At 35.8% G+C, this 61,296-nt stretch overlaps 5 protein-coding genes and 1 long non-coding RNA gene across 7 annotated transcripts; 5 read left to right on the top strand and 1 right to left on the bottom strand.

The window, feature by feature from the left end:
- The first annotated feature begins 6,432 nt into the window (after nt 1-6,432).
- On the top strand, nt 6,433-9,401 carry LOC133869309 (putative F-box/LRR-repeat protein 23). Its single transcript, XM_062306264.1, has 2 exons — nt 6,433-6,789; nt 8,685-9,401. The coding sequence occupies exons 1-2, from the start codon at nt 6,470-6,472 to the stop codon at nt 9,322-9,324; spliced, it is 960 nt and encodes a 319-aa protein (XP_062162248.1). The 5' UTR covers nt 6,433-6,469; the 3' UTR covers nt 9,325-9,401.
- Nucleotides 9,402-18,034: 8,633 nt separating this feature from the next.
- Nucleotides 18,035-19,726, top strand: LOC133869134 (putative F-box/LRR-repeat protein 23). The gene is made up of 2 exons (XM_062306097.1): nt 18,035-18,414; nt 19,171-19,726. Exons 1-2 carry the CDS (start codon nt 18,056-18,058, stop codon nt 19,724-19,726), a joined length of 915 nt encoding a protein of 304 aa, XP_062162081.1. The 5' UTR covers nt 18,035-18,055.
- Nucleotides 19,727-23,728: 4,002 nt separating this feature from the next.
- Nucleotides 23,729-26,230, bottom strand: LOC133867793 (uncharacterized). The gene is made up of 4 exons (XR_009900187.1): nt 25,706-26,230; nt 25,313-25,493; nt 24,544-24,573; nt 23,729-24,061 (listed from the first exon to the last, which is right to left on the bottom strand). It is a non-coding gene; the product is annotated as an uncharacterized LOC133867793 (long non-coding RNA).
- A 2,646-nt stretch (nt 26,231-28,876) lies between these two features.
- LOC133869417 (putative F-box/LRR-repeat protein 23) lies at nt 28,877-30,620 on the top strand. Its single transcript, XM_062306410.1, has 2 exons — nt 28,877-29,290; nt 30,078-30,620. The coding sequence occupies exons 1-2, from the start codon at nt 28,935-28,937 to the stop codon at nt 30,550-30,552; spliced, it is 831 nt and encodes a 276-aa protein (XP_062162394.1). The 5' UTR covers nt 28,877-28,934; the 3' UTR covers nt 30,553-30,620.
- Nucleotides 30,621-46,654: 16,034 nt separating this feature from the next.
- On the top strand, nt 46,655-48,576 carry LOC133869931 (putative F-box/LRR-repeat protein 23). The gene is made up of 2 exons (XM_062307025.1): nt 46,655-47,091; nt 48,017-48,576. Exons 1-2 carry the CDS (start codon nt 46,931-46,933, stop codon nt 48,555-48,557), a joined length of 702 nt encoding a protein of 233 aa, XP_062163009.1. The 5' UTR covers nt 46,655-46,930; the 3' UTR covers nt 48,558-48,576.
- Nucleotides 48,577-56,973: 8,397 nt separating this feature from the next.
- On the top strand, nt 56,974-58,742 carry LOC133869595 (putative F-box/LRR-repeat protein 23). Of its 2 annotated transcripts, none has more exons than XM_062306630.1 (2): nt 56,974-57,355; nt 58,142-58,742. In XM_062306630.1, the coding sequence occupies exons 1-2, from the start codon at nt 57,009-57,011 to the stop codon at nt 58,632-58,634; spliced, it is 840 nt and encodes a 279-aa protein (XP_062162614.1). In that variant the 5' UTR covers nt 56,974-57,008; the 3' UTR covers nt 58,635-58,742. The 2 variants fall into 2 exon arrangements, with proteins under 2 accessions (XP_062162614.1, XP_062162613.1); XM_062306629.1 differs by having other exon boundaries at nt 56,975-57,355; nt 58,109-58,742.
- Nucleotides 58,743-61,296: the final 2,554 nt, after the last annotated feature.

Genomic DNA, 61,296 nt, shown 5'->3' with positions numbered 1-61,296 from the left:
TCTGCAATACCTTCTTCATTGGATACTCGGTCAAAACTCTAATAGCATGAGCCTGGAAGTATGGCCTCAATCTTCTGGCTGAAATGATCAAAGCGAATGCCAACTTCTCGATCCGAGGATACCTTCCTTCCGCTCCATGCAGCGCTTTACTTGTAAAGTAAACCTGTTTCTGAACTCCTGAATCTTCTCGGACTAGTACCGAGCTTACGGCTGAGGGAGAGACTGCCAGATAGAGATAAAGAATCTCCCCTTCAGTTGGGCTGCTCAGCAGTGGTGGGTTGGCCAGATATTCCTTTAATTTCCTGAAAGCTTCCTCACATTCCTCACTCCATGTGAATGCTTTTCGTAAAATCTTAAAGAAGGGTAGGCACTTATCTGTCGACCGTGATATGAAACGGTTCAGGGCCGCAATCCTTCCTGTCAACCGTTGGAGTTGTTTTGTTGTTCTCGGAGCTTCCATTTCGAGGACAGCTCTGACCTTCTCTGGATTAGCTTCAATGCCCCTCTGCGACACCATGAACCCCAGGAACTTGCCCGAAGAAACTCCGAAGGCGCACTTCGCAGGATTGAGTTTCATGTTGTACTTTCTTAGAGTCCGAAAAGTTTCTCGGATGTCTTCTATGTGCCCGTTTGCCCGAGCACTCTTAACCAACAGGTCATCCACGTATACCTCTACGTTTCGACCAATTTGACTTTGAAACATTCGGTTCACAAGTCGCTGATATGTGGCTCCAGCATTCTTCAGTCCGAAGGGCATCATCTTATAGCAGTAAAGCCCTCGGTCTGTGATGAAGGCAGTTTTCTCCTGGTCTGTTTCCTCCATGTAAATCTGATTATATCCCGAGAAGGCATCCATGAAGCTTAATAGCTCATGTCCGGCTGTCGAATCCACCAATAAATCTATCCGAGGCAGGGGAAAGCTATCCTTCGGACATGCTTTATTCAGGTCGGTGAAATCTACGCACATCCTCCACTTCCCGTTAGATTTCTTCACCAGCACTACATTGGCCAGCCACTCGGGATAATCCACCTCTCGGATGAATCCCGCTTTTAGCAACTTCTCTACCTCTTCGGCAACAGCCTTGTTTCGTTCGGCAGCGAAAGCTCTTCTTCTCTGCTTCACTGGGCGATAATTTGGGTCCACATTTAGCTTATGGACAATGACCGAGGGATCGATCCCGGGCATATCTTCATGGCTCCAGGCAAATACATCTTTATTGCGTCTTAAGAATGCCACCAAATCTTCCTTTATGGGTTGAGGGAGTTGTGAGCCTACATGAACTTTCTTCCCCGATTCGCCTATCTCGAACTCTTCCAAGGCTTCCACAGGCTCCCCCAACGGTGATTGCTATTTTCCATCCTCCTTGGATTTTTCCCCCCGACTGTGCTGCCTCGGGGCATCTTTTAAGGACAGGTTGTAGCACCTCCTAGCTTCTTTCTGGTCTCCTTTTACCTCTCCAACTCATTCTTCCGTCGGAAACTTCATGCTGAGATGTGATGTTGAAGTTACAGCCCTGAAGTTATTAAGAGCCGCGCGCCCTATAATGGCATTATAAGCCGAGACCTTATCAACTATCAGGAACTTCACCATGATGACTTTCTGCCTCGGGTAAGTCCCGGCTGTCACAGGCAACTCGATAGAACCGAGAGGCAACACTCTTTCTCCAGCAAAACCCTGTAGCTGGCATGAGACTGGAATCAGCTTTTCTGATGGAATACCCATTTGATCGAAAGCTGATTAAAAAAGAATATCAGCTGAGCTTCCCGTGTCAATGAGGATTCGCCGAGTCTGATAATTTGCTATGGTCAAGGTGACCACTAGGGCGTCGGTATGCGGAAGTGAAACTCCAGCATAATCGTCATCAGAGAATCCTATAACCAGAGGGTTATATTTCCGAGATTTTGGAGGCCTCTGAACCGAGTAAACCTCGAAATCCTCTAGCTGTCTGGCATACGCCTTCCGAGCCGAGCTGGTCTCACCTCCTCCTCCGAAACCCCCCGAGATGGTGTGGATGATGGGGATATTGCCTTGCTGCGCCCTCCGAGGCCCGCTTCTGCTTCTCTCCCTTCTTTGGTCCCTCTGAGGCCGAGGGGCTGGATCTCGGCTTCTTCCTCTCCTTTCTTCTTGTCTCGGTTGGTAGTTCCTTCTATTGTCCCGATCTTCTTCCCTCCTCGGTCTCGGATAACGGTCTTGCTCTTGTTGATTCCTCTCATTGGCGAGAAATCGGACTAGCTTCCCGTTCTCAATGTATTTCTCAATCAATTGTCTCAACGAGACACACTGTTCGGTCAGATGACCGTATGAATCATGGAAGGCGCAGTACTTGTGAGCCAAGTACGGAGGGGGATTCCCTGGAATGGGTCTCGGCTTCTGGTAATTCGGGTCTTTCTTGAGTTCCATGAGCACCTCGGTGACGGAGGTGTTCAATGGTGTCCACTTGTAATCCCCGAAACCCTTTTTCGCCTTCTTATATTCTACGGGACCAGCATCCCGCACGGGCTCAGGATTCTTCTTTTTCTTAGGCTTTTCGGAGGGGGACTGTTGTTGTTGCTGGGAATTATTGAGGAGGGCTCGGAGCGTTTCCTCCTGGTTGATGTACCTGTCCATCTTCACCATAAAGGCATGAAGATCTTTCGGCGGTTTCAATGCCAACTCCGCCATAAGAGGTCCATCTTTTTTCAAGCCTTGAAAGATTGCACCGTAGATGAAGTCGTCTGGTGCACTCTCTGTGTCCAGCTTCTCCTGGTTGAATCTCCACAGATAGTCTTTTAGAGATTCATTTGGTCCCTGCTGAACAGAGAGCAAGTATCCTCGGGGTTTTCTTCTAATTCTCCCGGATACAAACTGGGCCAGGAATTTCCTACCAAGGGTATCGAAGCAATCGATGGACCCTGGTGCGAGATTTCTGAGCCAGTCTCGGGCCTTTCCTGACAAGGTGAGAGGAAAAGCTCGGCATGCTACGGCATCTGGCGTCTTGTGCAGTGATACATGTGATCGGAAATTGTCCAAATGCTCCACCGGATCTTCATTGCCTGAAAAAACCGGGATGTCAGGTACCTTGAATCTTGCAGGCAGATCGAAGTTGGATACTTCTTCGGTGAATATCGACTCCTTGTGCTGAAAGAGGTGGTCTACGAGAGACTCCTTCCCACCACGCTGCTGATCCATCGTCTTTGACAGCACGTCGTATTTTGCGTCCAGATCCTGGACCATCTTCTGCAACCTTTTTTCCGCTTCGCTGGGTGGAACCGGGTTGATGGGATTCCCATGATCCGCGGCTCTCTCTCCTGACCCTTCGGGGTTTGTCCTATCCACTGCATCGTGGTTGGACGGCGGCGGAGTTCGCCCGGCTAGGAGCACAGCATTTTGGGCCAGCAAATCTTCCACATTCTTCTGTGCCTGGATCAACTGTTGACTCAGTTGGGTTATCCGGACCTCTAGTCCGGCAGATTCTACTTCTCCACGAACATCGCCTTGGCTGGTAGACAGCGCTTCATTTTGGATTGGCTTGGAACGTCTTGTAGTCACCATCGCGGATTTGTTTTTCGTAAGAACGATTATCGTTCCCACAGACGGCGCCAAACTGTTGGTACAGTTTCCGGTATGGTGACGTGTTGCTTGGTGATTTGCTAAGTCAGGAAATTGATCTTATTTTCTGAGATCAATTAGGAGTAGAAAAGTTGAGGAGATAAGGTAGAAGACGACACAAAGATTCAAGTGGTTCCCTCAAACCGAGGTACGTCCACTGTAGGTAACTCAGAGAAAATTCACTATTAAAAATAGTTACAAGGAGGAAATCATTCTAAGCCCGAAGCCCCGATACACCCTGATTTCCTCCACTCGTTTTCTCACTTGTCTGCTCATATATCTTCCCTTCTCTTCTTTTGTATTTCTTTCTTCTCTTTTCTTTTGCCTATTTTCCGCCCACCTCTACCTATCTTGTGTCTGGTGCCATGATCTCTCTTTATATGCTTGTAGTCTTCCTTCTTTCAATTCTTCATGTCCAGTTTTTCCGGGAGTCTGATTCCTCGCCCATTCTCCCATGTCTGTTACTTTCCAGCACTTTAATACCTATTTTTGTAGTGTCATCGAGTGGAGAGAGTGTTTGGAGATTACTTTATGCTGAGTGGAGATGATAATGAGTGAAAAGAGGTTGGTAGAAAGGTGCATGATCTTGGGAGGAGTGAGTGGACGGTTACTTTATAGTTGAGTGGGATTATTTTATTGAGTACATGTGCTGTCCAAGAGGCTTGGGGAAAGTGCCGCCTGGAATGGAGAAAGGTATCGCCCATGCTGTCTTGATGTCGCTCTTCAGCAGAGTTTCGTCCTTTTGCAGGTGCTGGCAGCCACTTTGGAGGAGTGCAGTATATAGGCGGAGAAGCTCAAGCCTACATGTCTTTGGAACACTTTATCCTTATCGTACTCTGATACATCCGCTGTAAACTTTCAACCAAACGCCGAGATGGTGATGTCCGAGACATGTCTGTTCTGGGTTGAAGACCTCGGGATATCGCCGCACCATAAAGGAGTTATAAAAGGCCGAGACGTTACTGTACCGAATTGATATTACCTCCGAGATGATGTTACTCCGAGATATAAATACCCGAGATACACTCGCTAGCTAGAAGATCTCGGGCCGTACCGCATTCCGTGACTTGGAGTGTTAAGACCGAGACGTTGTTATGCCTCCGAGATGCATCTGCACTTGGGCAGTCTTTTCTTTGCTGGTTGGAATAAATGTCCGAGTCACAGCTCCGAGACGTTTCTGAAGCCACGTGTCTCTAGGGTTAATTTTATCCCTAACAACTTCACATCCAATTAATCAAAACAATTAAAGATTTGCTGAGCTGTTACAGTGTTAATCAAAATTGCTAAGCACTGTAGCTCAACAAAGTATAATTTATATTAATAAAAAAATTAATATGTTTTTCTCTCTCCTCTGAAAATAGTGAAAGTAGATAAAAAATAATTATATTTTAAATTAAAAATGTGAAAGTGAACGGTTAAAATGATAAGCCGGATGTAAGTGCTTTTAAAAAAATAGGTAGCTAAAAAAAGAAAAAAAATGTTCTTTAACTAAATATTTGGTGAGCCAAATGTGAGCAAATTATTTTGTTGTACACTTTAATTAAGACAACCGAGTTTTATACGAGTATAAATAATTTAATAATCGAATATAGTTCGTGTTCACGATTCACGAACAACTCATTTAATAACCGAATCCAGTATGAGTCGAGCTTAACTGAGCTGAGCCCGAGCAAGCTCATGAATAACTTTGTTCATTTACAGCCCTAAATTGATGTCAACCATCTACCAAGTCCACCAATTTCTAAAGGTTTATCATTTTATTCTTACATTTTCGCATAATTTTGTATAAAAATGTGTAATAACTCTCCAAATTCATATAAGTCGTCCAATGTTTGTGTACTTTTAATTATTATCTTTGTTTGGCCTTCCAATCTTAAGATTTAAGTTGCTCCTTATTTTTTTTGACATTTCTTTGTTTGGGCTTCTGGGAGTGAGCCTATTTAAGGGTCTTGTACGACCCTTAAGCCTCAATTTTTCTCTTCCTTTAGCCACCATACCCTAGAGAAATGAGAGGGAGAGAGACAAGGACAATGAAGGATTTATGGTGGGATTTGAGTCTTTACCTTAAAGAGACGTAAACCCTAAACCTAAAACTTGATTCCTTTCTTGTTATATGTATGTAAAGTCAATAAAGTCAAAAGAACTAATTCATTGACTAAGAAGTTGTCGGTTTTTTGTAATTACTTTTATTGTTATTTCATCCAATGGCAATTTTCTTCACTTTTCTCCTCATTTTGGTAAATAAATAACTAATTTGAGGTTTTGTTTCGCAAACAATAGCCCTCTAAACAGATTTATGGTGCGTTTGAGATTGCGATTTTGTAGAGAAAAATTATGATTTTAAATCAAATCACAAAAAATGAACCGTTTAGAAATTGAGTTTTTAAAAAATTTCGATTTAAAAACGCAGAAAAATACTTATTCAAATCGCAGGTAATGCGGTGCTTTTTTGAAAACGCAATATTTTAAAAGGTTAAACTGCGATTTTAAAGGCCCAACTGCGATTTTGTCAAACGCTTAACTGCGTTTTTAAAAATCACTTTTTAAATCGCACATTTTAAAATCACTATTTTTAAAATCGCAAACCCAAACGGATCGTTAGCTTGAATATATATAGTTTTGCAATGGTTTCAAATATTTGGTTATTGGTTTTAGAAAATATGAAGTTATCTATATTTTCATTTTATATAAATTTATAACTCATTAATTAAAAATAATTATTTTAATGATTATAAATTATCTCCAAACTTTCCACAAGAATTTTGTAGCAATCAAATAATATAATTTATTAATTATTATTGATAAACACTAGGTTAACGAATAAAAACCCCACACAATCACAAACGCACCCCAAATCAGCCTTTCCGAGAAAATCTAGCGATGGAACCTCCTCCAGACCTGGCAGACGACTTCCCCAATTGGCTGGAGCTGCCCCGCGACTTGACGGCGTCGATCCTGCTGAGACTGGGCGCCGTCGAGATCCTGACGAGCGTGCAGAGGGTGTGCTCGCCGTGGCGCAACCTCTTCAAAGACCCGTCGATGTGGCGCGCTGTCGACATGCGCAACAGCGGCGACTGGGATCTCTCCTACGACCTCGAGATGATGTGCCGCCACGCCGTCGATCGCAGCTGCGGCCAGTTGGTCGATATCAACGTCGAGTACTTTGGCACCGACGAGCTCCTCAGGCACATCGCTGACAGGTATTTGCTTTTTATTTTTTGTCCGGATTTGATTTGAATTATGTGCGAGAAATTAAGGATTTGATTGGTATGTTTATGTTTAATTTTTAATATTGAGGGTCTTTTTGTTGTACAATATGATTGCTAGGAGTCTTGCGGTTGTTTGGATTTTGGTAATTGCTTCGTGTAATTCTAGTTTATTGACTTTGAGTTTTAGGGTTTGTTGGAAAATTTGAGATATTTGTGTTTATCATCTGCTACATCCTGTGCTAATTAAGTTTTGATTTTTTTGGAATGTTTTGACATTCTGATGGTGTTAGTGATTGCTGGGAGGGTTGTAGAATTTTGATTCCTCGTTTCATTTTTGTTTTAGCGTGACTAGGCGTCCTGGACTTTGAATGTTATTGCCCACTGTTTGAGCTTGGCTCTGGCTTGAGTTGAGCCACAAATAATTTTAGAGGACTTGGCTTGCAAGCCTGTCGCATTGAGCCCATGTAGCTTCTAAACTATTCTGGCTCCTAACTTAATCAGTTTGTATTTCTCTCCTCAATCAACAACATGGATATCTTATATTATCTAACCATGTTCTTTGTGATTGTCTTGCTTCACTCAACTCTGCATTCTATTACCAGCATCCAGAAGTTTATGATAGTCATGCCGAAATCAACAGCTCGGTTTCTTACATTGTCTAACTGTGCTTTTTGTTGCTTTTCTTGCCACCCTTTCCTCTGTTCTTACTACCAGCATCTAAAATTTTTAATAGTCGTATGAAGTAACCGAACCTCAGCCCATAATAGGCAAAGCTTTCACACACGGTATGACAACTCATTTAAAAGCTTTAAAACATTCTTTTTCTTCTTCTTCGTCTTAAAGTCATTGGATATCATCTTTCATGATATCTATTCCAACTTAAGACTATCAAAATCACTTTGTTGAAACATTTGGATTGATGTGCTTTTTCCTCAAGTTGTACCTGGTTAGAGGTACTTAGCTTTCATAGCGTAAGGTGTTACATGTAAGCCTTGCTGCTAGGAGGATGATGTAGTTTTGATGATCATCAAATAACATTGAAAGCCTATCACGTGTTCAAGTCAAAGATTCTAACTAAAGCAACAGAAGCCGGATTCCTGAATGGTAGGCAATTACCTTTGAAAAAGAGTTCAAGTTGTTCTTTGATGAAAACTGCAGCTCATGATGTTGGAAATCCTTGACTCCAGTAATCTTGAGGCATACTCTTATCTGTTGATTAAAAATTGGTTAAATGGGTTTTTCATCTTGTATAGACTTCTGTATTGATATAGCTTTATTTACCCAAGAAAGGAAAGGCTTGATGGGATCTATGATTAACTGCTCCTTGAATGCAAGCTCCACAGATGATCCATTTCCAGTAATTTATGCTAAGATGCCATACCATGTGATGTGTCTCCAATCAAGTGTTTAAACTCAGTTGTAGTCTTGGATAACTTTGTATGGCCCAAATTTTAATTTTACTTAGCTTGCATCTTTTATTGAATTTCTGGCACCATAAAGTTTCCTCATCAGAAAAAGAATTTCTGCCACCATAAAGTTAAAATTAAAATTCTTTTGAAATTGGGGGGGGGGGGGGGGGGGGGGGGGGGCAATGTTCCCAACTAGACATTGGGTTTCTTTTCTTTGAATAATTTTTCTACATAAAATAGAAAATAGACAGCACTACACCACTTTGCAGCCCGCATTGTTGAATTATAGGCCACGGGGGGTGGGGGGGAGGAAATACCTCTGATACAGTTCACAATCTATGTGGAGGATTGTGGATTCAATCTCTTTATTCCAATAATGAGTCTGCAGATGCAGAATTCTTCCACATATTTGTGTTTGCCTGTCTGTTGATAACTGCTAGTTCATTTTTGTCATTTCCTTTCATGGTATTTTAACAGTTCAAGTCGGGTCAAATGCCTTCGACTACATTGCGATGATGACATTTCAGATGAGGGATTGAGTGAAGTGGCTGCAAAACTTCCATTACTAGAGGAGCTTGCCATTTCACACTGTTCATTGTCAAAAGATGCTTTGAATGCTGTGGGCCAGTGTTGCCCTCTTTTGAAATCACTCAAATTCAACAGCGAGGTGTATAGAACTCCTCACATAGAGTGTGATGAGGAGGCACTTGCTATTGCAAAGAACATGCCTGGATTGCGCCGTCTCCAACTTTTTGGAAATAAGCTGACTGATGACGGCGTGCAGGCCATCCTTGATGGTTGTCCTCACCTTGAATCACTTGACCTACGTCAATGTTTTAATGTCAATCTAGCAGGGAATTTGGGAAGAAGATGTGCTGAACAAATTAAAGACTTGCGGTGTCCCCGTGATCCCACTGATGACTATGAATTTGATGCTGAACTTCATGAATATGATTTTTTTGATGACTACTCATCTGGGTTGTCCGACATTGATGATTTGTCTGATACTTATGGGTATTATGAATTCTCAGATAGCAGCAACTCTGACAACGACTACCAAGACTACGATGACTTCACCAATTACAGAGATATTTATGACTCAGATTTTTTATTTTGACTAGCGTAAACGAAATGACTCTTGTGCTGCACCCAACTCTTGTCTTCCAATATTTTGAATGTTTAGTATTTGTGTCATATAGACTTCATTCGCACAGTTAAATTCACCATGAAACGGATACTATCCATTTCATTTGAAATGGAGAGAATCCTTGTTGGCAAATTCCGTACACTCAAAAGGTAGCATTGCATTTCAAGAAGTCTTTCTTTCTTGAGAAATGCTACACTTTCCAAAATGTCTCTCAAATTTTCTCTCCAAATGATATATCACGATCCTATATAAATTATAATCGTAAGATTGTGATACATTATTTGTGGAGCAAATTTGAGAGAGAAATTTTGTAAAATGTAACGTTTTTTTTTTTCTTGATTATATAATTTTATTTAACGGCCGCCTTGAAAGGTAAGAAATGGTACGCTTCACATTATATATTTTATTTGTTATATATTTTATTTATTTTCCATAGGCAGACTTTCTTGATCTGTGCATATATTGTGCAAGTATTATCCTTAAAAAAACATATTTGCAAGTCTTATCCTTAAAAAAACATATTTCAAAAATTAGTCAACGATGATCCTCCATGGATTTGCCTATATAAGCCATAGCTAAAGTTACAAAGAGCTCGAAACATGATGGGTATAGTAACCACTGAAAATGCTAAAGAAATAAGAACAATAATTATTAAATAGTAAACAGCAAATAGAATTTCATATATATAAAGATATAAATAGTAAAACTTAAAGGCATACCTATATGCTCTAAAGAAATAAGCAAATTTCATGGCACAAAAAGCATAGTAAATAGTAAACAGTGGCAGATTTGGAATTTTAGGAGGGAAAACTAAAAAGAAGACTATTTTGGAAGAGTAAAAAATTAATTTCCGATGGTTTATTCCATATATATATATATATTTATAGGGATAATTGCACTACTGGTTCTTAGAGTTGGCCTAAATTACAAACCACTCCCTCTAGTACAAAAAGTTCATGGAGGGTCTCTGTGGTAAACTATAATTACGAATCACTCCCTGAACCCGTTTTCCGTCCGCCAAGTTAACAAATTTCGTTAGTTTGCCATGTCATACCTAATAAGAAATCAACACATGACCACCCCAGGCCTAGGGGAGGCCGTGCGCCACCCTCAGGCGTGGCCGGGCCACCCCCGGTAGCCACTTCTTTGCTATTTTTTTTTTTTTTTTTTAAAAAAACAAAATATTTTTTAAGTTTTATTTATTCATATTTTTTTTATTGTAATTGACATGTGTCGATTTTTTTTTTGGGTATAACGTGGCAAACTAACGGAATCTATTAGCTTGGTAGACGAAAAATTGGTTCATGAAGTGATTTGTAATTTAAGCCAACCTCGTAAATTAATGGTACAATTATCTCATATATATATATATATAATTTTAGGAGGCAGTTATAGCTTGTTCCGCCTGCATTGATCTAGTCTGTAATATTTGAGACAAGTTTAAATTGTTTCCACATGCCATGTTAATAAATTATATAAAATATTTACATTTTATTCAAAGAAAAATTTGCTTCCTTGTGAAGAAAAATAAAAATTCCCCTCTTTTGACATCAATCGACTACAGCTGTATGTGATATAAAAAGGAGTATGTTTTGAAGTTTACTTTTTCTTTTTTCCTTTTTTTTATTTATTTATTTATTTATTTTTTTTATTTTCTTTTTTAAACGAGACCGATCACCAAACGAGCCCGTTCACCATCCATCCCCGTCCACGACGACCCCATTAAAAGTAAAAAGCAAAAAGGAAAAAGCAAAAAGGAAAAAGCAATTCTATATTTTATATTAAAGGAGTCTTCAAATCAAATTTCTTTTCATATATAAGTCTAACAGCACTCACATTGAGGTAGTCACAATAATTAAAGGTTATTTTGGCCAGTGGAGCAAAATATTAGAAATTTTTTACTTATAATCCTTATTTTTTATTATTTTTACAATTAAGTACTAAATTTTGAAAGGTGCCAATTTATGGTATCAATTTTTTTATTTTTTTCAATTTCAATTATCCGTTAGAATATTTCATCAAATTCTGTTAAAATTTTCAAAATACCTATATTTTTTTTTTTTTAGAAAAAAAAAAACAAGGATTTAGGTGTTGATTATAATTTAGCAGAATTTGAAAAAGAATAATGATTCAATGCCATCCAAATATACAACTTTTCACCACCTTGCCTATGTGGCAAGGTGGTCCCCCACTACTTCTTGAGTTTTTTTATTTTTTAAAAATAAATGAGTAATGATTCACTACCATCTAAATATACAACTTTGAGAAATGATCCCTACACTCATTTCTCACCACAAGCTGACATGGCTGGTAATATTTTATTATTTTTTTACAAAAGTAAAAAAATAATAAAATATTACCAGCCATGTCAGCTTGTTGTGAGATTGTTGTGAGAAATGAGTGTAGGAATCATTTCTCTACAACTTTTCACCACCTTGTCTATGTGGCAAGGTGGTCTCTCACCTTAATTTATTTTTTAAAAAAATTTAAAAACTCAAAAAGTAGTGGGGGACCACCTTGCCACATAGGCAAGGTGGTGAAAAGTTGTATATTTAGGTAGTAGTGAATCATTACTCAAAATAAATTAAGGTGAGGGACCACCTTGCCACATAGACAAGATGGTGAAAAGTTGTATATTTAAGTGGTAGTGAATCATTACTCTTTGAAAAAATACCTATGCCTTAATCTTTAAAAAAAAAAAAAAAAAAAATCCATAGATGTATTTTGAAAATTTTGATAAGATTTAACGAAAAATTCTAACAGGCGATTGAAATTGAAAAAATAAAATAAAATTAAAAGATGGACACCATAAATTGATACTTTTTAAAATTTAAGTACTTAATTGCAAAAGTGATGAAAAATTAAATGTTATAAGTAAAATTTTCCCCAAAATGTTTCTAAAACTACTCCACATCCGGTTAATCAAAATAGTTAAGGATTTCTGTTCCAAAAAAAAAATAGTTAAGGATTTGCTGAGCCACTATACTAGTGTTTATCAAAATTGCTAAGCACCGTACCTCAACAAAGTATAATTTTTATTAATAAAAAAATCAATATGTTTTTCTCCCTTCTTTGGGAATAGTGAAAGTAGATTAAAAAAACCAAAAAAACAATTCTATTTTAAATGAAAAATGTGAAAGTGGATGGTTCAAATGCTAAGCCAAATATAAGTGCTTTAGAAAAATAGGTAGTTAAAATAGAAAAATATGTTCTTTAACTAAATATTTGGTGAACCGAATGTGAGCAAATTATTTTGTTCTAAATTTTAACCGAGCGAGTTGAATTTTATACGAATATAAATAATTTAATAATTAAACATAGTTCGTGTTTATAAACAACTCGTTAATAACCGGGTCGAGCATGAATTGAAATTAATTGAGCCGAATCCAAGTGAGCGCATGAATAACTTTTTCATTTACAATCCTAAATTCATGTCAGCCATCTACCATGTCCACCAATTTCTTGAGGTTTATCATTTTTTCGAATAATTTTGTATAAAATATATAATAACTCTCCAAATTCTTAAAAAGTCGTCCATTGTTTGTGTACTTTTAATTATTATCTTTGTTTGCCTTCCAATCTTAAGATTAAAGTTACTCCTTATTTTTTGACCTTTCTTTGTTAATGTGTTTTGGATGTATTTTTTTTATTTTATTTTTATGTAAAATAAAAATAAAAATTATTTTTATGTTTTTAAGAGTGTCTTGCATGTGGATTGTTTGTTAATATTTTTGTTTTGAGAAGAAAAAATAAAAGATAGAAAACAAAAATTTTAACAAGCTGAGCCTTTTTTTTCTTAAGCTTCTAGAACCAAAAAAAAAAAAAAAAGTTTGTTTATAATTTTTTTTTGTAAAACATAATCTAAATTCTAAGTAGACTTTCTAATTACTTAAAGTTTTCATATTGTATTAAACGAGGTGTTAATTGGTTTTGTAGAATTTTTTATAAAATAACAAACATGAGAATTATAGATAGAGTAAAAAGAAATAAAAGACATAAGGAATTTTAAGGTAGTTTAGTGTTAGATATCTACGTTCACCACTTCATTTGTCCAAATGGTTACATCTTGCTCTTGTTAACTTGATTAATGTTTACAATACAAAAGTCTATATTTACGGGAAAAATGTGGTACGTGAGAGAGAATACAGATATAATAATCAAATCCAAATCAAGAACATTTTAGTATCAAACTAATACATGAGAGGGAAGGGTTGTTGTTAGAAAGTCTTAGAGTGATTTTTGATTGTTTGATGATGACTATAGGGTTAGAACTTAGAGTGTCTTTAGTGAGCTCTTCAAATTTTAGCTAAACAATCTACTTTTATTATTTTATGTATTACTTTTAACAAACTTCATACACAAAACTCTCCAAATATTTCTCTATTTCAACTAAATATTAATTTTTTTATTAGTTTTAAGCATCTACTCTTAACAAATGAGGAGAGAAGGAAAAGTGCAAAGTGAAGTGAAATGAGAAATAAATGATAAAATATTCAACAGTTCATGAAATTTGTGAGTCAAATTTGGAGTGAAATTATGACAAGAGACAAAATAGAGAAATTAAAATGTGTTAAAGTGGATTTTTTTAAGTTTTTCACCAAATTTTGGTGAAAATTTTAAAGTGGAGAGCTCGTTAGAAATGCTATTAAAAAGTTTGAATCTTCGAGGAGATTTGGACTTCCTTTGCATATCTTGTTGTTTAAGGTGTTAAATTATTAAATAGCGTATCCCTTTGAAGAATACCTTGTGTTTTAAAAGAAATGTGAGATTTTTATAGAAAGGTTTGACCTTTGGTGTTGGATTCTTGTGTTGATGTTTGATTTGTGCCGAGAATAGTGTTGCGATGTTTGTTTTAGCCTTAATTAGAACGAGCTAGGCAGGTGAAAGACAGGACCATTTTGGTCTGTCCAGTGGACGATCGAACAGAACAATCGATCTTTGCCAGCAATGATTGAACAGTGAAAAGTGAGAACGTTCAAATTGAACAATCGATAATGGTAGAATGTTCTAAAAGTCCAAACTTTAAGTAGAACCTTTCTTGGGCAGCTGTATTTGAGGATTTGATAACGGTTACTTAGATGACTTTTACAATCAAGGTGAGTGAAACTCATGTGAAGAAGGCTTATTGTATGTCTATTTTTATTATCAAACGTGCATGCTTTATATTTTCATGAAATATTTTTTATAACGACGTGAATTCTGTTTTGTGTACATGGGTGCTTAAAAAAGGAATGACTAATCGTGTAAGTTTTATAAATGCATGCATATAAAATAAAATGATTAATTGCATCGTATGAAATGACTTTCACGAGAAAAATGTGTAAAACATCTAAAGTATGTGCATACTAGAATCAAGGCTGGCTTCATGTATTGTGATCGAGGCCAAAGGCGAAAATTTTATTTGAGGCCTTTTTCATATTTTAAATATTAAATATTTTTATATTTTGCTTTTGAGATTCAATGTTATTATATTGCTAGTAATAAAATTGTTTAGAATTCCCTTGTTAGATTTAATTAATTTTTCTATTTTTCAAGTTTTTTTCATATTCAATGCATATTTCTAACAAATATTTATTATCAAAAAATTTACATAAAGGAATAATTGAACCTAATTCATCAAAAGAGATTCATTTTGTAATAAGATCATCTAACAATTTTAATTACAAGTAATGATAATTTTTTTAATAATTTGTAATGACTAATTATACAACATAATAATCGACTAGAATCATTTTATATGCCTAATATTAATTTATTAATTTAAATTTAAATGGACAAGAAAAACATATACTATTTTATAGAAAAATATGAAGTGTGATGTTTAACAATTCACATTACCACAAAGCAAAACACATTTTATGTTCTTAATATTAATTTATTAACTTAAGTTTTGAAAAAAAAAACCAATATAATGATGACATATGAAAAACCAATATAATTCACACAATTCACATTACCACAAAGCAAAGCACCAATATAATGATGACATATGTCACTCTTAATAAAAAAAATATTAATATATTAAAAATATAAATATATAAAACATAAAAATTAAAACTATAACAACATAAAAAATTATTGTTTTTTTTTAAAAAAAATAATAATAAAAAAAATCTATCAATTTGTGTACTGTAATTGGGCCATTTTTAGCTTTTTACAAATCTTTTTTATTTTTGTATCCATGATATTTACAAATATTAGAGGGCCTTCTCACTTCCCAATATGTCACTTATCCTAATACTACTCATGCGTAAGCACGCTTAACTGCGGAGCTCTAATAATTTTATGAACATCACAACTTTAAATAGCATTGTGTTAAGAGGGGTGCAAATATACATCTAAGCACATCGATCTCTATTCTCATACTCACGCGATGTGGGATGTTAAACTGTAAAAGAAGAGAATAATTCAAATTTGAATAAGACTTGAATAGGAAAATAGAGAGAACAAAAAATTTAAAACTTATAAAGAGAGGAGTTTATAATTGAATAAAATATTTTGAAAACTTTCCATCTTTGCATTTAATTTTTTTTGTTTCCATTTAATTTTAAATGTTGGACTTGTGTAGCATAATTTTTATCTTTTTAACTTTTGGAATAAAGTATATTATTAGCATTGAATGTTAAAGCAATCCATGTTTCTTGCAAATGATCCAATTGGCAGTTGAGATCAAAATTTATTGTTGTTTCTTTAAATTCTTATTGAAATTTTGGCTACTCAATGCTAATTACAAGGCCCAAAAATTCTCTACCCATAACGCAATTGAATATTGCTATTATTATTTTCATTCTCTCCATCATTCCAAGAGAGAAATGCTTTTTTTACATCTCTTATATTATTTGATTCTCAAATTTAATAATATCAATTTTTTAAAACTTATTTCAAGAATAGATGATGTACGAACCAATTAATACAAAACACATGAATGGATAGGTTGGCTATTTCAAGTGAGCCAGGAACTCCCAAAAAACACAGTAAGCCTATATTTTACTTAACAAAATTCAACATAACATATATTTCATAATCATTCTTTTAAATACACAATAAAGCTAGCAAACTTCCAATAGGAGTGTAACTCTATTCTAGATAGAGTTATCTCATACATTCAGCTAGATAACCTATTACCATTTAAAATAGAAAATTATAGCAATTCAAGATAACTTTAAATAAAGAAACTACTACTCATCTTCTCCCACTATAAAAGATAGGAGAGTAATCATTGCACTCTTTGTGTACAACAATGGCACAACACCAAGGCACATTGGGGTGGGGCCCAATGTGTTGTGTTATTGCTGGGCATTGTGAGTGTTTTGATAATTTCCCTAAGAGATAAGACTCTTATTCAAACTCTACTTCTAAGATCTATATCTCCTACTTATAGATAGACCTACTTAGATAATTACTAAATAGGACTGCTACTAAATCAAATAACATATTAATCTAGATATTCCTATTTAAAAATAAAAGACTACTTCTACTACTAATTAACCGCCTATCTTTTAAAATAAGAGATAAACTCTTATTTAGGGATCTGGCTACTATGCGGTACTAAAAAGTACTGCATATATGCGGTAGATTTTACGCCACATCTCAGCCGTAGAATAGAAACTTTTTGCTTTTTTCTTTTTATTTTTTCTCTCTCTTTCATCCACAACTACCGCAGGAAACCAAAAGTGTGCCAAACACAAAGGAACAAACGCTCATAAGCAGATCATCTTTAAATAGGTTTTGTGACTCTTAGAAACTGGCAACTTTAGAAGAGAGAAGTGATTGATCATGGCGAAAAGTGCAGTGAAGTTTCTAGGTGCATGGCCAAGCCCATTTGTGATGAGGGCTCGGATTGCCCTCGACATCAAAGCTGCTGAGTATGAGTTTCTTCAAGAGACGCTTGAAGCTCCTTCTCCAATCCAATCCTGTCTACAAGGCCTTAGTGAGGGAAAATCGTTGTGGGTTTAGAGAAAATAAGGGATTTTAATGGGTTGCTTTCTTGCTTGTTTTGGTTCCTGCAAAGAAAGAAACATGGTTGGAACAACGTTTAGCCTCGCGACCACCAAGTGTTTGTTTGTTCTCAAGCTTTGATTTTTATGGTTTGGTTTGGTGTTTTGCCTTGACCCTTTTGGTTGATCGCTGAGAAAATGCCAGAAAAGAAAGAAAAATGAAAACGAGTATTGAAGCTTTTTGTTTGGAGAGAAATCTACGGTTGAGATGCGGTGTAAAAACTACTGCAAACATGAAGTACCGCCCTGATCCCTTGTTTAGATAATACTATTCATGCTAGAGATGTAATCGATACATCAATAAAATGTTTATTATAATTAGAGGTCTTAATTAAAAATATTAACTATAATTAAGCTTTTAAATATTTTTTTATTAATATTTATTAATTTAGGGTCTTAAGTGTAGAGTCCGTCTTTATTCTTTAAAAAAAAAATCCAGAGTATAATAAATAATATATTTAAATGTGTATATAAAAATGTGTAGATAAAGTAAAAATTTGTATGTTTTCGATAGCTACAATTTGAAACCACCAAAACTCATAAATCTTCATTTATTTACAAGCTTTCCCAGCCCATCTTTGACTCACACGTGGCCTTGGATTGTGTGCTTGAACGCTTCGTCTTCAACTCACGCTTGACTCTTCATATTTTCACTCTGAAATCCTACTTCTCGAATCTTCTTTCTTTCTTCTTCAAAATCAGACATGTCGGGACTCCGTTTCCCATGTCTTGCGATGGACTCTTCTCCTGACCCTGCAGACGAATTCCCCAACTGGCTGGCTCTGCCCCGGGACGTGACGGCGTCGATCCTGATGAGACTGGAGGCATTCGAGATCCTGACGAGCGCGCAGATGGTGTGCTCGCCGTGGCACAACCTCTGCAAGGACCCGTCGATGTGGCGCGCCGTCCACATGCGAAACCCGGTCACACTGGGCCTCTTGGGGTTCCCGTACGACCTCGAGAAGATGTGCCGCCACGCCGTCGATCGCAGCTGCGGCCAGTTGGTCGATATCAACGTCGAGAACTTCGGCACCGACGAGCTCCTCAGGCACATCGCTGACAGGTATTTTCCTTTTACTTGATTGAGGGGCCTTTTTGTTGTACAATGTGATTGCTAGGAGCCTTGTGGTTATTTGGATGTTGGTAATTACTGGGTGCAATTCTAGTTTATTGACTTAGAGGTTTAGTGTTTGTCGGTGAAGTTGAGAAATTTGTGTTTTTCATTTTGTATTTCTCTTGTTAATCAACAACATGGGCTTCACTCAACTCATGTCATACTGAAATCAACAACACCGGTTTCTTACATTGTCTAACTCTGCTTTTTTATACTTGCTTTGCTGCCCTTGCCTCTGTTCTTACTACCATCACCCAAGTTTTTTAATTTTGTCGTATGAATTATCATTTTTTATGTTATCTATTCCAACTTAAGACTATCAAAACAAGTTTGTTGAGACATTTGGATTGATGTGCTTTATCCTCAAGTTTGTTAGATAGAGTTGTTTAGCTTTCATAGTGTAATTAAGGTGTTACATGTAAGCCTTTCTGCTAGCCTAGAGCATACTTATGGCAAAGATAAATCGTGAATTTGATTGGAGGAAGGTGTAGTTTTGATGATCATCAAAATAATATTGAAAGCCTATCACATGTTCAAGTCAAGATTCTAACTAAAATAGAAGGCACACCACCACTTTGAAGCCCTCCTTGTTGAATTATAGGCCCCAGTGGGAGGCTGCAATGTAGAAAAAGATCTCTGATACAATCTCTTTATTCCAATAATGAGTTTGCTTTTGTCATTTCCTTTCATGGTCTATTTTAACAGTTCAAGTCAGCTCAAACGCCTTGGACTTGTAAGATGCTATGGCATTTCAGATAAGGGATTGAGTGGAGTGGCTTCAAAACTTCCATTACTAGAGGAGCTTGACATTTCGTACTCTTTATTGTCAAAAGAAGCTCTTGAAGCTGTGGGCCGCAGTTGCCCTCATTTGAAATCACTCAAATTTTACAACCCGAGGCAGAAGAATAGAGTGCGTGATGAGGAGGCACTTGCTATTGCAGATAACATGAGTGAATTGCGCCACCTCCAACTTTTCAGAAATAAGCTGACTAACGACGGCTTGCAGGCTATCCTTGATGGTTGTCCTCACCTTGAATCACTTGACCTGCGCCAATGTTTCAATGTCACTCTGGCAAAGAATTTGGGAAAAAGATGTGCTGAACAGATTAAAGACTTGCGGCGTCCCCATGATTCCACTGATGACTATGAATTTGGTAGCAATTTCTTCAACTACGACTACGACTACGAGGAGGACTCAACTGATGACTATGAAGTTGGCAGCAATTTCGACGACTACGACTACGACTACGACTACTACTGAGATTTTTATGATGGGGATTTTTATTTTAACTAGCGTAAATGAAATGATTCCTGTGTTGCACGCATGCACCCTACTCTTGTCTCTCAATATTTTAAATGTTTAATTTTAGTGTCCGATTGAGTTCATATGCGTCATTAGATGCACTAATTTTAAATTTTGAAAATACTTTATAAATTTTCATTTGAAATGGAGAGATGGTAGGCTTAAAAAGTTCAAATTATATATCTTATTTATAACTTCTTTGTTTTATAATCTATATATTTTATTTATTTCCCTTAAGCCAATTATCTTGATCGGGGGATATATTGTACAAATTTGCTTTGTCAGCGTCAGAACTAGAATTTGAGGAGCAACATTTGTTTTTGTTTTTTTGGAAAGACCTTTTTTGGTAAAGTAAAAATTTTATTTTGGAAGGTTTATCCCATAAAAAATATTTAACATACAAGAAATTATATATATATATATATATATATATATATATATATATATATATATATATATATATATATATATATATATATATTTTGTTTGCAGGGGGTGGTGTACAGCTAGTTCTGCTTGCTTTGATCTAGTGTCTAATTATATATCATAACACTATCTTACTATATAGTAATATTGACATGACATTGTTAATTCATAATATTTTTCTTTTTTCTTTGAGAAAAGTAAATATATTCTTTTTAAACTACTACTCAATTATCAATTCCCCTCAAATTATCAATTGTGTCAATGTGTAGTGTACTGCATAGATGTCGTTTTAGACTAACAACAAAAGTGTAGCAAAAGGCAATCTCACTCTGTGACTTGACACAGTTTGTGTAAAGTCCTTGACCAACCTTGACATACTTTGAGACCTGGCGAGAAAATTTTATGGTTTTTACTGAGTTACATCATAGCTTTAGAACCTTTATCCCAGTGTTGATGTTTGACATTTGGAACCCTTCCAGGCGAATGCTTTGGGCCTATATGAGGCTGTTCACGAGTCAGAATTTGTGCTTTCCTTTCAACCTTGGGTTTTCCTAGGCTTTTTTCACAAATGAAAGGAGCAGTTCATGCGTTTCTCACTGGACTTGATATCACTCTCATTCTCTCTCTCTCTTCGCGTGTGGCACGGGTATATTAATTAATTGGCCTTTGGCCTTAAAAGTTTAATGGGCATTTCAGTTGTAATGGGTCTACCATATTATAGTTGGTATGACCCATAGGTCACAATATTATAGTTGGTATGATCCATATAGGTCTATGGGTCGGTTAGTGGTCTATATAAAGAAAACTTGTAAAATGTATTAGACATTGAAGATTGTATTCAGTCTTAGACTGAAATGGAGATTGAGCACCTCGAAATGCTCATGGAGGCCAGGCACCTCGAATGCCTATTTTCTATCCAAATTCACTACAAAATTCGTTACTGATTTTACTGTTAATCCAATTCTTCATCAATTCATCACTTTATTCTATTTCATTCCATTTCCATTCACAATTCAGTAAATCTAAACCCTAAAAATCCAGTACCAGTTAATCTAACTGTTACAGCGTGTATATTTGATTTATGTTTTTTTGGTTCTAATGTTTTGGTTGGTTTTTAGTTTTGATTTTATCCCATCGAAGATCTTGTGTTGGAAATTTTTTGGGTTAAATACCCCATTGATACTTGAGTTTTAACTATTTTTAAATTTAGTATCTTAGTGGTACCTAATCATAGGTGGTACCTGAATTAGGGGTAAAAACCCATTTAGTACCTCTATTAAATTTTTCATCCAAAATTTAACGTCCGACCACGTCATTGCAAAATGATGCCTTATTAATGTGACACCTGTCCTCCTGGCCACATCATTTGCTACGTAGCTGCCATCTCAGTGTAAGTCATGCCACATATATGTCTGATTATTTCCTAATTAAAACCTCTTTTAATTAAACAATGTTTTGTATCGAATTATTTTTACCATGGGTTGAACTTATTGAATGACAGAGAACGACCATAATTTGAACATTGTGAAAATCGGCCAAAACTAGGGTTCATCGGCCATTTCCCCCAAATTGCAGAACCAACACTAACCAGATCTGGTGCTCCGGTCGACCGTTCTTCCCTAACCCCAAATCTTAACCTTCGCAAGATCATGTAAAATTTAGCTTCCCGTGGATGTAATTCCCCAAAAATGCCGAAAATCGTCGATTCCTAACCAGCTCGGGTACTACTGTTTCTTCCCAAACAAAACACCGAATCTGCAGCAGATGATGCCGATTTTTAGCTCCTTGTGGATGATACCAGCTGTTCTGGATGAGATGACATAAAGTTGCCAACGAGATTGGAAAGGGAATGAAGTTCCCCGTGGTATAGAGAAGGTTGGTTGTTTAAATTGTTTCGTTTAGATTTAGATAATGTAGATAATTTTTTTTTTTTTTTTTAAAATGTTTTCATTTTCGATTTAGATTAATGTTTGGTTTGTTCTTTGAATTTAGTCATCTTCTGGATCTTTGTCGGTGACCCCCAGAGAGGGGTCCTATTACTGTTACTGTGATTTACCCGCACCATTGAAGACCTCATGGACTACAGATAACCCTGAAAGAAGATTTTTGGGTTGCGCTACCTACATTTCAAGAGTAAGTATTTTGTATGATTGAAATACTTCTTGTAAGGGTGAATTATTAATATAATTTAACATACAGACAAAAGCTGCATGCAAATTTTTCAAATGGAAGGACAACCCAACTTGTGCAACGGGTGAGAAGGTCTTAAAAGAGATTATGAAGAAGGTTAATGAGCTAGAGGATGAAAATGGTAACTTGGTGGCAAGGATGAAAGACTTGGAGAATGAAAGGGACAGTTGTATGAAAATGGTTAGGCAATTGTAGAAGGGGGATGATAAACGCATGGAAATCATCAATTGTCTAGAGAAGGAAAATGTCAACTATAGGGCAAGAGAGAAATTTCTGATGTATGCTTTGTTCCTGTCATGGGTTACCATGCTGTTGATTGGTTGTGTTGCACTTATGAAATTAATTGTAAAAGATATTTGTATATGTATGGGAATTATGTAACTTTGGTACCTTCTAATTTATTTAATGTTGTTTATTTAAATTGTATCACAAATAGTACTTATGTTTTATCAAGGTACCACTTTTGGTACTTAAGTTTTACTGTAGTTTCACAAATAGTACCCCATCAGTATTTGATGCTGTATGTCCAAAAAATGTCCAAAAGTTTAGTTTAGGTCTTGTGCACTACTTTTATTCAATGTGGTTTATCAATATCCAAAAGTTACGGTTTTGGTATCGATGTGAATAAAAAAGTATCACTATTGGTACTTAGGTTTTAGACTTGTACCACAAATAGTACTTAAGTTTTAACATTGTACAGTTTTTGGTACCTACTTTTTACTGTATTTTCTCAAATGGTACTCCATCAATATTTCACTTACACCATCACAAAAAAAAAAATGTCCAAAAGACCCAGATATCGAACTAGGTTGGTGCAGAGAACATCGATCGAAGTCGCGGTCGACCGATAGGTTGTTATATGAGCTTGTAGCTACTTCTACTATATGAATAGGACCTACACTTTAGTTTAGGTCTTGTGCACCTAATTTTATTCAATGTGGTTTATCAATGTCCAAAAATTACGGTTTTGGTATCAGTTTGAATAACATAAGTATCATTATTGGTACCTGGTTTTCAAAATTGTATCACACATAGTACTTAGGTTTTATCATTGTATCGTTTTTGGTACCTAAGTTTTCCGATATTTTCACAAATAACCCTGAATGTGTGCACAACAAAATGTGTTAATAAACACAACAAAAATAAGTAATCCAGATTACCAACACAACAATAAAATGATATCACGATAAGATTGTCAACACAACAATAAAATGGTATCACACATGTAACGCCCCGCCTTTTTACAAAAAGGCGTAAGTGAAAATTTCGATTTCCACGTGACATTACTACATCATCAGAGTATAAATTGGCAGCGGAAAATATAATTTATCCAACAGGCTTGGATTAAATAACACATTAGAGCCTTTAAATTAAATACCTCAACTTACATTAAAATAATAATAAAAGGTCTTACAAATAAATACACATAAAAGCAATAACATAAGGGCCACCACGGCACACGTTCTATGTAATAGTAGTCATATTACAAACCATAAAATAAAGCATAAGATGTCTAGAAAGTACATAAAATAAAACCTAATAACGACATGGAAGATAAACTGTTCAGCAAGTCTATCATAAAAAGGAGACTTTAGACAGTGTCATCTATGAAACCAGAATCATCATAAGGCTCCTGATAATCCTGATACTCGTCAGTGTCTGTGCCTGCACAGTCATCTATGAGAAGATGGTTATAACCACAATCCCATAGTTCCATAAGTGAGCTAACTGTCATTCAACAACATCATGATTTATGCGTTATTTTAAGGAACAGATATGACATAATGATGTGGTGATAGTTTTTCATGCAAAGTTTAACAGTTTATATAGTGATTACACTCCTCTCTTGAAGGGCACGTTCCCCCGTTTAATCGTCTTTCTAGGAATCAATCCCTCACCATTTACATTTTAATTAACTATGTTTTCGCACTATTAGAGACCTCCCTCCTCTAGTGCTTTGAAAGCCGTTCCAATCAATGTGATTATTATTGTTTCCGGTTCAACTCTATCATGAACCTTTGGGAGACGTTGCGCCCAATATTAATAGGTTGATTATTAACAATATGCAATAATCAGTCACACGCATCCAATTAAAATAAAACATAAACACGACATTATTGAAATCCAGTGCTACCCTCAGTAAGTATAAAAATACTTACAGTCCTTTTTGTGCTGTCTCAATTCATCATCTGCATCAAACACATATACATGTGCATACAAGGTCAATATCATTACTTTCTAGAAACTCATGCCTCAACATGAATTCTATTTTTATACATAGACACATACATAGAAGCGATCATCTATTAATTGGAAAATCACTTACATTTATGAACACTCAACATGGTTAAAACTTAATATTTACTTAATCAATTAGCAAATCAATACTTTGGAATAACATCTAATCTAGGTCTCAAGTAATCACTCGAGTACAATCTAAAATTCTTAATATCATTCTCTATAGCATAGAGAAATCAACCAACAAGAAACCTATGTATTTTTCTAACAAAACCTAATCACTTTTAGGGAACATCAATCCAATTACCAAACCAATTAACAAAACATATTAACAATTATTTCAACCAATATATTTGAGAAATCATAATAATACAGCATGCTCAATTTCCATAATACTCAACTTCTAAAACAATGCATTACATGATTAAACTCATGAAATCGTTCTTTAATTCTAGAGTTTTATAATTAATCAAGCCCTTAGTTTAAACAACATCACTCATTAATTATCAATAATCAAACATAATCAATACTTTAGAGTATATATATATATTTTTCAAAATATAATATACATAAATAAGTTATAATTAGAATATTCAATTCTATAATTATTAAAGTTATATTCTAATATACTAGTTACTTGATTTTATGAAAATATATACTTTTAGGCTAATTAAAAACTTAGAAACTCACATTAAGGATTTCCACTCGAAAATCCAGCGAAACGGTGAGTTTGGTCGCCGGGGAAAATAGCCGAAAAAGTCACCGGAAAGTCGCCGGAAAGTCGCCGGAGACACTGCCGGCGGCGGGTCGACGGCGGGTCAGGGTTCCGGGTCACGGGTTGACGGATCGGGTTGTTGCCGGGTCGGGCTGGCTGCACACACTCACATTATTTAATCTATATTAATCCACTCACATTATTTAATTCACACACTCACATTATTTAATTCATATTATTCCACTCACATTATTTAATTCACACACTCACCTTATTTAATTCATATTATTTCACTCACATTATTTAATTCACTCAGTCATATTATTTAATTCACACACTCACATTATTTAATTCACAATAATTAATACCCTGAAGTGGTCGAGTTTGTCGCTGGAAAACACCATCCCGATCGTCGGAAAATGCCATCCAGCACGGGGTTCTGGGTTCGTGCTTTACGGGTCTTCGCGGCATCGACGGGAATGGCTCGGATCCGGATCTTGGGTCTCTGGGTTGCACGCACGCGCGGTCTGGCTTCACGGGCTTCACGGATCCAGGGTTGCTGGGTATCGTGGATTCCGGTTCTGGGTTGCTGCTGGGCCCGTCGGATTTGGGCTGGATCACCGGAAGCTCGGCTCGTCGACGTCTCCTGCTCCGGCCAGAACACGGATCTGCTACGGTTTACTCGAGCCTGTCGGTTACTCCGGCTCCACCGGAAGCTTGGCCTGCAACAGAGCGTAGTCTAGTTTGATATTGACCGGGTCGGAAGACCAAGGGAAAAAAAACGGGTACACATCTAGGAAGAAAAAGGACTTAGTCCGGTTCAGGAACTGCAACATGGATTTGTGCCAGCTACTGCTAGGTTCTGCTTCCGTCCATTTTTGAGTAAGTGAAGAAGGAATATAAGGAGGAAGAAGGAGATAATAAAATAATGAAGAGGGAGGAAGTGTTGGAGAAAAGAAAGAGTAATAAAATAAAAAGCCAACATCATGATGATGCCTGACCACTATGGAATATAATAAGTACATATAATATTGGTGATGGGCTAGAAAGAAAAGGAGTGCGATTTTGTTATAAGAAATGGAATATAATAAGTACATATAATATTGGTGATGGACTAGAAAGAAGAGGAGTGCGATTTTGTTATAAGAAATGGAATATAATAAGTACACATATTGTTGAAGAAGAGCTGGAAAGAAGGGTGCGATTTTGCAGAGAAAATGATCTGCTTTATTATTGTGAGAGTCATGAGTGCCGTGGGTTGGTGCCGCAGGGTGCTGAGTCAATTTTAAAAACTGTGAGGGTGATGAGTGGAGGGAGCTGGAGAACGTGTCGTCTGAATAAAGGGTTTTAAAAACATTTTAATGAAATAAAACGCAGGGATGACGACGGCTGATTGTTCTAATATTCAGCTGTTAGAGTTTTATACATCGGGTCTTTTTAATAAAATCTGTCTCATAACAACTATTATTCTAAACTTGTTTTTTTAGCCTATTCGTTTTATAAAAAGATATTTTATTTCGAACATAAATACACATATTATTATTACACTAAATAATAAATTGTCAAATAATGTTTTGCACCATTATAAAATAAAGCTAATTAATCTATTGATTAATTATTAGTCTATTTTAACTCGGTAATTTACGGTTATAAATTAATTATCAGTTTTATTAAAACACAGTTTATTAAATCAGTTGAAAATATTTATAAAACAATTGATCGTTTATTTATTCACATAAATAATCATTTTTCATCTTTAATCAAATTATTAATATGTTTTAAAAACTGGGGCGCTACAACACAACAAAATGTGTTCATCAACAAAAAGTTACTTGTTCATCAACAAAATGGTATCACAATAACTAACCCAGAAATGTTGAAAAGTTAAGGTCTTCTGCACTAAACAGTAACTAACCCAGATTGTCTACACTATTATGAAAACATATTACACCAAAGCAAAACACATTTTATGTTCTTAATATTAATTTATTAACTTAAGTTTTGAAAAAAAAACAAAAAAACGAAAAAATGTAAAATCAATCTCTGTAGTTGGCCTAAATTACAAATCACTCATTGAAGTATAAAAAGATAATTCAATTGTCCTCGTAGTAGTCCAAAACAATAATTTAGTTCCTGCAGTCAAATTCTGTCAAACACTTTACGAATTCCATTAGTGTGCCATATTAGCACCAATATAATGATAATAAAAAATATTAATATATTAAAAATATGAATATATAAAACATAAAAATTAAAACTATAAAAACATAAAAAATTATTATTATTATTATTATTATTCTTTTTTTTTTTTTAAAAAAAAAGGAAAGTATATCAATTTGTGTACGGTAATTGGGCCCTTTTTAGTTTTTTTACAAATCTTTTTATTTTTATTTTTGTATCTATGATATTTACAAATATTGGGGCCTTCTCACTTCCCAAGATGTCACCTATCTTGATACTACTCTTGCGTAAGCACGCTTAACTGCAGAGTTCTGATAGATTTATGGACGTACATCACGGTTTTAAACTGCGTTGTATCAAGAGGGGCGCGAATATACATCTAAGCATATCTCTATTCCCCTTTCAGGCGATGTGGGACGTCAAATTGTAGGAGAAGAGAATAATTCAAATTTGAATAAGACTTGAATAGGAAAATATTGAGAACAAGAAAATGAAAACTTAAAAAGAGAGGAGTTTATAAATGAATAAAATATTTTGAAAACTTTCAATCTTTGTATTTAATTATTTTTTCCATTTTATTTTAAACGTTGGACTTGTGTAGTATAATTTCTACTTTTTTAACGTTTGGAATAAAGTATATATTATTAGCATTAAATGTTAAAGCAATCCATGTTTCTTGCAAATGATCCAATTGACAGTTGAGATTAAAATTTATTGCTGGCTCTTTAAATTCTTATTGGAACTTTGGCTACTCAATACTAATCACAAGGCTCAAAAAATCTCTATCCATAACGCAATTGAATATTACCATTATTATTTTCATTCTCTCCATCATTCCAAGAGAGAAATGTTTTTTTTACATCTCTTATATTATTTGATTCTCATATTTAATACTATCAATTTTTTAAAACTTATTTCAATAATGAAATGTTAGAGAATTAAGTTTTTAGGAGAATTAAATGATATTAATGCTTTTTTTAATTACTTCTTATTATAATTAGAGGTCTTAATTAAAAAAGATTATAACTATAATTAAGCTTTTAAATATTTTTTTATATTAATTTAGGGTCTTAAGAGTAGAGTCAGTCCTTTTTCTTTAAAAAATAATATTTCAAAAAAAAATCTAGAGTATATAATAAATAATATATTTAAATGTGTGTTTAGAAAAATGTATAGATAAAGTAAAATTTTGTATGTTTTCCATAGCTAAATTTGAAACCAACAAAACTCATAAATCTACATTTATTTTACAAGCTTTCCCAGCCCATCTTTGACTCACACGTGGCCTTGGATTGTGTGTTTGACCGCTTCTTCTTCAACTCAAGGTTGACTCTTCAAATTTTCACTCTGAAATCTTACTTCTCGAATCTTCTTTCTTTCTTCTTCAAAATCAGACGTGGCGGAACTCCGTTTCCCATGTCTGATACCCCTTACAGAGAAAATCTCGCGATGGACCCTTCTCCTGACCGTGCAGACGAATTCGCCAACTGGCTGGCTCTGCCCCGGGACGTGACGGCGTCGATCCTGATGAGACTGGAGGCATTCGAGATCCTGACGAGCGCACAGATGGTGTGCTCGCCGTGGCACAACCTCTGCAAGGACCCGTCGATGTGGCGCGCCGTCCACATGCGCAAGCCCTTCACCCTCTTGGGGTTCCCGTATGACCTCGAGAAGATGTGCCGCCACGCCGTCGGTCGCAGCTGCGGCCAATTGGTCAATATCCACGTCGAGAACTTCGGCACCGACGAGCTCCTCAGGCACATCGCTGAGAGGTATTTTCTTTTTACCTGATTGATATGTTTATGTTTGATTTTTAATATTGAGGGGCCTTTTTGTTGTAAAATGTGATTGCTTGGAGCCTTGTGGTTATTTGGATTTTGGTAATTACTTGGTGCAGTTCTAGTTTATTGACTAAGAGGTTTAGTGTTTGTTGGTGAAGTTGAGATATTTGTGTTTATCATTTTGTATTTCTCTTGTCAATCAACAACATGGGCCTCACTGAACTCTTGTCATACCGAAATCAACAACACGGGTTTCTTACATTGTCTAACTCTGCTTTTTTTGTGTTGCTTTGCTGCTATTGCCTCTGTTCTTACTACCATCACCCAAATTTTTTAATCTTGTCGTATGAAGTATCATCTTTCATGTTATCCATACCAACTTAAAGACTATCAAAACAAGTTTGTTGAGACATTTGGATTGATGTGCTTTATCCTTGATCAAGTTGTACCCGGTTAGATAGAGGTGTTTAGCTTTCATAGTGTAAGGTGTTACATGTAAGCCTTTCTGCTAGCCTAGAGCATAGTCAAGGCAAATGTAAAACGTGAGTTTGATTGGAGGAGGATGTAGTTTTGATGATCATCAAAATAATATTGAAAGCCCATCACATGTTCAAGTCAAGATTCTAACTAAAAGAGAGCACACGACCACTTTGCAGCCCTCCATGTTGAATTATAGGCCAGTGGGAGGCTGCAATTTAGAGAAAGATCTATGATACAATCTCTTTATTCCAATAATGAATTTGCTTTTGTCATTTCCTTTCACTGTGTATTTTAACAGTTCAAGTCAGCTCAAACACCTTCGACTTGTAAGATGCCGTGGCATTTCAAATAAGGGATTGAGTGGAGTGGCTGCAAAACTTCCATTACTAGAGGAGCTTGACATTTCTTACTGTTCATTGTCAAAAGAAGCTCTTGAAGCTGTGGGCCGTTGTTGCCCTCATTTGAAATCACTCAAATTCAACAATTCAGGGCAGAAGTATAGAGTGTGTGATGAGGAGGCACTTGCTATTGCGAAGTACATGAGTGAATTGCGCCGCCTCCAGCTTTTCGGAAATAAGCTGACTAACGATGGCTTGCAGGCCATCCTTGATGGTTGTCCTCACCTTGAATCACTTGACCTACGCCAATGTTTCAATGTAACTCTGGCAGGAAATTTGGGAAGAATATGTGCTGAACAGATTAAAGACTTGCGGCATCCCCATGATTCCACTTATGACTATGAATTAGAGCTAGTTCTGCTTGCTTTGATCTAATGTCTAACTATATATCATAACATCTAATGTCTAACTATATATCATAACACTATCTTACTATATATTAATATGGACATGACATTGTTGATTCATAATGTTTTTCTTTTTTCTTGAGAAAAGTAAACATATTCTTTTTAAACTATCACTCAATTATCAATGCCCCTCAAATTATTAATTGTGTCGATGTTTTTTTTTTAGAATTTAGCTTCTGCACTACTGTATAGATGTCGTTTTAGACTAACAGCAAAAGGGTAACAAAAGGCAGTCTCACTCTGTGACTTGACGCGGTTTGTGTAAAGTCCTTGACCAACCTTGACATACTTTGAGGAGTAATGCTACAGAGTAGCATTTTGTCCGCAGTTTCACTGGTTAACCCAACTCAGGTTAACCACATTTTATTTTATTTTTTTTAAAAAAAGAAATCAAATCAAACTAAATTCATCTCCTGCGTTTGCTCGACGCATTTGTTTCCAAAAAATTTCCCCCCACAGTTTTCAGCTCCTCCCTCCTCTCTCTCTCCTTCCTCTCGGCAGTGCAGCTCCTCCCTCCCACTGTGAATGTCGCGACCTCTCTCCCTCCTCTTTGCAGATCAGCCATCCCTTAGATCGACAGCAAATCGTGGACGCAGAGCACCGTACGACCCAGGTATACGATTCTTTGTACACCACCGAACCCACATCCACCACCAAATGCCGGACGACCCACCACCACCACGACCGACGAACGACCCCTTCGTGCGGCTCCAAGTCGTGGACGGAAAGCACCCCAGGTCTACGAAAAGCTCCGAGCCGGACGAGCCACCCGAATTCTTTCCCTCCCCCCTCCCCCACCAAGCAGCGCCGGCCACCACCAAGCAATGTAGCCGCCGTTGCCGCCAGTGCCTCCACCCACCGGTCTGTTTTTCTTTTGATTCTTTGTTTTTTTTTTTTGGGTTCACTCGTGTGGGTTTTGCTTGGATTTCTTGGTTTTGGTGCTTGATTTTGGTTGTATATTCAATTGGCAATTGTAACAAGTATTTTATCTTGTCACTAATTTCTAGGGTATAAGGTTGGAATTTGTAAACGGAAATGAAATGAAAATAGGATTGATGATGTACTGAGGAAGAAATGGAAGAACAATGAAGAACAACAAAATTGGAAAATGATATTATACCGAAATTAGGCAAATTCGAGGATGCCTAAAACTTTCGTGAGTAATTTAAGGTACTCCCCCTCCATTTTCAGTCTAAAGACCGGATTCCAATTTTCATGCTTAAAACATTTACCTAGTCTTGTTTATATAGACCTACCTAAAGACCATTAAACTAACAAGCCACTAACTAATAAGGCCCAAGGCCCATTAAACTATTAAGGTAGTCCATTAACTAATATATCCGTTACAATACCGACTCCTTTAATCTCTTTGCCTAAAAAGTGCAGATTATGTAAAAAAAATAAAAGCCCAAAATAAAAACATAAAACTAACGCATACAAGTAAACATAAATGACATATCTGCCCTTCTAAAAAAAAATTGCCTCCAGCTGTTCTACAATTTTCTTCAACCTTCATGCTGCTGCTGCTGCTGCCGCCACGTAGGAGCTTGTAGGTTCTTCTTGTCACTTCACCCCTGCTGCCGCTGTGTCCTATTTCTAGTTGTCCCATGCAACATACCAGCTTAATGGACTCGAGCTGTCCTTTCTTTGTTTAAAACAAATCATGTGATGCTGCCACCTGTTCTTCTTATTTCTGATTCGTTTTAGATCCAAGTCGTCTGCCCCGAGTTCGGCCTCTCGGACATCCTGTCTCCAGTCGCGCTTGGCTCCGGCGACAGCGGCATATCGGCGCGTCCACTTCAGGCAGCGCATTTGCTTCTTCTTCCATATGCGAATTCTGGAGATTTTTCTCGTGTTTGATATTTTGGTTGCATTTTCACGAACAACCAATCTGCAAATTCGTGACGCGTTTTCCGGTAGAAAGCTCGCGTTCATCGCCTCTTCATCCTCATTTTCGTCTACTAGTTTCCATCGCCACCTATGCTTAAGGACAAAAGCATCTACTGCGTCGTCCATAGCACCCCGAGACACAAAGGAACTCACCTTGTAAATGGAAGTTTTTCGATTTTGCGCTTCAGATTTTGTGTGTCTGAGTGCAAGCAGCACCTTCTCCCTGTCAGCATGTTCATCATCTTGAAAAGGAACAAACAGATCTGGAATGGAAGAATATTTGGTTGAGGAATTTCATCGAGCAGGTGATAGGTATCTCCATCCAAATCTGTGGCTTCGTCATCTCGCTTTGCCTTTTCTCCTTTCTTGAATCCCTCCTGGTTGTCTCCTTCCACAGAAACCGAAAAGTGTTCTTGAATAGCCTCAACAATTTTTCAACCCGATCTGTAGCTGTATTCTGCGTGTGTTTTGCTTCATCGGTGCTCTTTTCCTCTTCTCTGATCTTGAGTTTTTCTAGGCTTTCGACCTTCTCAGGAGGTGGATGTAGCTCTTCAACCGAATCAGTTGCTTCTTCATTTCTCTTCTCCTCCTCTCCTTCCTTGACATTTTCCGTGTATTCCACCTTCTCAGGAACTGGATGTAGCTCTTCCAACTCTATGAAGTCAGTCGCTAGAGGAACGATCTCCGTGTCATCGTCGATGATCTACGACCAAAGCTTATCTGCATAGATCGCACCAATTCTGGCCAAGTAGTAAAAACATTGCTGGCACGCGATTCACGGAACCATTCGAGTGCCTTGCCGTCCATATGAAATTTTGAAAGGGAAAGGCGATGATCTTCTGGAGTATTGTAATACTCAAAAAATTGTTCGGCCCGACAGCTCCAGGTCTCCGGATCCTCACCATTGAACCGAGGAAATTCTGGAGCTCTGGTATTCTGGAAACTCTCCTGAAGTGCTGTCATTTCAGCTAGCAGATTGGCGATTTCTTGATACCTCCGTTGCTGCTCGGCTTCTTGAAACTTCCGCTCGGCTTCTTGCTGCTTCCGCACATGCTCTGGAACTCCAGAGACCACTAGATAAAATCCAGCAAATCCATCGTGCCATCCACAGAGTCCATTGGTAGAGTATACATGCGTCGATCGGATCGGTTGCATCGCAGAAAAGAAAATTTCAAGATCAAAACAAAATCAGAACAATTTTCCCCGTAGATCTAGGGCTCTGATACCAATTGTAACAAGTATTTTATCTTGTTACTAATTTCTAGGGTATAAGGTTGGAATTTGTAAACGGAAATGAAATGGAAATAGGATTGATGATTAATTGAGGAAGAAATGGAAGAACAATGAAGAACAACAAAATTGGAAAATGATATTATACTGAAATTAGGCAAATTCGAGGATGCCTAAAACTTCTGTGAGTAATTCGAGGTACTCCCCTTCCATTTTCAGTCTAAAGACTGGATGCCAATTTTTATGCCTAAAACATTTACCTAGTCTTGTTTATATAGACCTACCTAAATGCCATTAAACTAATAAGCCACTAACTAATAAGGCCCAAGGCCCATTAAACTATTAAGGTAGTCCATTAACTAATATATCCGTTACAGATCTATAGCTCCCTTTAGCATACACATTGAAATTTCTGATTAATTTTTGTTTTCTATACTCTTGAATTTTTATCCCTTTATGATAGGGGTTTAGACCAAGATTCTTATTGTTGGGTCAAAACATGGATTCACCGCCAAAAAACTGTAGGAAATTTCTCATGACCAAGATTCTTATTGGGCTTTGAACTGTTATCGTATATATTATTAGTTATTTAGTTAAAGCTTTATATATAGAGTTAGTATGATGGTTTACAATATTATATGGATTTCGGTATGATACATTTGTATGAAAAATTTGATTTTTGACATCTACTCGATAATCATTTTCTACAAAAGAGGAAAGGAAAACATCTATTGTTTGTTTGAGATTGCCTAATTCATGCTTCACTGTGTTACATGATCACTTTAATGTGATAGAATTAACCCATCTTATGGTCTCAAATTTACATACCAAATTTATCTTTCACACTCTGGCTCTCTCATTCTAACTAAATGCATCCTTATTAGATCAATGGTAGAAATCAAATCATGGTTTTCCTTGCTATAGTCATGGCTACGATATTGTATATTGGCTTGCATTCCATTATTTGACTATGATGGTTTAATTATTTGCCATGAATATAAGCGGGAGTATAATTAAGTAATGTGGCAACTTTAGGACTTGGTGTTATTTAGGTAAAAGATGCCTTGGTACATAAAATTTTGTGCTGCTTCATGTAGATATCCAAACATCGCACAAGAAGTTCTTGTTAGAGTTACTTAAAATAGGCCTGTTATTTCCAATAGGTTATTGCTAGTGGGATCACTACTTGGTTGGTGGACAAAGCTGGGCCCAGCCTGCTTTTTATTGTGTGTCAGGACAATTTTTCTATTTTTTTTTCCTCTTAAAATGTTTATTTGTGGACATACGTATTGAACAAAATCTAAAATCACTTGTGTAGGTATCATCGTCTGGAATGACTCTTAGCCTCCTTGTTGCAATTGCTTTTTATCGGGTATGGCATTTGCCTATCATGTTTGAATTGAGTCTTAGTGCTTTCTCTTTCTTCTTGTTCTCTCATTCACCTTTACCAGGGCGTTGTATAAGAAGATTCTCATTTATATTCCATGTTTGTTATGTATAGTTTGAACTCTTATTTTAATTGATTTCCAAGTCTGACCAATTTTCGATACAGTTGTTAGTGATGTCATGCTCTTTGGGAAGAGCTACTCCTTGGCTAATAATGTCAGAGGTATTCAATATTACTTGTATTTTAACCACATTAGGAAGAGGTTTTTTTTTTTTTTTTTTTTTTTTTTTTTTTTTTTTTTTCATGTCTAGTGCATAAGGTCTAAAAACAACTTTAAAAACTCACTTCATTGTTGGAAAATCATACCACCTACTCAGCATGGAACTCAAAATTATTGTTTTCCATATGAATACTGTTTTCTTTAGTGGTAAAGAAACCTGGAAAGTGAAGGGGACGGTGAACCTTAGGGATCATATTGGGATAGAATCTTAAATACTCCTTGTGAAGGACTAAATTTAGCTTAATCTTGTTTAAGAATATTTTGTATATGTTGGCAATCGGATACTTAACCATTGGTGTGAGTTTGATAGAGCTTTTATGTTTGTTGATCATTAACTACTAAATTATGGGTATGAGTTTTGTCATGGGGTTAAATTGGTAGTTGAGTTTTGCTTTAAGCCATGAGATCACAAAACTATCACCAGATAGGCATTGGGCGAAGTTTAGATTTTCATCTCTTAGTGTGACGGACAAACTGTTTATTTTTTAACTAGTCTCAATGCTCTTTATGTTCAGAGAGTTATGTTGCATGATATAACATTCAACTATGTTAGAATATAAGTTGTTTTCTTTTATATGATTTTTTTTCCTTCATGATGTTGATGCAGGATAAAGCCTCATATCCAATGGAACATGCAAGTTCTTCACTGGCAACGTGCAAGTTCTCCAATGATGTGATTTAAACAAGATCAAGAAGGCAAAAGATATGGTTAGGACAAACATTTTTTTTGATTGGTTTAGTTGGATGTTGGTGGGAGAGGATTTTTTTTATAGTGCTAATAGTTTTGACATTTTAGAGTAATGCTGATAGCTTGATATTTATTATAGAATGTTGCCTTATTTCAAGATTATGGGCTTTTGGTATATTTTTTTGTTCACTTTTAGTCTACGGTCGAATGTGCATTGTATACATTGTTCACTTTTATGCAACTTCAAATCAGTGCACAGAGGTATGCACTAATTTAAAAGGTTTTTAATAGCGTGCATATTTTCTTTACATTTGAACACAAATGTAGGGCACTAAACATCCAATTCCCATTACAAAACAAATGAACTCCATTACTTGATTATCAACTTCCAATACACAATTCATTAACACCAAAAAGTTTGCAACAACAAATCAAAATGATGGATGACCATTTTGTCAATGCATCAAATAATTGGATAAATGTTCAACCAATTTGTGTGTTTTAATGTTCTGTATTTGTTGTATCCCATCTAAGAAAATGCAATTGAAACCTAAAATTCAAGTACAGGAACTCCAAAGGTAGAACATTTGGCAACTTAATAAATAATATTCTTCCCATCCTATCACAATATTCAACATCACAACAAGGTACATGGGATCAACTTGTTCAGATAATTGCAACGCCTTGGAAATCTACTAGTTGCAACAACAAAAAGGGACAAGCCACTATTACATATGAAAATCTACATATTCACTTGTCTATACAAAAAAAAAAAAAAAATGCCAAAACAACAAAATACATTGTAACTTTCATTCATTCCATTCCACTTGTTCCATTTACCCTTCCAATAGCTCGTGTGGCCATATATCCTGCAAAACATATTCACTTGTCTATACAACACAAAAAAATGCCAAAACAACAAAATACATTGTAATTTTCATTCCTTCCATTCCACTTGTTTCATTTACCCTTCCCACAGCTCACGTGGCCATATATCCTGCAAAACATATTCACTTGTCTATACAACACAAAAAAATGCCAAAACAAAAAAATGCATTGTAATTTTCATTCCTTACATTCCACTTGTTCCATTTACCCTTCCAATAGTTCACGTGGCCATATATCCTGCAAAATTATAAGCAAGATTTTAGATAATACAAGCCAATTTCTAAATCTCATTAAGATTTTTTTTTTTTTCTTTTTAAATACCTTTGTAGTTGTACTATCCTGACTTTCAAAAACATCACTATGCTAAATATTAGGTGAAATTGGCAAAGGAAGTCTGAGTAAACGTTGTATATCATGAAAAAAAAAATAACAAAAAAAAAAACATGAAAAGGGTTAAGTAAATGTTTTGTGTTGCAAGTAATACATGAAAAATGTTAACAAATTGACAAATCTTTTTCATAAGCATAATTAAGCACTAGGGGAAGAGAAATAAGCAATCTTCCTTTGACGCGATTCATTGCTTTTTCCTTGTGACTTCTTCTTGTTGATTGCTTTCTCCGCCGCAGATTCCTTCCTTTTATACGGTAACCTTTACTTCATACCTTGAGAGAAGTATGCACCTGATCAGTTTCTACCTCTAAATCATCATCATCAATTTCTACCTCTAAATCATCACCATCAATGGATTCACAACTTAAACCACTTAATTCTGTGAGTAACATATTAATATGTCTCTGCACTTTTTTTGTAATGATCCACGTTTCTTGCGGCGATCTCTGCTAATTTATGCATACATTTGCACAAGTTGTCATATCTTTGTACATCGGGGTTGCCACTCAACGAGTCATAACTACTTTTAACTAAAGTATATCTTCGCTCCACATCCTTCCTCCAACGGTCAAGATAATACTTAGAGGGCAATGATGTAATGTTATGTGCAGTCAGTATAGAAATGATATGTCTACATAAGATGCCTCTTGATTCAAAGGATCCACATGTGCATTTTACTTCAAACTCATCTTCATCTTCATTAAAGTAAACAACATATATTACTTCGTTCACGGATGCATCTTCAACTGATACCCGTACCTGTTCAATCACTTGATAGGTACAAACTGCACACTCTTTAGTCAAAAGGGATACAGTACAATAAATTCTACCCAATATCTCTTCCTGGACTTCTTTGAATTTTGCAATGGTGTAAACTTGCTGAAATTTTTTCTCAAAAGAATAGAAGGTTAAGCATGGAAGTGTAGAATTAAAAGAATTGAAATCAGCAAGAGCCTCATTCTCAACCTTCCTCCGTAAAGCAATATCATATTTGTCAACAAATTGCTTCAATGTGGTCGAAGGACGCACATACCCATCAAAAAGGCATTCATATTTTCACTCTATTGCGTAGTTGTTATACTAGCCCAATATACACCTTTTAGATATGCTGGTACCCAAAAAGTCCTCTCATCATATAAACGACACAACCAAACATTATCCTTAAGATTATATCTCTCAAGTAGACGTTGCCAACCTACCTCGAAGTCACCACATGTCTGAGACTTATACACAGGTTTTCGTAAGGCACTCTTGATGGCATCATATTATGAATGTGCTTTAAACTTTTCTGTAATTTTTTTTAAGATGTGCCATAGACAATATCTGTCGAGTTCTTGGGAAAACTTTTGCAATTGCAGTTTTTATGGCCCTATCTTGATCTGTTATAATTGCATTTTGCGCCCCGACCATTCATGCATTCCAACCATATTTGAAACAACCACACAAAATTTTTTGTATCCTCACTTGATATTAATCCTGACCCTAAAAGGATTGACTGTCTATGATGGTTCACTCCTACGAAAGGAGCAAATGTCATTCCATACTTATTCGTCAAGTATGTCGTGTCAAATGTAACGACATCCCCAAAACTCTCATATGATGCCCTATTTCGTGCATCCGCCCAAAACACATTTCTTAACCTAGATTCATCATCCAAATCCATCACAGCATAGAAACCATTGTTTATTGCTTGCATCTTAGTAAAATAGTCATGTAGTGCTTTAGCACCTCCTTGGCCAAGCCGAAGATGTCTTTCCTTGTTAATAAAATTTCGGCAATCTTTTTCTACAAATGGAACTCTCATACCCCCCTACTTCAACAGCAAGAGAGTTATAACTCTGACTCAGTCCAATCCCAGCTATATCATTTACTATAATCTTTCTTTTCACACTAGGATTCAATATCCTATTACATTTAAAATATCTTGCTTTTCCTAGACTTAAATCATGGTTGTCGTCAGTAATTACACTAGTCACATACCACTTCGTTTCAACTAACTTTGCATTCAACTTGGCCTTACAATCCGTTTTGGTTGTTGGATTTGGCTTACTTGTCTCGAGTGCTAGCTTGCCTTGACGAGCACATGCAAGGGTGACACGTACTTCTTTCCTACTAATTTTGTCTCTAGTAACTTTCTTTTTTACCACCCCGAAACCCCTTTGCTTGCCAAAACGCCTATAATATGATTTGAGTTCTTCTATGGAGTCAAATGTCATACCTTTCTTAGGTTGCTCAACATTTCCATCATCATCTATGAGCTTCCACTCGCATTGGTCCTCATTGTCATCCGACTCCACATCACTTACAATTTCATTTTCATCTATAACAAAAAAAAAAAAAAAACATTGTTGAGTCATCGTGAATAATAAAATTTAGCAAAACAACATTCAACAAATGTTGCACTAATGAGAGAGGAAGAGCCTAACAAACCATTTTCAGGGCCAACTTGGGGACACGGATCATCCTCAACCGAAATATGTGGAAGCAAATTATCATCATCGTACTCATTCCCCAAGTCCATCTAAGAGTTATTACAAGAAAAATTTAAAATTAGATGCCAACCTAAACAAAACCACAAGATGAAACAAAAGTGTATTATGCACAACCAAAATATAGCGAACAAAAGCAGTATCAGGAACGCAAAGCAACTAACTGAATAATAAACAATAAATCCAAGGTAAAATTAGAATACTTTAATCAACCCAAATGAAAAATAAAAAATCATGATAAACAATAACTCCAAGGTAAAATGACCGATTAGGTACACAATTAGATTATAGAAAATAGAGTAAAAATCAAACAAATCTGATTCATTTAAATACGAATACAAAAATGAACCAAATACAAAATCCAATTCTAGAAATTCAGTGGACGGAAAACAAATACAGAAAATAGCCCAACAAATACAGTTTCAATATTTTTACTTCTAACTAAAGAAAAAATAATGCTACTACCGAACCCACAAAGTGGATTTAGAGAGTACAAAAAAATTAATAATAATTACCCAAAACTCTAGATCACAAAACGCCTAACAATTAACCACATTCCATTGCCACTATTTCCTAATGGATCAACTAGACGCGCCAGTCCTCTTAATTTCATACTACAAAACATCAATTTAACAAGCAATTCCAGTCCTCTTAATGGTGTTGATGTATGAAACAGATGTTGAATATTCTCTCTTTCTGGTGAAAAGATTACATAATTAATAGTTGTCTATGTCCATCAAGGGTGATTCTGTTTCGGCCTTCATTTATACTTATTTAAAGCAGCAGTGGCCACAACTACATATTGTTTGTCTGCAAAAGACCACGGTAGAGAGAATGCGGTTCATAACAAATAATTTCATTTGCATTTCTCACAAATTACTAAGCTCTTTCTTTTGCATGTCTAAATATCTGAATGCTAAAATGTTATGGTATGATTTATTTCAGTTGATGATGTCCCTTTTGGTTGTTTTTGAACAGCTTGACCTATCTTTAGAACTGAACCATGACAGTTGAAAATGCCATCATGAATCAGACGCTGCATCATGGGTACTGCTATCCAAGTGGGATGTTAAAGAACAAGAACCAAGTCTCATGAATTGACCAGTAGGAACTAAGAGAGGTTTACAACGTTTGTGAAAAGATTCATGGATCTTTTGAGTTGAGTTTAGTCAAATGCATGGAAATATTCAGGGTGCACAGCAGTCTTATATGAGAGAAAACGGGAACCAATTTTTCTTGGGATTGTGATTCTCAAGTTTGTGAATGAAGAGCAGCTCTAAGCCTCTAACTAGATCAGAGTGACGACCGATTAGATACGCAATTAGATTATACAAAATAGAGTAAAATCAAATTCTAGAAATTCAGTGGACGGAAAACAAATACATAAAATAGCCCAACAAATACAGTTTCAATTTTTTTACTTCTTAGTTTATACCAGACAAGCTGCAGTTCAAGTAGCTGATAAAATTTAAGAACAGAAACTTTCCTAAGAAACAAACAGAAAATCTCTGCAGGAAAATTTCGAAGGACCAAAACAAAAAGAACGACTAGGAAACTTCGAAGTAAGAAACCAGAGGCTCTTACAGGGGAAAAATAGCAGGAAAAAAAAAAAATCTAAAAGACCAAACAGGGAGATTTACCAAATGGTGGGCGTCGGGTGGGTGTCGGCACTGCTTCGTGGTGGCCGGAGCTAAACGGTGGTGGTGGGAGAAAGTGGAGGGAAAAAAATTTGGGGGAGAGAGTGAAAGAGGGAAAATGAAAATGATATGCACGCACACACTTTTGTTTGTTCGTGGTGGCCGGAGCTAAACAGTGGTGGCCGGAGCTGAACAGTGGTGATGGGAGAAAGTGGAGGGAAAAAAAATTGGGGGAGAAAGTGAAAGAGGGAAAAGAAAATGATATGCCCGCACACACTTTTGTTTGTTTGTTTCTTCTTTTCTTTTTCTTTTTTTATTTTGTTTTTATTTTTTTTATTTTTAATTTTATTTTTTTAAAATAAAAGGTGGTTTACCCGAGTTGGGTTAACTAGTGAAAATGCAGAAAAACTGCGGACAAAATGCTACTCCGTAGCATTACTATACTTTGAGACCTGGTGAGGAAATTTTCAGGTTTTTACCGAGTTATATCATAGCTTTAAAACCTTTGTCCCAATGTTGATGTTTAACATTTGGAACCCTTCAAAGCGAAAGCATTGGGCCGATATGAGGCTGTTTACGAGTCAGAATTTGTGCTTTCCTGGGTATTTTTCACAAATGAAAGGAATAGTTCCTGCGTTCCTCACTGGAATTGATTTCACTCTCATTCTCTCTCCACGTGTCACAGGTATATTAGTTAGAGTAATGATTCACTACCACCTAAATATACAACTTTTCACTACCTTGTCTATGTGGTAAGGTGGTCCCTCACCTTAATTTATTTTTTAAAAATAAAAAAACTCAAAAAGTAATGGGAGACCACCTTGCCACATAGGCAAGGTGGTGAAAAGTTGTATATTTGGGTGGCATTGAATCATTATTATATTAGTTAATAGGCCTTTGGCCTTAGTAGTTTAATGTGCCTTTCAGTTGTAATGGATCTACCATATTATAATTGGTATGACTCATAGGTCACCATATTATAGTTGGTATTATCCATAGGTCTATGGGTTGGTTAGTGGTCTATATAAAGAAGACTTATAAAAGGTATTAGGCATTGAAGATTGTATCCAGTCTTAGATTGAAATGGAGGTTGAGCACCTTGAAATACTCGTGGAGGCCAGACACCCCGAATGCCTATTTTCTATCCAAATTCAATACAAAATTCGTTACTAATTTTATTGTTAATCCAATTCTTCATCAATTCATCACTTTATTCTATTTCATTCCATTTCTATTCACAATTCAGTAAATCTAAACCCTAAAAATCCAGTACCGATTAATCTAACGGTTACATCGTGTATATTTGATTTACGTTTTTTTTGGTTGTGATGTTTTGGTTGGGGGTGATGTTTTGGTTGGTTTTTGGCTCTAACTTTATCCAATCGAAAATCTTGTGTTAGAAATTTTTACTGCTTGCAGGTGGTTTTGTCTATAAGAAAGACCCTTTTACTGTGAGTCTAAAGGAAAGCATGTCACAAAGTGTGACTGCCCTTTGTTGCCCTTTTGCTGTTAGTCTAAGAGCATTTCTGGTAAGTTGGTAACTTCACCAAATTTTACTAGTCAAAATAGTTAAAAACTACTTTTCATATTCTGGTGAGCCATTTTTTTAATGTACCCTCAGTAGCCTCACCATTTTAACTATTCACTATCACTATTCCAGTTAAATAATTTTTTTTTCCAAATTTATTTATTCTTTTTCTACTTAATCTTTTTTTTAATGTTGTCTTTTTCTAACGGTCATATTTTTTAATATTTGTCTTATTCTAATTTCTAATAGTCATATTTTTAAAAATTTGTATTATATTATATTATTCTTTACTATATTTAAAATTGCGAATATCGAGAAAATTTGTTTTTAAAAATTATGTTTGAATGGTTTAGAGAAGCCGAGACAAAATTGAAAAAGTTTGATAAAGCTTGAGTAGAATTTGAATTTAAAAAACCTCCTCAAACATGTTTTTAAAAAATAATCAAAAATAAAATGCTATCAAAACATGCCCCTTCAATTCCACAAAACTTGTTGGAATGTATGAACAAGAAATTTGTATTGTAGTGGATGTCTAAAGTGTGGAAATATTGTAGTTTAAGAGAAGAAAAAGAAAAATAAAATAAAAAGGAACACTTTTAGCCTAAAACATTGCAGAACGAAACAAAGCTGTGCGCAGAGAAAAATGACCAAATTTTTATAGTTTTTTAATAATTTGGTGAGTGAACGGTACTCATTATTGTTGATAAGTACTGTTTGTTGACCACATTTTTTTGGTTATAGTAGTGAAGCTGCTGAGAGTGGTTTTTGTGTGTTTTCACCAAATTGCCTCTCCAAAATAGCTAAAAAAAAACTATTTTGGTGAGACTGCTAAGAATGCTCTAAACCGATGTCGATTTTTACTAACATGATCTATGCGGTAGTGCAAGCTGAATCCGGAAACCAATGGGTTATTTGTTGGGTTTTGGGTCGAGTGTGATTTTGGGAACTTTTCGGTGGGTGAATAAGACTACTTTTTGTAAGCCTTTTGCTGTTAGTCTAAAACGACATCGTTTTAGACTAACAACATTTATGTGCTAGTTTACACTATTGCGTAGAAGCCGAATCTATCTTCTTAAACTACAAAAAAAAAAAAAAAAAAAAAATCAGTCTCCAAAACCAATAAAAAGACAAAAAAGTGCCTAAATTTTTTCAATAAGACAAAAATGTCATTTTAAATTCAAAAAAAAAAAAAAAACTGCTTATAAACAAAAAATGGAAAGTGTGTGTGTGTGTTTTTTTTTTTTTTAAAGTTTTTTTTAATATAATTTTGAAAGTTTTTATAATTTTATGAAAGATATTTTTGTTATTAAGGGAGACATTTACATTTTTTTTTTTTTTTTTTTGTAGTTTAAAAAGGGAACATTGATACAATTAACAGTTTGAAAGGGATATTGACGAAGTGATAGTTTGAGTAGATGTCTTTGCTTTAGCTCTCTTACTTGTAAAGTCCTCGGTCTATCTAGTTTATCTCATAATTATTTTATTTCTTTGTACAAAATCTAAACTCTTTTGTGGTTATAAATAGATGATGACCTCTTGACTTTGCTGCTTTGGTTTAAGCAATCAAGGCCTTCTCAATTCTCACTCAATTGATGTATCGGTACTGAAAATTCTAATTACTTTAGCATTTATTTCGTATTATAGTGAACTGTTAGATGTAAAGCATGACTAAGAGTAAACCATTTGAGAATCTCAAATTTGAAAGAAATTTGAGGGGATCCTAATCTAGTTGTATATTTTAAATCTTGACTATGAGTTTGAAATGGAGTAGATCCTTGTCCCTTGAGTAATGAGTTGTTGGAAAATAATAAAATTTTAGAATAAGAGAATAATTCAAATTTGAATAAGACTTGAATAGGAAAATAGTGAAAAAAAAAGAAAAAAAAAATCAAAACTTATAAAGAAGAGTTTATAATTGAATAAAATATTTTGAAAACTTTCCTTCTTAGCATTTTTTTTTTTTCCGTTTTATTTTAAACGTTGGACTTGTGTAGCGTAACTTCTATCTTTCTAACGTTTGGAATAAAGTATATATTATTTGAATTGAATGTTATAGCAATTCATGTCTCTTGCAAATGATACAATTGGCAGTTGAGATCAAAATTTATTCTTATCCCTTTAAATTTTGTTTCTCAATGCTAATCACAAGGCCCAAAAAATCTCTACCCAATAATTGAATATTATTATTATTATTTTCATTCTTTCCATTATTTCCAAGAATAGAACGTTTAAAGTTTGAGAATGAGTTTTATTTAAGAATATCTTTAATATTATTTGATTTTTTATTTAATACCATAATTTTTTTAAGACTTATTTCAAGAATGTAATGTTGGAGAATAGTTTTTAAAAGAATTAAATGATATTATTGTTTTTATGATTACTTATTATTATAATTAGAAGGCCTTAATCAAAGAATATATTGATTATAATTAAGCCTTTAAATATTTTTTATTAAAAAAATATTTATTAATATGTATTAATTGAAAACCTTAGACAACCGTCTAATTCGACCAAAGATAAAGCTGACCTAGTACCAATTCCATACTTTAAAAAATGTATAGAGTCGGCACTTATTTTTTTTAAAATAATATTTAATAAAAGTCAAGAGCATAATAAAGAATATATGAGTGTGTATAAAAAATAAATAAGTAAATAAAATAGAAATCTGTATTTTTTTCTTTCACTAGCTACTTTTCAAACTAACAAAACTCACCTATGTCTTCCAAATTATCAATTGTGTTAGGTGAAAGCGAGACGACTCTAGAGAGAAAAAGAAGAAAGAAGAGAGGTGTTGGAGGAGGAGAGAGGCTCCACAGTCCACACCTCCCTCACTCAATGGTGCTTCTCTCCTAGTCCTTCTAGGGCTATGGAGATTTTTTATTTTCTCTCTGACTTAGATCCAGTGGAGCTTTTGTTTTCCTATTCATCTAGAACTATGGAGCTTTGGGTTTCCTAGTCCTTTCAGGGCTATGGAGCTTTGTTTTTTTTTTTTTTTTTTTTTTTAAGCAGAAAAGCTAATACGAGACGTCTCGTAAGCAAGCGGCATCTCCGTCCTTGTCATCGGCGAAAGTTTGGCTAAACTTTTTTCCTCTACATCTACTTTTGAGACCACATCTACGTTTTTCCGCCGGTTCTTACATGACACATACAGTTTCTCTTCTGACGTCGGCTTGTGTTAGGTGCTTTTTGTAGTTGTTTTTTTCTCTTTTTTTTTAAAGTAGTTTTTGAAAGTCTATATGTTAAATTTACAGATTTTATTAAACTTTTTATGACTTATTAGCTAAATCAACCTTCTTTTCATTGTTATGAATACTTTATTATTAAAGAGTGACTCAATCATATATCTTTTGTAATATCTATTTATTTATAAGCAGCATTCAAATCAAAATTTTCGAACTTAATGTAAAGTGTCCATATGCGTCTCTTCATTGAGCCTCTGCAAATTAATGAATCGTACCTCCGTAACAAAACTCATCGTTTCTGCATTCATTTACAAGCTTCCAAAAACGCACAATTCTAGTATAGTGGATGCCAATCTGCGTTCCCCGCTTTCCCAGCCCAATTTTGACTCACACGTGGCATCGGATTGCGTGCTTTGGTCTTCAACTCGCGCTTAACTCTTCGTTTGTTTGTTTTTTTTTCTTTTCTTCCAAATCTGAAATCTTACTTCTCGAATCTTGCTTCTTTCTTCTTCGGAAATCCACCGTATATCAGAGACATGTCGGGACTCCGTTGCCCATGTCTGATACCCCTTGCACAGAAAATCTCGCTATGGACCCTCCTCCCGACGAATCCCGCAACTGGCTGGCTCTGCCCCGGGACGTGACGTCGTCGATCCTGATGAGACTGGAGGTATTCGACATCCTGACGAGCGCGCAGATGGTGTGCTCGCAGTGGCACAACCTCTGCAAGGACCCGTCGATGTAGCGCGCCGTCCACATGCGCAAGCCCTTCACCTTCTGGGATTTCCAGTGCAGGGAGTTCCCGTACGACCTCGAGAGGATGTGCCGCCACGCGGTCGATCGCAGCTGCGGCCAGTTGGTCGATATCAACGTCGAGAACTTCGGCACCGACGAGCTCCTCAGGCACATCGCTGACAGGTATTTTCTTTTTACTTGATTAATATGTTTATGGTTAATTTTTAATATCGAGGGGCCTTTCTGTTGTACAATGTGATTGCTAGGAGCCTTGTGGTTATTTGGATTTTGGTAATTACTTCATGCAATTCTAGTTTATTGAGTTAGAGGTTTATGGTTTGTTGGCGAAGTTGAGATATTTGTATTTCTCTTGTCAATCAACAACATGGGCTTCACTCAACTCCTGTCATACCGAAATCAACAACACGGGTTTCTTACATTCTCTAACTGTGCTTTTTTGTGCTTGCGTTGATGCCCTTGCCTCTGTTCTTACTACCATCTTTCATGTTATCTATTCCAACTTAAGACTATCAAAACAAGTTTGTTTTAAACATTTGGATTGATGTGCTTTTTCCTCAAGTTGTACCTGGTTAGATAGAGGTTCTTAGCTTTCATGGTGTAAGGTGTTACATGTAAGCCTTTCTGCTAGCCTAGAGCATACTTAACGTGAATTTGATTGGAGGACGATGTAGTTTTGATGATCGTCAAATAATATTGAAAGCCTGCCTATCACATGTTCATTCAAGATTCTAACTAAAGCAACAGAAGCCGAATTCTTGAATGGTAGGCAATTACCTTTGAAAAAGAGTTGGAAGTTCTTCTTTTGATGAAAAATGCAGCTCATGATGGTGGAAATCCTCCACTCAAGTAATATTGAGGCATACTCTTATTTGTTGATGAAAAATTTGGTTAAATGGGGTTTTATTTTGTTATACACTTCTGTACTGTTATAGCTTTATTTACCCAAAAAATGAAAGGCTTGATGGGATCTATGATACAGTTCACTGTCTATGTTGTGGATTCAATCTCTTTATTCCAATAATGAGTTTGCCTCTTTGTTGATAACTGCTGGTTCATTTTTTCATTTCCTTTCATGGTATTTTAACAGTTCAAGTCAACCCAAACGCCTTCGACTTGTAAGATGCTACGACATTTCAGATGAGGGATTGAGCGAAGTGGCTGCAAAACTTTCATTACTAGAGGAGCTTGACATTTCGTACTCTTTATTGTCAAAAGAAGCTCTGGAAGCTGTGTGCCGCTGTTGCCCTCATTTGAAATCACTCAAATTTAACAATCGGTGGCAGAAGTATAGAGCGTGTGATGAGGAGGCACTTGTTATTGCAGAGAACTTGCCTGAATTGCGCCGCCTCCAGCTTTTCGGAAATAAGCTGACTAATGACGGCTTGCAGGCCATCCTTGATGGTTGTCCTCGCCTTGAATCACTTGACCTGCACCAATGTTTCAATGTCACTCTGACAGGGAATTTGGGAAGAAGATGTGCTGAACAAATTAAAGACTTACGGCGTCCCCATGATTCCACTATTGACTATGAATTTGATGCTTCTTTTGAATTCTTCAGTGACGATGAAGACTACTACGATGACAATGACTACGAATACTTTGAAGCCTACGATGACCCCGACTACTGAGATTTATACAGTTATCATGAGTTGGGCATATGTTGTGCAAATTTGTGAGTAAGACCTACCACATGGGTCCCACTTCAAGTGAGTAGAATTGTGTAATTGTTGTGTATGGTTGTTGTGCAAGAATTAACTCTCGGTAGAATAATGATGTGGTATGTAACATTACTAATGATTAATATTTAAGACAAGTTTAAATTGTTTTTAAATTTCATGTGAATAAATTACACTTGAAGAAGTCTTCAAATCAAAATTTCTTTCACACGTTACTCTATCACTATAACAGTACGTTACAACTCTTTAAGTGAATTATTTTGTTGTGAAACCTTCTAAATATCTTAAAATATGAGTAAAATATTGGGCAATAAATATTGGATTAATAGAAAAATGAAAAAAAAAAATGTTGATTTGATAAATTTTAACCATTTAATTTAAAATAATAATTAAAATTTGAAGAACTATACATGATACAATTTCCTAAGAATGAGTGATACACATATTCTCATTTGTTTAGTTTTAAATACTCACTCCCTGAAATGTTTTTAACCCGTGTAATTTTCATTGTCACGTCAATAAGTTAACATTGTTAGTTAATAGTACGTACACTACAAAAATTTTGCTCATTAGCGTTAACTCTTAGTGGACGCTAAAAGTCCAAAAGTCGATGCTAATGAGTATTTGCGTCGACTTTTGGACGCTAATAAGCCGACGCTAAAAGCCCGACGCTGATGCTCATCAGTCGATCATCAGCGTCGACTCAAGGGTCGACGCTGATGATAGACTATATGTCGACGCTAATGCTATATGTGGTAAATGCTAAAACTTATACTACATATACCATGTTTCGATGCTGATATACTAAAAATAAAATAAATAAATAAACATAATAGTAGACCATTAGCGTCGACCCAGTCGACACTAATACCCTAAAAATAAAAAAAAATAAAAAAAAAATTAATTGGCCATTAGTGTCGACTGGGTCGACGCTAATACCCTAAAAACATTTTAATTTTTTTTTTTTTTTTTTTTTTTAATACGCCTCTAGTAGTTTGTACACATATTTCATAATTTATACACAAGAAAAAAAATGATAAAACATACAAATAGATGAAAACTTAATACAATTCAAGCTTAGTGAGAAGCTAACCATAATCCAACAGTAAATCCTGATGGACCATGTCAACCAACCTAAGAAAGGATAAGACAAAAATCATACAAAAAGTTAGCCAAAAATGATAGAATCATGATTCTGACAGCATCAAAATGATTACATGCATGCGTTGCAGTATACCAACAAATTCCCTAGTGTTCATTATTTCTTCAAATATTTCTTTGTTTTGTTGTGTCATCAGAGAACAAAGTACGTAGTAGTATTGTTTGTATTAGCATCATGACTAGGGTCCAAGGCCACCAAATCAAATTCATAGTTCAAAATGTTCTTCCCCGCAAGTCCAAGCTAGCTGCATATATGCCAACATGATCATATGAATGAACATTTCAATATTGGTCTAGGGAGAGATAAGCTAGCTATGAGTAAAACTTTCAAGAAAGTGTACTAGTGATATCTAGCACGTACAAGAAGGTGGTCACTTGATCGAACGGAAGAGTGATATACATGGACAAGCCCCTATATATGCATTTTTCCTAGTTACTGAAAAGCCGTGAGCTACAGAATAAGAGCCTCATATAAAGATGTTAACAGTCTAAGATTGTATCATTTCTGTACCATAAAGGATCACTCCTGGCTCTTTGCATTTGCTGCAGGGGCGGAGCTATCCCTGCCCCCCAAGGCAGGGGTTTCTCCCCCAAAAATAAAAAATTAAAATTTTACCCCTAAATTTGTTTATTTTTTTAGTTTTGGCCCCTTCAAATTATTTTTTTTTCAATTTGACCCTCCCAAATTCTAAATCCTAGCTCCGCCCCTAATTTGCTGTGTATATAAAAATTCCCAGCATTTATTAGTGACTATCAATATATCGTGGACATGCATCTAGGTTGCAAGCAGAAAAGGCATATGAACATAGTCATGTAAAACAAACCATGTGCCTTCTTCTCCGCGCGTGTCCACAAGTTTAATAGCTCATTCGTAAAAATACAAGTAAAATATTGAGCAATAAATTTTGGATTGATAAAAGAAAAATGAACAAAAAATTGCTGATTTGATAAATTTTAACCATTTAATTTAAAATAATAATTAAAATTTGAAGAACTATACATGATACAATTTCCTAAGAATGAATGCTCCATATTTTATCGGTTGTTTAGTTTTACTCACTCCATGCCATGACTTGCTTTTAATTGTTATTTTCACCGTAGTAAGTGAGTACTATTAGTTAACGGTACGTAAGGATCCTGATCCGCATGAAAACACACGCTCTAACTTGCTCTTAGTAGTAATTTTTACTATCACGTTAAAAATTGAACATTTAACTGTACTCAAGGATTATGATCCGCATGAAACTTCAAAATTGACATTAAATTGGCAGGAAATCCAAATTTAAAAGAAAGCAAAGTAGAATATTACTAATCGATCTAAATGTATAGTTCCTTTAATTAAGATGAGTTCGCGCGGTTGAATTTGGATCATTTTAAGAAAAAAGATCACCACATTAATAGTGAGAGAAAAGATTAAGTTAAGACCTTTAATTGAAATCAGTAGCAGCACTGCAGCCTTGTTGACTTTATGTCATAATGAACTCTTCTTTTATCTTTTATTTTTTATTTTTTTTTGGAAAACCCAATAAAATAGACCTTCAGCACAATGGGGCAGGCCTACACAACCACCTAAAATAATTTTACAAATACTTTTCAGACGTAGCCCACGTAAGCCTAGGGCTCATAGTCTCACTCTCACTAGGCACAAAGTTTTGGTGCACGCACACCTCACGTGACCCCGCTCTATTTCTTTTGAACATTTCAAACGCGTAGTATTATTATTATTATAATTACTATTATTTAATTAACAAGGTTAAATACTATTTGAGGTTTAAATTTTTTTAAATTTAATACTTGAGTTTTCATTTATTTTATATGTAATATTTGAGTTTAAGGATAAAATTTATTTTGGTACTTCTGTTACATACTTACATTTCCATCTAAATATTAACGGTCTGTCACGTGGCAACTTCTATAGTAGCTAAGGAGGGTGGCTGAGCTACCCCTCTTCTTCTTCTTTTTTTTATTTTTATTTTTTATCTTTTTTTTTCAATTTGTATTATTTTATTATTTTTATATAATTTTTAAAGATTTTTTTTTATATAGTGCCACTTGTCAAACTCAGCGGTTGACACATGGCAGACCCTTAATATTTGGACGGAAAATTTAACAGAAATATCAAAGTTGTTTTTACCCTTCAACTCAGATACCACTTATGAAATAAATGAAAACTCAAGTATTAAATTTAAAAAAAGCTTAAAACTCAGATACCAATAAAGTATTTAATCCTAATTAATAAATCGGATAGGTAGGAGCACGTGCAATGTCCTCTTTGGCTAAGAGAGATGGAAGTGCTGCAAGAGGAAGAAGAAGATGAGGATATTGGGAAATGTGTGTACGGGAGGAAAATGGAGAGAGCCATGTGTATGTTTTTGGATTATAACAAGGAAAAAATGTATCCTTAGTCTATGTAGTTAGCCTAAATTACAAATCACTCCCTTTAAATCAAGATTAATTCAGAGATCCATGTAGTTGGCTTAAATCCAATCGCTCTCCAGAGTTCACTCGAACCCGTTTTATCAGCCCTAGTTATAAATAGATGGTGACCTATTGACTTTGCTACTTTGGTTTAAGCAATCAAAGCAGATTCTTATTTAATATTATTAATTTTGAAGAATTATTTCAAGAATGAAATGTTGGAGAATTAAGTTTTTAGGAGAATTAAATTATATTAATGTTTTTTATTATTATAATTAACGACCTTAATTAAAAAAATATTAACTAGAAGTATGCCTTTAAATATTTATTATTAATATTCATTAATTTAAAGCCTGCAGTAATTGCCTAATTCATACATTAAAAAATGTGTAGAGTCAATGTTAATTCTTTAAAAAATAATATTAAAAAAAAATGCAAGAGTATAAAAAATAGTATACTTACATGTGTATAAAAAAAAAAAAAAAAAAAAAAAAGGTAAAATTTTGTATGTTTTCGATAGCTAAATTCAAAACTCATAATTCTACATTTATTTAACAAGCTTTCCCAGCCCATCTTTGACTCACACGTGGCCTTGGATTGTGTGCTTTGACAGCTTCGTCCTCAACTCAAGCTTGACTCTTCATTTTTTCACGAGAAATGCTAAACGTGAGCCTTTTGTCCGTCTCTTTCTAGCGTGACACTGAAAAATTTATTAAAAAAATGAAATAATTTGGGAAACATTTGGGATACTGAATATTCACTGCACCATTACAAATTTTCTCCCCCCAAATTTTCTCCCCTCTCTCTTTCCCTAAAATCTCCTTCCCCATTTTCTGGCCATCTCCATCTTTTTTGATTGATTTCCAGCAGAGGCGTGCCCCCATTTTCCGGCCAATTTCCAGCAAAACCCGGTTTGCTGGAGACCGGGTTCGACAGAGAGAGGCATCGGCGTCAGATCTAGGCGGCCGGTCTGTGCTGGGTTCGAGAGATCGAGAGAGCTGGGCGGGTGGGTCGTAGAGAAACCCAGTCGATCTGGGCGGCGTCGAAGATCCGGTGCCCGTCTGTGAGAGAGCTGGGCGTCGGTAGGTGGGCCAGCAGGATCTGGGTGGCCGGCCTGTGCTGGGTTCGAGAGATAGTGAGAGCTGGGACGGCCGGTAGAGCTGGATGTCGGATCTACTGGTTTTGAGGTACTCTGAGGGAGAGAGAGCGTTGTCGGCGTCGGCAAGGGCGTCGGATTTCTGGTCGGTAGGGGAGGCGACGGTGGAGAGGGGAGGATTTGGTCGGTGGGGGAGGGGACAGTGGAGAGGGGGAGAAAAATGAACCTAAATGAACCTTGCGTTTTCAAGCTTTCTTGTTTTTTTTTTTAAAAAAAAAACGAAAAACAATTACACGTGGAAAAAAGACGGAAGAGGGACGGACAAAAGGCGCATGTGTAGAAGCTCTCTTTTTCACTATTTTATTCTTACTTCTCGAATTGTTCGGACAACGTACGTTGCCCATGTCTAATTTACACAGAAAATCTCGCGATGGACCCTTCTCCTGACCCTGCAGACGAATTCCGCAACTGGCTGGCTCTGCCCCGGGACGTGACGGCGTCGATCTTGATGAGACTGGAGGCATTCGATATCCTGACGAGCGCGCAGATGGTGTGCTCGCCGTGGCACAACCTCTGCAAGGACCCGTCGATGGGGCGCGCCATCCACATGAGCGGACCCGTCGATGGGGCGCGCCATCCACATGAGCAACCCCGTCACCCTCTGGGACTGCCCGTACGACCTCGAGAAGATGTGCCGCCACACCGTCAATCGCAGCTGCGGCCAATTGGTCGATATCAACGTCAAGAACTTCGGCACCGACGAGCTCCTCAGGCACATTAGTTTTAGACTAATAGCCAAGACCCTAGTTTTAACTTCCCATGTAATTCTAGATATGATCTTTTCATCGGTCCATGAAGTTTTACCATGGAGCAAAGACAGATTTTGTGCTTTCCTTTCAACCTTGGGTTTTCTTGGAGTTTTTTCTCAAATGAAAGGAACAGTTCCTGCGTTCCTCACTGGACTTGATTTCACTCTCATTTTATCTCTCTCTCTCTCTCTCTCTCTCTCTCTCTCTCTCTCTCTCTCTCTCTCTCTCTCTCTCTCTCTCTCTCTCTCTCTCTCTCTCTCTCTCTCTCTCTCTCTCTCTCTCTCTCTCTCTCTCTCTCTCTCTCTCTCTCTCTCTCTCTCTCTCTCTCTCTCTCTCTCTCTCTCTCTGCGTGTATATTTGATTTGGGTTTTTTCGGTTATGATGTTTTGGTTGGGGGTGATCTTTTGGTTGGTTTTTTTGTTATGATTTTATCCCATGGAAGATCTTGTGTTGGAAAATTTTTACTTGTTGAAAATTTTCTCTGCTTGTAGGTAGTTTTGTCTATAAGAAAGATCTTTTACTGTGAGTCTAAAGGAAAGCAAGTCACAAAATGAGACTATCCTTTGACCTTTTTTGTCGTTTTAGACTAACAGCATCCATGTGGTAGTGTAAGCCGAATCCGAAAACCAATGGGTTGTTTGCTGGGTTTTGGGTCGAGTGTGATTATGAGCAACTTTTAGGTGGGTGAATAAGATTGCCTTTTGTTAGCCTTTTGCTGTCGGGTTTTTTTTTTTTTTTTTTTTTCGACATGTCCACGTAAGAGAAGGGAATGGAGATTCGAAATAGTGACATCTGCTTCATGAGGCGTGGTTTCCAGTCAATTGAGCTACTCTTTGGGGACTTGTTGTCGTTTTAAACTAACAGCATCTATGCACTTGTTTGCACTACCGCATAGAAGTCAAATCTTTCTTCCTAAACTACAAAAAAAATGTCAGTGTTTTCAAGACTAATAAAAAGACAAAAATGTTATTTTAAATTCAAAAAATAAAACAAAATAAAGAAAAAAAAATGAAAAATAAAAAGATTATAAAATAAAAAGAAAAAAAAAAACGAAAAGTGTTTTTTTTTTCTCATAATTTTTTTTTAATTTTTTAATATAATTTTGAGAGTTTTTATAATTTTATGAAAGGTATTTTTGTCATTAAGGGAGATATTGACATTTTTTTTGTAATTTAAGAAGGGAATATTGATACAATTAGTAGTTTGGAAGGGTCTTTAACAATGAAGTGATAGTTTAAGCAGATGTCTTTGCTTTGGTTCTCTTACTTGTAAAGTCCTCCGTGTATCTAGTTTATCTCATAATTATTTATATTTCTTTGTGCAAAATCTAAACCCTTTTGTGTTTATAAATAGATGATGACCTATTGACTTTGCTGCTTTGGTTTAAGCAATCAAATCAGATTCTCAATTCTCATTCAATTGACGTATCAGTATTGAAAATTTTCATAGGATTTGATTTCTACACTATACTAGCACCAAGTACTGCACAACACCCTCTCACACGGGAGTGGGCCCCACACACTAGTCCCCGCCCCATGTGAGGATGTGTTGTGCATTTGTTGTGGTGGTGTTGTAATCTATCATTTTTCAATTTTCATTACTTAGCAATTATTTCGTGTGACAGTTGACTCGTTGTGAACGGTTAGATGTAAAGCAGGGCTAATATTCTACCATTTGAAAATCTCAAATTTGGAAGAAATTTGCGGGGATTCTAATCTAGACCCATAAACTTTAAATCCTGGTTATGAATTCGAAATAGAGTGGATGATTGTCTCTTCAGTAATGAGTTGTTGAAAAATAATAAAATTTTAGAACAAGATAATAATTCAAATTTAAATAAAACTTGAATAGGAAAATAGAGAAAAAAAAATCGAAACTTATGAAGAGAAGTTTATAATTGAATAAAATATTTTGAAAACTTTCTATCTTAGCATCTAATTTTCTTTTCTTTTCTTTTCTTTTTTTTTTTTTTTTAAAAAAACGCTGGACTTGTGTATCATAATTTCTATCTTTTTAATGTTTGGAATAAAGTATATATTATTAGTATTGAATGTTAAAGCAATCCATGTCTCTTGCAAATGATCAAATTGGCAGTTCAGATCAAAATTTATTGCTATCCCTTTGAATTTTGATTGGGATTTTGGCTGCTCAATACTAATAATATGCCCAAAAAATCTCTAACAAGTAATTGAATATTATTATTATTATTATTTTCATTCTTTCTATTATTTCTAAGAATAGAACATTTAAAGTTGGAGAATGAGTTTCATTTAAGAGTGTTGTTAATATTAGGGTTAATACATTTTTGCCCCTTGTGGTTTAACGCTTTTATTTTTTGTCCCATGTGGTTTATTTCCTATTGTAGATGGTACATCGTTTATGGTTAAAGATGGAAATGATACTTCTATCCAAACTTCCATCCAAAAATTTGATGGAAGTCCACGTCAATACATCTCAGAAGCTGACACGTGTCCTATACATTAATTTTATTTTTTAAAAAATTAAACTTAAAAAAAAATTAAAAAAGGAAAAAAAAAAAAAAAAAAAATAGAGGAGGAGTGGCTCGATGCTCGAGCCATCCCTTTGGGTAAAATGGGGTGGCCGGCCATTTCGGCAAGGGGGTGGGACGCATTGCGGAAGAATGATATCGGAAGTGGTGGAATTTTACTATAATTGGGAAGGGCTGAGAATTACTCTACTTTTCAAACTAACAAAACTCATCGTTTTTACATTTATTTACAAGCTTCCCAAAACGCGCACTTCAGGACTTCTAGTCTAGTGGATGCCTTTCCCAGCCCATCCCCAACTCACACGAGTGACGAGGCCTCAGGTTGCGTGCTTTGGCTTCAACTCGAATCTTGTTTCTTTCTTCTTCGGAAATTCACCCTATATCAGAGACATGTCGGGACTTCGTTGCCCATGTCTGATACCCCTTGCACAGAAAATCTCGCAATGGACCCTCCTCCTGACGAATTCCGCAACTGGCTGGCTCTGCCCCGGGACGTGACGGCGTCGATCCTTATGAGACTGGAGGCATTCGAGATCCTGACGAGCGCGCAGAAGGTGTGCTCGCCGTGGCACAACCTCTGCAAGGACCCGTCGATGTGGCGCGCTGTCCACATGCGCAACCCCGTCACCCTCTGGGAGTTCCCGTACGTTCTCGAGAAGATGTGTCGCCACGCCGTCGATCGCAGCTGCGGCCAGTTGGTCGATATCTACGTCGAGAACTTCGGCACCGACGAGCTCCTCAGGCACATCGCTGACAGGTATTTTCTTTTTACTTGGTTGAGGGGCCTTTTTGTTGTACAATGTGATTGCTAGGAGCGTTGTGGCTATTTGGATTTTGGTAATTACTTCGTGCAATTCTAGTTTATTGACTTAGAGGTTTATGGTTTGTTGGTGAAGTTGAGATATTTGTATTTCTCTTGTCAATCAAAAACATGGGCTTCACTCAACTCTTGTCATACCGAAATCAACAACACCGGTTTCTTACATTGTCTAACTCTGCTTTTTTGTGCTTGCTTTGCTGCCCTTGCCTCTGTTCTTACTTCCATCTTTCATGTTATCTATTCCAACTTAAGACTATCAAAACAAGTTTGTTTGAAACATTTGGATTGATGTGCTTTATCCTATCACATGTTCATTCAAGATTCTAACTAAAGCAACAGAAACCGGATTCTTGAATGGTAGGCAATTACCTTTGAAAAAGAGTCGGAAGTTCTTCTTCTGATGAAAAATGCAGCTCATGATGTTGGAAATCCTCCACTCTAGTAATATTGAGGCATACTCTTATTTGGTGATGAAAAATTTGGTTAAATGGGGTTTTATTTTGTTATATACTTCTGTACTGTTAGAGCTTTATTTACCCAAAAAATGAAAGGCTAAATGGGATCTATGATACAGTTCACGGTCTATGTTGTGGATTGTGGATTCAATCTCTTTATTCCAATAATGAGTTTGCCTCTCTATTGATAGCTGCTGGTTCATTTTTGTCATTTCCTTTCATGGTATTTTAACAGTTCAAGTCAACTCAAACGCCTTCAACTTGTAAGATGCTATCACATTTCAGATAAGGGATTGAGTGAAGTGGCTGCAAAACTTCCATTACTAGAGGAGCTTGTCATTTCGTACTGTTTTTTGTCAAAAGAAGCTCTGGAAGCTGTGGGCCGCTGTTGCTCTCATTTGAAATCACTCAAATTCAACAGTCGGGAGCTGTGGCATTTAAAGTATGATGAGGAGGCACTTGCAATTGCACAGAACATGAGTGAATTGCGCCGCCTCCAGCTTTTCGGAAATAAGCTGACTAACGATGGCTTGCAGGCCATCCTTGATGGTTGTCCTCACCTGGAATCACTTGACTTGCGTGAATGTTTCAATGTCTCTCTGGCGGGGAATTTGGGAAAAAGATGTTCTGAACAAATTAAAGACTTGCGGCATCCACATGATTCCACTTATGACTACGACTACAAGAACGATGAACGCATATACATAGAATACTTCGAAGACTTAGATGACTTCGAAGTCTGTGATGGCCCCAACTATTGAGATTTTTATGATGGGGATTTTTATTTTAACTAGCTTAACTGAAATGACTCCTCTGTTGCACGCTGGCACTCTACTCTTGTCTCCCAATATTTTAAATGTTTAATTTTAGTGTTTGATTGACTTTATATGAGCCGTTAGATGCACTAATTTTAAATTTTGACGATATTTATATATTTTCATTTGAAATAGAGAGATTGTAGGCTTAAAATGCTCAAATTTTACATCTTATTTATAACTTCTTTGTTATATGTTCTACACATTTTAATTTATCTCCATTAAGCGAATTATCTTGATCTGGGAATATATTGTACAAATAATTAACGACCATAGTGTGAACAAACCCTAGCTAGGAGCTAATTTAAATCTCACTATATATTCCACTTCTACTAGTAGATGTTTGAGGGGGGCTAGTTCTCCTTGCTTTGATCTAGGGTCTAACTAGGTATCATAAGACTATCTTACTAGATAGACATGACATTGTTAGCTCATAATTTTTTTTTTTCTTTTTTTCCTGAGAAAAGTAACGTATTTCCCTCAAATTATTACTCTCAATGGCTCTTCAAACTATTAATTATGACAATGTTTCTCGTAGAATTCGGCTTCTATGCAGTAGTGCAACCTACTGCATGTTGTTAGTCTAAAACGATATCGTTTTAAACTAACAACAAATGGGTAACAAATGGCAGTCTCACTCTGTGACTTGACGCAGTTTGGGTAAAGTTCTTGACCAAGCTTGACATATTTTGAGGCCTAGCGAGGAAATTTTCTAGTTTTTACAAAGTTATATCATAGCTTTTGAACCTTTATCCCAATCCTGTAGTTCGACATTTGGAACCGTTGCAGGCGAAAGCATTGGGCCGATATGAAGCTGTTAATTCATGAGCTAGAGTTTGTGCTTTCCTCTCTCTCTCTCTCTCTCTCTCACTCTCCGTGTGTATTTTGATTTGGGTTTTTTTTTGGTTCTGATGTTTTAGTTGGTTCTTTGGTTCTGATTTTATCCTATCGAAGATCTTGTGTTGGAAAATTTTAACTCATTGATAATTTCTATACTTGTAAGGTGTTTTGTCTATACAAAAGATCATTTACTGCGAGTCTAAAGGAAAGCAAGTTATAAATGTGAGGCTGCCCTTTGTTGCCCTTTTGTTGTTAGTCTAAAACGATGTCATTTTAGACTAACAACATCTATACGGTAGTGCAAGCCGAATCCATAAGCCAATGGGTTGTTTGCTAGGTTTTAGGTTGAGTGTGATTTTGGGCAACTTTTCGGTGGATGAATAAGACTGCCTTTTATTAGCCTTTTGTTGTTAGTTTGAAATGATGTCGTTTTAGACTAACAACATATGTGGGCTAGTTTGCACTACCGCATAGAAGTGGAATCTTTCTTCCTAAATTATAAAAAAATGTCGGTGTCTCCAAGACCAAGATGAAAATGTGCATAAATGTTCTCAATAAGACAAAAATGTCATTTTAAATTCGAAAAATAAAACAAAATAAAAAGAAAGTTTTTTTTTAATATATATATATATATATATATATATTTTAATATAATTTTGAGAGTTTTTATAATTTTATGAAAGATATTTTTGTCATTAAGGGAAATATTGACATTTTTTTTTTTTTTTTTTGTAGTTTAGGAGAAGAACATTGATACAATTGGTAATTTGGAAGGGATATTGACAATAAAGTAATAGTTTGCACAAAATTAACAAATGTCTTTGCTTTGGTTCTCTTACTTGTAAGGTCCGCAGTGTATCTAGTTTATCTCATAATAATTTTTATATTTTTTTGTACAAAATCTAAACCCTTTTGTAGTTATAAATAGATGATGACCTATTGACTTTGCTGCTTTGATTTAAGCAATCAAAGCAGATTCTCAATTCTCACTCAATTAATGTACTAGAACTGGAAATTTTCATTACTTTAACATTTATTTGGTCTAACGTTGGATACATTCTGAACTGTTAGATGTAAAGCATGGGTAAGATTCAACATTTTGAGAATCTCAAATTTGAAAGAAATTTGAGGGGATCCTAATCTAGGTGCATAAACTTTAAATACTAGCTATGAATTTTAAAATAGAGTGGATCATTGTCCCTTGAGTAATGAGTTGTTGAAAAATAATAAAATTTTAGAATAAGATAATAATTCAAATTTGAATTAGACTTGAATAGAAAAATAGAGGAAACAAAATTTGACAGAGGTTCACGTCAACATCTAGCTGACACGTGTCTTATGTATTTTTTTTTAAAAAAAAAACCTTCAAAAAAAAATATTAAAAAATGAAAAATAAATAAATAGAGGAGGTGGCTCGAGGCTCGAGTCATACCTTTGGACAAAATTGACCTACTACCCCCATTTTAACAAGGAGTGGTTAAGGGGTGACTGAACCACCCTAAACAAACATTGTGGAAGGGTGAGATCGGAAGTGGTGGAAATTTACTATAATTGGAAAGGACCGAGAATTACTCTACTTTTCAAACTCACAAAACTCATCGTTTTTACATTTATTTACAAGCTTACCAAAACGCGCACTTTAGTACTTCTAGTCTAGTGGATGCCTTTAGCTGCGTTCCCCCGCTTTCCATCTTTGACTCACACGAGGCCTCGGATTCCGTGCTTTATTTGGCCTTCAACTCGCGCTTTACTCTTCGGTTTTTTGTGC

The sequence above is a fragment of the Alnus glutinosa genome, chromosome 5 (assembly GCF_958979055.1).
Source record: "Alnus glutinosa chromosome 5, dhAlnGlut1.1, whole genome shotgun sequence".
Taxonomy (NCBI): domain Eukaryota; kingdom Viridiplantae; phylum Streptophyta; class Magnoliopsida; order Fagales; family Betulaceae; genus Alnus; species Alnus glutinosa.
The sequence above is the reverse complement of the archived record's forward strand: the minus strand, read 5'-3'. Positions and strand labels throughout refer to the sequence as shown.

Bases quoted from the DNA above. Each gene is read 5' to 3' on its own strand.
- LOC133869309 (XM_062306264.1), top strand. From the start codon at position 6,470: ATGGAACCTCCTCCAGACCTGGCAGACGACTTCCCCAATTGGCTGGAG. The intron at 6,790-8,684 runs GTATTTGCTTTT...GTATTTTAACAG, and splicing joins CTCAGGCACATCGCTGACAG to TTCAAGTCGGGTCAAATGCC.
- LOC133869134 (XM_062306097.1), top strand. From the start codon at position 18,056: ATGTCGGGACTCCGTTTCCCATGTCTTGCGATGGACTCTTCTCCTGAC. The intron at 18,415-19,170 runs GTATTTTCCTTT...CTATTTTAACAG, and splicing joins CTCAGGCACATCGCTGACAG to TTCAAGTCAGCTCAAACGCC.
- LOC133869417 (XM_062306410.1), top strand. From the start codon at position 28,935: ATGTCTGATACCCCTTACAGAGAAAATCTCGCGATGGACCCTTCTCCT. The intron at 29,291-30,077 runs GTATTTTCTTTT...GTATTTTAACAG, and splicing joins CTCAGGCACATCGCTGAGAG to TTCAAGTCAGCTCAAACACC.
- LOC133869931 (XM_062307025.1), top strand. From the start codon at position 46,931: ATGCGCAAGCCCTTCACCTTCTGGGATTTCCAGTGCAGGGAGTTCCCG. The intron at 47,092-48,016 runs GTATTTTCTTTT...GTATTTTAACAG, and splicing joins CTCAGGCACATCGCTGACAG to TTCAAGTCAACCCAAACGCC.
- LOC133869595 (XM_062306629.1), top strand. From the start codon at position 57,009: ATGTCTGATACCCCTTGCACAGAAAATCTCGCAATGGACCCTCCTCCT. The intron at 57,356-58,108 runs GTATTTTCTTTT...GTATTTTAACAG, and splicing joins CTCAGGCACATCGCTGACAG to TTCAAGTCAACTCAAACGCC.